The 72,089-nt window shown below is 44.3% G+C and overlaps 2 protein-coding genes across 7 annotated transcripts in view; both read left to right on the top strand.

Moving 5' to 3' along the window:
* The first annotated feature begins 28,940 nt into the window (after positions 1 to 28,940).
* Positions 28,941 to 49,382, top strand: LOC144693891 (receptor-transporting protein 3-like). The gene is made up of 4 exons (XM_078564066.1): positions 28,941 to 29,089; positions 30,813 to 31,050; positions 41,903 to 42,079; positions 47,669 to 49,382. Exons 3-4 carry the CDS (start codon positions 41,907 to 41,909, stop codon positions 48,012 to 48,014), a joined length of 519 nt encoding a protein of 172 aa, XP_078420192.1. The 5' UTR covers positions 28,941 to 29,089; positions 30,813 to 31,050; positions 41,903 to 41,906; the 3' UTR covers positions 48,015 to 49,382.
* Positions 49,383 to 62,934: 13,552 nt separating this feature from the next.
* Positions 62,935 to 72,089, top strand: part of mul2 (mitochondrial E3 ubiquitin protein ligase 2) — a 20,728-nt gene continuing 11,573 nt past the window's right edge. Inside the window, exons 1-3 of one of the 6 annotated variants that reach the window (XM_078564062.1) lie at positions 62,935 to 63,187; positions 64,015 to 64,096; positions 70,480 to 70,570. Coding sequence is in view for 1 of the 6 variants with exons in the window: in XM_078564059.1 (XP_078420185.1) it covers positions 68,584 to 68,616 (33 nt within the window). In the remaining 5 variants the exon portion in view is untranslated. Of the gene's footprint in view, positions 63,188 to 63,467; positions 63,542 to 64,014; positions 64,097 to 68,578; positions 68,617 to 68,897; positions 69,167 to 70,449; positions 70,571 to 72,089 lie in introns of those variants that run through there. The other 5 variants (XM_078564064.1, XM_078564059.1, XM_078564061.1 and 2 more) reach the window with 5 other exon arrangements.

Raw genomic sequence — 72,089 nt, 5'->3', positions numbered from 1 at the left:
GGATTCGAACCCCAGAGCATTGTCTTGGGTCTCTGGATTACTAGTCCAGCAACAATATCATTACACCACCACCTCCCCTCATATGAAATAAAAATGCAGGATCTTTTTTGAAAAATTAATTCTTTGGCATGGCCGGCATTTATTGCCCATCCCAAGTTACCCTTGAAAAGATCTGATGAGCTTTTACTTGAACCAATGCAGTCCATGTGGGGAAGGTGTTACCATGATGCTGTTGGTTAGCAATTTTGACCTGATGACAATGAAGGAATGGCGAATCTCCAAATCAGGATGATGAGTGATTTGGAGGGGCACATTGCAGCCTGGTATTGTAGTGCACTGATGTTCTGGAAATCTAAGGTCACAGGCTTGGTGATCATAACGGGTGATGGCTTCTCCCTGGAACTGGTAAAAATGCCATGCAAATGTGCTGAATGTTTTTGAGGGGCCTGCCAACTCAAATATTTAACAATCAGAAAGTTAGAAGTGGAAGAAGGGTAACAATCACCCCCTGCTGACCACATGACAACATGACATGAAAAGATCCATTTTATATGAATCGATTGAAAAACTCTTTCCATCATATCATGTTTCCTGTGTCACCTTACTACATCACATGTCTGTCCTCATAATTAAACATGATATTTTCAGGCATCATATCATGTGTATTTGAAAATTGCAGTTTTTTAATTTATGTATTGAAAATGGGGAAGCTGTTTGTCGAGGCACAACAGGCTCAAGTAATAAGGCCCAAGGCCCAATTCATGGCTGGCCTCAGGGCTTCCACCTGGAGCGTGAGTTCTGTGCGTGGCACTGACTTCAAGCTTGAAAACAGGCCAAAAGCAATTTCACCTCCACTGATTCAGTTTCCTGAACGTGTGCGGCTAAATATTGGATAGTGCAGGTTTTCAGACACAGGGATCACAATGTGCGCTTATCCTATGCGCATTCGAGGCGATATTAGCAGCATGCAAACACATTAGTGACTGGCTGTGGGCTCAGCAGGGGGCCTAGGTATATGCGCATCCATCACAAGTTACACCTAGACTGCCCTTCTTAAAAGGATTTGCATTCTAGTTGCAGCAGGTGGTGGAACTGTCTCTAAAAATGTTTTTCAGAAGGAAAGAGAATGTCAATGGAGCAACAGGGCAGAGTGAGGGCTCCCAAGTTCACCAATGTGGCAATTGAGGTCTTAGTCCCAGAGGGGAAAAGGAGGGGGAAGGTTATCTTTCCACATGGAGCCAAGGGGGCCCTCAAGGCATACAGTGAAGGAAATGGGAGCAGGTAGCCATAGAGGTCAATTCAAGGACCTTTGCCCCGAAGGACCTGGCTACAGTGTCATAAAAGGTTTTATGTCCTCACACATGTGGTCCAGGTCAGTGAATGCATCTTCAAATGCCATCTCCAACCCATGCACCGCAAATCTCACACACCATTCAATGCACTATACCTCTATCACTTTCCTGTCAGCAATCTCTAGCAAACAGAGCCTAACATTCAGATGCTTCACCTCACCCTCATATGACTACCATTGCTGCAAGCCTCACACTCACCTCTCCAAGCTTCAACATACTGCCGGCAAAGCAGCTATGGCAAACATATGAAAAAAATACACTGCAGCATCCTCACTGCATTCTTTGCAGGACAAAGTGGCACGTAACAGGAGGCAACATCAGGGAAACATCAGGAGACAGGCATGCCTGCATCTCCTGAGCCCTTGAAGGAGATGGCTTTGTGAGTTGTTGCACCAGCAGTGATTGAGGTTGTAGTAACTGGCATCACCAACAACATCCAGGACAATGGTATGTTCTGCCTTGTGAACCTTCTCAAATCATACTTCACTCTCATCACGCTTTCCGGTGTAAAATACATTTTGCAGGTAGTAGCACCATGGAATCCTTACTTTCCTCTCAAACCCCCTTCTCTCACCCCACCCCACCCATCTTGCATTGATGCTTTCAGATAGCCATGAGGAGGGTCAATATAATACCACCAAATTTTTCACTGTCTGTTTGCCCGTTGCGCCTGAGTCTCCTGGCTGACTTAGAGAAAAAAGAAAATGGCAAGCACTGTGCTCAGGTCCTGGCAATGTCTATTTCAACTTGCCTTGGCACCACTGGCCAAGAGGAAGAGGACTTCCCTATTTTAGTGAATTTGCTGGACCAACTTCCCTATCTGAGCATTTTGGGTTCCTACTTGGCCTCTTCTTTCCACAACATGCCTTTCCTGTTTGAGCACAGCAAAAAAATTACCTTCCCCAAAGCCACTGCAGGCGCTACAGAACTTGCAGCAACAACAATTTCCCACCTCCAAATTGATAAGTTGGCTATAAATAGATTGTTCAATACTGCCAGTTCACTGGCATGATAATGAAGGGTGACTCAGAAAATGAAAAGGATCACCGTCACTATTGCCCCACATACATCCTGCTAGTTTAACGGTAACACATTAAAACAGAGCAAGGAGTGTGAGTTCAGAATGGAAAAATCCATCTTAGTTCCCATGTGAAAGGAAAGATGACTACCTTTAGGGTTTGCTACACAAGATAACATATTCTCCAACTCAGCATGAGCAATGCCAAAGATCTATTAGTATAATTTTAATTCTGCTGAGACCATTTTCCATTTTTCATAAGCATTTCGAACTCAAATATAGGGGATAATTCTGACAGAAGGCCGTTTGCACAGACCGTGCATATCTGAAATTTAGCTGTGTGCTGCTTGCCAGGAGCATGAATATAAAAATATACAAAGTGTCAGTGCCATTATTTAAGGTAATGATGTGGATTCTGCGACAGAAATAACGTTGAGGCTATCAACGTCTCCATTGTTATTAAGTTGGACAACAACTTCCAGAGTCCACACATGCACAATTAAACACAGAAATCTGCAAGCTGCTATCTGAGTTACCCCGCTCCTCCACAGGCTGTGCTATAATAGAACCTCGCCAATAGACTTGGCATTGCAATCCATGTAAAGGTATGAAGTTGCTGTACTTACTTACTGATTACCCAATATATATGGCAGTCAAAAGTTAGGGTTTGTGCATTCAGGTGTAAATGAATATTCAACAGTGTGATAAGTCATAATTAGTACCGAACAAACTCCCTGGCCCTAAAAAAATAATTTTACAAGTGTGGAGCCTTATTCCTTCAAAATTTAATTATGTTGGAATTTTTTCTTTCTTTCTCTTTTATCTGTCTTTTAATCCTTTCTTTATCTTGCTTTCTTTAAATGGTTTTATTATTAATTAAATATTTTAAGTTTTATTTCCTAGCTTGAACTCAGTAGCCACAAAATTTGGCCCCTTAGCTTTGCCACAATAGGTGCTGTTGTAGTCCCAAAATGGTATCCGTGTCACTTCTGGTCTGGCCCTTTCAAAATATTATTTTGGTGAGGGCATTCCGAGTGTGCGCTGAGAGTATGCAGAGTGAATATATGGAGAAATTAGCCAGCAGTTAACATTGATTTGACACCAGCGCTATCATTTTGGGTGTTATTACTCTAGCTAACATCCTCTCTTAAACATGCATAGCCAGACATGTGTTCAGCAGTATGAAGGATGAGCTCAGCAGTGCTATTTAAAGGGATCTTCAACAACTTGTAGGTTATTTGCTGCCCACTTTCTTCTGGTTCAGTTTGCATTTAAAGAAATGCTGGATATTTTGAGGAGTTGCTTACAATTGGTGAAGACTGTACAGAGTGGTGCTGAATGTGGAGAAGGCATTGGTTCTGACTGCAAGGGCTGAGCACACACTTGCTCACAGTCATTAATACAATGACAGAATTTCCCTTGAGATGCAGAATGAGAGGGAGATGGTGCAGTGGCAGCAATTAGGAAGACAAGCGCTCACAGTGGGAGGAGGAGGAGAAAGACTTTCAGCTGGTGGCTGTATTCACCTAGGATCTTCTGGGAGCAATTTCCTTACCTCCAGCTAAACCAGGAACTGTATGTGCATCATGCGTGATTCACAAAGGAGGTGCTCACAGAACTCTGCCACAATTGGAACCAGACCCACAACCTCCAAGCTATGAGAGGATGGTACAGCCAGTGGTTGTGAAGGTGACCATGGCCCTCAATTTCTTCACTTATGGATCCTTTCAGGCTGGAATAGGCAAAATATATAACATCTCCCAGCTTGCCATCCAATGTTGCATCAGGGAGATGACATACCCTCTTTATGCCAAGAAAGGGGAGTTCATTGCCTTCTCTGAACAGAGAGAAGCAGGAGGAGCATGTATATGACTTTGCCAGGATACCAGGCTTCCCCATGGTGCAGAGTGCCATTAACAGCACACAAATGGATTTCCAAGTGCTGACTGTCAATGTTGAGATGTAATGCAACTGCAAAGGTACCACCTACTAAATGTACAGCTGTTCTGTGATCATGCTGATCACAACATACTGGTGAATGTTTGCTATCCTGGCAGCAGCCATGATGCATTTGTTCTGTGCCAGTCCGCTGTTCCAGTATTATTTCAGCCATAATGTCAAACCAGAGAGTGGCTGCTGGCGACAAAGACTACCTGCTCTACAACCGACTAACTGATAACTCTCCTTCACAATCCAGCCACACATGGACTGCATGTGTATAATGACAACCATGCTGCCATGGGAAACATTATTGAGCAGCCGAATGAGTTCTGAAGCAATGGTTCCACTACCTCAACAGCTCAGGAGGAGCCATCCAGTACTCAACATAACAGGTGACCCAATTTGTGATGATGTGTTGCTTTCTCCACAACCTGACAATCATGAGGACACAGCCTTGGTCACATTTGGTGACCACCTGAGGAGGAGCAGGAAGGTGAGGAGAAAGAGAAGGAGAAGGATGAGGAGGAAGAGAGAGGCAGCCGGCGCAATTATGTTCTGGACAAGCTTTTGGTCCGATAGAAAGTGAGTCTTGGGGGTTAATAATGGAAAATAAGGAGATGGCAGGTAAATTGAATAGGTATCTTGCATCGGTCTTCACTGTAGAGGATACAAGTAACATTCCAGAAATGGGGATAAATCAGGAACTCAAGAAAATTACAATCACCAGGGAAGTAGTACTTAACAAATCGCTGGAACTGTGGGTTGACAAATTGACAAGTTGACATGGGTCCTGATGGATTTCATCCTAGTCTCTTAAAAGAAGTGGCTAGTGAGATAATTTATGCATAGGTTTTAATTTTCCAAAATTCACTAGATTCAGGGATGGTTCCACTAGATTGGAAAATAGCGAATGCAACTCCTTTATTCAGAAAGGGAGGGAGGCAGAAAGCAGGAAACTATAGGTCAGTTAGCTTAACATCTATCGTAGGGAAAATATTAGAAGCTATTATTCAAAGCGTTATTAAATACATTAGAAGAGAGGACTTAGATAAATTCAAGGTAATCAGGCAGGGTCACCATTGTTTTGTGAAAGGGAAATCATATTTAACCAATTTATTGAAGTTCTTTGAAGAAGTAGGAGGTGCTGTGGATAAAAGGGAACCAGTGGATGTACTGTACTTAGATTTTCAGAAGGCATTTGCTAAGATACCTCATCAAAGGTTATTCCAGAAAATAAAAGCTTATGGTGTAGGGGGTAACATATTGGCATGGAAAGAAAATTGGCTAGCTAACAGGAAGCAGCGAGTTGGCATAAATAGATAATTTTCTGGCTGGCAGGATGTGATAAGTCGTGTGCTGGGGCCTCAACTCTTTACAATTCATATAAATGACTTGAATGTAAGGATTGAAGGTATGGTTGCTAAATTTGCTGATGACATAAAAATAGGTAGGAAAGTAAGTTGTGAAGAGGACATAGGAGGCTGCAAAAGGATATAGATAGGTTAGGTGAGTGGGCAAAGATCAAGCAAATGGAGTATAATGTGGGAAAATGTGAAATTGTCCATTTTGGCAGGAAAAATAAAAAAGAAGCATATTATCTAAATCATGGGAGATTGCACAGCTCTGAGGTATAGAGGGATCTAGGGTTCCTAGTGTATGAATCGCAAAAGGCTAGTATGCAGGTAATTAGGGAAGCTAATAGAATGTATTATGGCACAGCTGATGGTAAATGCCAAGCTGCCCAAATCCCAGAGGGAAACTTGAAACAGCTGCCAAAACGGTTTTCGCAATTTGTATAGTATGAGGAGAGGTTCTGAAACCAGGAAATAATGTCCCCAGCTACTTGTGATGATTTTAAGGTAAAATAAACATTTATTAAAAGAATAAAGGAAAAAGAAACACAATTACACTTAAACATAAGAATGGCTCCACAGAGTAAACAGTACTTTGAAACAGTTCCACAAGATCTTAACTTAACCACCCTCAGAGCTAACTGTCTGCTTTTCTGTTCAGCAACTATCCTTATAGATTTCAAAATCTATAGAATTCCAATAATTTTTACCACACAGTGTCTTTTCCCTTAGGGTGTCCTCTGAGGCTGATAGCACCTGGTTCCCCCAGTCTGGCCTTGTTCACACTGTCATCAGGGAGATCTGACCAGCTACCCCCACCTAGGCACCGGTATTTCCTTAAATGCATTCCCTCCATTTGATCTCTCAATTGTCACAACCAGTCTCTTCAGAATTGCTTATCAAAACTACTTCTTACTGTTGGTTTTAGACTCATCCAGTCACTCTGGCTCTTACACTAATTACCCCAATTTCCTGCCTTCTAGCACATAAGAAAAATGACAGGTGAAAAATATTACAATTTCCCTTGTTTTCTTGACAAATGTTATTGTTTCTTGTGAGGGGAATTGAATATAAGAGTGGGGAGGTTATGTTCAGCTATACAGGACATTGGTAAGACCTCATCTGGAGTACTATGTACAGTATTGGTCTCCTTATTTAAGGAAAGATGTAAATGCATCGGAAACTGTTCAGAGAGGGTTTACTAGATTAATACCTGAAATGGGTGGGTTGTCTTATGAGAAAGGCTGGACAGGCTATGCTTGTATCTGCTGGAACAAAAACAGAATTACCTGGAAAAACTCAGCAGGTCTGGCAACATCGGCGGAGAAGAAAAGAGTTGACGTTTCGAGTCCTCATGACCCTTCAACAGAACTGAGTGATATTAGGAGAGGGGTGAAATATAAGCTGGTTTAAGGTGGTGGGGGGGGTGGGGGGGAGAGAAGTTGGGTGGGTGGTGGTTGTAGGGACAAGCAAGCAGTGATAGGAGCAGATAATCAAAAGATGTCACAGACAAAGGAACAAAGAGGTGTTGAAGATGGTGATATTATCTAAATAAATGTGTTATTTAAGAATGGATGACAGGACACTGAAGGTACAGCTCTAGTGGGGGTGGGGTGGAAAGACTAACAGGGCATTAAAGGTATAGATTTAAAAATAATGGAAATAGGTGGGAAAAGAAAAATCTATATAAATTATTGGAAAAAACAAAAGGGAGGGGGAAGAAATGGAAAGGGGGTGGGGATGGAGGAGGGAGTTCAAGATCTAAAGTTGTTAAATTCAATATTCAGTCCGGAAGGCTGTAAAGTGCCTAATCGGAAGATGAGGTGCTGTTCCTCCAGTTTGCGTTCGGCTTCACTGGAACAATGCAGCAAGCAAAGGACAGACATGTGGGCAAGAGAGCAGGGTGGAGTGTTAAGATGGCAAGCGACAGGGAGGTTTGGGTCTTTCTTGCGGACAGACCGCAGGTGTTCTGCAAAGCGGTCGCTCAGTTTACGTTTGGTCTCTCCAATGTAGAGGAGACCGCATTGGGAGCAACGAATGCAGTAGACTAAGTTAGGGGAAATGCAAGTGAAATGCTGCTTCACTTGAAAGGAGTGCTTGGGCCCTTGGACGGTGAGGAGAGAGGAAGTGAAGGGGCAGGTGTTGCATCTTTTGCGTGGGCATGGGGAGGTGCCATAGGTGGGGGTTGAGGAGTAGGGGGTGATGAAGGAGTGGACCAGGGTGTCCCGGAGGTAACGATCCCTACGGAATGCCGCCGGGGGGGTGAAGGGAAGATGTGTTAGGTGGTGGCATCATGCTAGAGTTGGCGGAAATGGCAGAGGATGATCCTTTGAATGCGGGGTGATAAGTGAGGACAAGGGGGACCCTATCATGTTTCTGGGAGGGAGGAGAAGGCGTGAGGGCGGATGCGCGGGAGATGGGCTGGACACGGTTGAGGGCCCTGTCAACGACCGTGGGTGGAAAACCTCGGTTAAGGAAGAAGGAGGAAGAAGGATCTTGTATCTGCTGGAGTTTAGAAGAATAACAGGCAACTTGATTGAAACATATGTAGGGAAAATGATGTTTAATGTTTAGTTTTAGTTTAGATCACACAATTAAAGTATATTGATCAGTTAATCTTATAGTATACTATCCTTTTAAACTGTAACCAATAGAGGACACCGGCAGTTAATATCATGTGACTCTGCTTGGCTTCATTTGACAGAGAAAGGCACTATGGAATTTTAGACACAATGAGGTAACATACTAGTGAGTTAATTACAGAACAACTGATGAAGAGGCCCTTGTTGCACTTATCTCCATATTACAGAGCCACATTGAGTTGCTGCCTTCAAGGTTGAATGGACAAGTTTATATTCCCCCACATCATAATACCCGGTTCTGAGAAGGTTCTATCAGGAAAGGGAAGATAGGAGGGAAAAATAACAACAGTTGTGTCTGACATTAAGCTAGTTTTACTTTGTAGTATTTTAGAAGAAAGCAATTATATTTGACACGTTGTATTCTTTATATTAAGAACTAACTTTTGTAACATGTGTGACTAGTTTTATAACTGTATAATGTTTATAGACTTTTATCACACAAGACTATGTATTAATTGCAAAACAAAAACAGAATTACCTGGAAAAACTCAGCAGGTCTGCTGCCAGACCTGCTGAGTTTTTCCAGGTAATTCTGTTTTTGTTTTGGATTTCCAACATCAGCAGTAGCTTTTAGCTTTTTGTTTTTATCTATGTATTAATTGAATGTATAAGGAGACTTTACTACCTTACATTTTTAACAGTGATTACTGCTATGCACTTATATTTTATATACACTCTGTATAACTTTTAAGTATTACCTATTATACTTCAGTTCTGTTGAAGAGTCGTGTGGACCCGAAACGTCGACTCTTTTCTTCTCCACCGATGCTGCCAGACCTGCTGAGTTTTTCCAGGTAATTCTGTTTTTGTTTTGGATTTCCAGCATCCGCAGTAGTTTTTTGTTTTTATCTATTCTGTAATCTTTTGAATTAGGCCTACATAGTTTTAAGGTTATAAGCAATTTTTCCAAATCACCCTTTTGTTTTAAAAGTAATTCATTCCAATTACCAACAAACACAGAGAGAAAAAATCACCCAGCAGATGGCCTCTAAAGATAGTTATTGATAAGGGTTCTGAGACAATGAGCTCAGGGTATCATTCATGAGGACATGATAGCATGCCTCCCCTATCCTAAACAAATGGTCAAAGGAAGATATCATTAAACACCCTTTTGTCTTAGCAAGAAGTAATTAAAACAACAGATATAAACTCTAGTGAGAAGTGATATCAATTGACCATCACTCTTGGGGCCAATCACAGACTGATCATGCCAATTTGAAAACAGCCTCGCCTTGTTTAGGCCAATCAGAATACAAAACATCATCGATCACGCTGTGGGTAGTGGCTTAGAAAGAGTTAATAATCAACAGCTTTCACTGACCGACGCGCGCTGAATTTGAAACTGAGGACTGCTTGTCAGCTGAAAGCAGAAGATCAGAAACCAGAGAGAGAGAGAAGACTGAGTGTCGACCTGCACCCAAAGCTGAACCGGGAAGCAAGAACCGTAGTGTCCTGTAAAATTGCTGCCCTGCTGTGATAAGTATTAACTTATAATTTATTAAAGTTTCCTGAGTTACTTCACTACACTGTCTCCTGTTGCCTGAATGGTTAAAGTCTCAAATGAACAAAATTAGAATTCAAATTCAAAAGAACTTACATATATAAGATCCTGAAGAGATTTGACGGGTTGGACTTTGAAAGGATGTTTCATCTTGTGGGAAATCTAGAACTCAGGGTCAAGGGGCAGGATTTTCCAGCCCCACCCATCGCCGGGATCGTCCTAGCCCACCGAAAGGCAATGGACTTTTGGCCGCATCTCCCGCCACGACAGTCCCGCCACAACGGGGCCAGAAAAGCCCGGCCACTGTTTTAAAATAAGGGGTTCCCCACTCAGGGCAGAGATGAGGAAAAAATCTTTCTCTCCGAGGGCTGTCACACTTAGGAATTCTCTTCCTCAAAAGGTGGTTGAGGCAGAGTCCTTGAATATCTTTAAGGCAGAGGTAGATAGATTCTTGATAAGAAAGGGAGTGAAATGTTATTGAGGCAGGGAAGAATGTGAAGTTGAGGTTAAAATAAGATCAGCCATGATCTTATTGAATGGCAGAGCAGACTCAAGGGGCTGAGTGGCCTACCCCTGCTCCTAATTCATATGTTTGTATGTCTGTGAGCACCTAATTCACCTCCAGTCTCCTTGAATACAACCCCAGATCCACAATGCCCAACAGCCCCGCACTTTATTATCCCTGAGTTACTTACCATCACAGTGTCCTCTTGGTTACATTCCTGAAATAAAATACACCACAAAATTCCATTCTAATTCTATCTAGCAAAACATCCAATATTCCATACAAATCTCAACTAGTCACCCTTGTGCATTCCCTTAGTACCTGTCTTGCGGGTGTTATGTGCCTGTCCTCTTGCTGCTTTACAATGCTACCCCAGTGGCTACAGCATGGCTGGTAGAAAGGCTGCTGACTTTCAGTGGAGGGGACTGCAGAACTGGACTTCCAGTTTAACCTCAAATGGCTCGTAACTGTCCTAGATGACCCAGCTTCAGACTGCACTTAGCATGGGTGGATGAGTTTGGGCTAGCTGGCTGATGAGAAACAGCAAGGGCACTGGCAGAGTGGCAATGGTGGGAGGGCAAACATTGTCATCCTGAGAGAGGACAGCAGGTTTGTACTCCATGGATCCTCCAATCTTGTCCTGCCAGAGAGAGGGAAGTGTGTCAGTGAATGCGCAATCTGTTAGCTGATGTGCCTGTCATAGATGAATAACTGGTAATGTGTTCAAGCTGTGAGATGTGACTGTGAGGCTTGCAGCAGTGCTAAGTGTGTGAGGTGAGGTGAGGCTATGAATGTGAGGCATGAGTCATGGTTGATAAGGAATGTTGGTGGATGAGTAAAGGAGTGTGCCAAATGGAGCAGTGTGTGGTGATACTGGTTGAAATTGGCATGTGAAGATACATCATTGACCTTGATCACTCATCATGTGAAGTAATTAAACTTCCTACATTACACCCAGGTCTGCAGGGTTAGGCAGCGGACATTGACTACAAAGATTACCTGTTCCCACTGCCTTCACAGTAACTGTCTGGAGGACTGTCAGTATCACTTTGGATGGGCGTAGGTTAATCGCGCATCATGATGCCCACGCCTGATATTTTTATTATTATTCGTTCATGGGATGTGAGCGTCGCTGGTAATGTCATCATTTATTATCCAGCCCTAATTGCTCTTGAGAAGGCGGCGGTGAGCCATCTTCTTGAACCATTGCACCCTGAAAAATGGAAGTATTCCCACTGAAGGTAGGAAGTTCCAGGGCTTTGACCCAGCAACACTTGAGGAACAGTGATACAATTCAAGTCAGGGTGGTTTGTGGCTTAGAGTAGAACTTGTAGGTGGTGGTGTCCCCATGTGACTGCTGCCTTTGTCTTTCAAGGTGGTAGTTTGTGGGTTTCAGAAGTGCTGGCAAAAAAGCTGTGGCAAGTTGCCTAAGTGCATCTTGTAGATGGTACACAATGCAGCCATGGTGCACCAATGGTAGAAGGAATTAGTGTTTAACGTGGATATGTTGCCAGTCAAGCGGGCTGATTTGTCCTGGGTGGCATTGAGCTTCTTGAGTGTTGTTGGAGCTGCACTCCAGGTAAGTGGAAAATATGCCATCACACTCCTAACTTGTGCCTTGTAGACGGTGGAAGGGCTTTGGGCAGTCAGGAGGTGAGTTAATCATTGTAAACTCCCAGCTTCTGACCTGCTATTGTAGTCACTGTATTTATGTTGCTGGTCCAGTTAAGTTCTCTATCAATGGTGATCCCAAGGATGTTGATGGTGGGGAATTCAGTGATAGTAATTCCATTGAATGTCAAGGGGAAGTGATTACACTCTCTCTTGTTGGAGATAGTCATTGCCTGGAACTTGTGTGGCACAAATGTTACTTACCAATCATCAGCCTAAGCCTGAATGTTGTCCAGAACTTGCTGCATGTGGGCAGATACTGTTTCATTATCTGAGGAGTTATGAATGGAACTGAACATTGTGCAATCATCAGCAAACATCCCCACTTCTGATCTTATGGTGCAGGGAAAGTCATTGATGAGGCAGCTGAAGGCAGTTGGGCCGAGGAACTCCTATGTCAATGTCCTGTGGCTGAGATGATTGATCTCAATAACCACAACCAGTTTTCTTTGTGCTAGGTATGATTTCAGCCAGTGGAAAGTTTTCCCCCGAATCCCATTGACTTCAATTTTATTAGGGCGCATGATGCCAAAATCAGTCAAACAGCGTTTTGATATCAAGGGCCATCATTTTCACCTCACCTCTTGAATTCAGCTCCTATGGTCCATGTTGGTCCACAATGAGGTCTGGAGCCGAGTGGTCTTGATAGAACCCAAACTGAGTATAAGTAAGCAGGTTATTGGTGAGCAAAAACTACTTGATAGCACTGTTGATGACAATTTCCATCACTTTGCTGATGATTGAGAATAAGCTGATGGGATGGTAATTGGATGATTGGATTTGTCCTGCCTTTTGTGGACAGGACATGCCTGGGCAATTTTCCACAATGTTAGGTAGATGCCAGTGCTGTAGCTGTACTGGTACAGCTTGGCGAAGGGTGGCTAGTTCTGGAGCATCAGTTTTCAGTGTTACAACCAGAATGTGGTCAAAGCCCATAGACTTTGCCGTATCCAGTGCATTCAGCTATTTCTTGATATCACATGGATTGTAAAGAATTGGCTTCTGGGATCTCAAGAGGAGGCTGAGATTGTTCACCCACTCAACACATTTGGCTGAAGGTATCTGCAAAAACTTCAGCCTTGTCTTTTGCACTTACTTGCTGGGCTCCACCATCACTGAAGATGAGATGTTCATGGAGCCTCCTCCTCCTGTTAGTTGTTTAATTGTCCACCACCATTAATGGTTGGATGTGGCAGGACTGCAGAACTTTGATCTGATTCATTAGTTGGGGGATCGTTTAGCTCGTAAATAACATACTGCTTTTGTTGTTAAGCATGCATGTAGTCCTGTGTTGTAGCTTCAGCAGGTCACACTTTATTTTTAGGTATGCCTGATGCTGCACCTAGCATGCTCTTCTACACTCCACATTGAACCAGGGTTGGTCCCCTGGTTTGATGGTAATGGCAGTGTGAGGGATATGCTGGGTCATGCGGTTATGGAATATGGTAGAATACAATCCTTCCACTGATGATAACCTACAGCGCCTCATGGATGCCCAGATTTGAGCTGCTTGAATCTATCCTACCCAACGCAATGGAGGGTGTCCTCAGTGTGAAGACAGGACTTTGTCTCCGCCAGGGTTGTGAGGTGCTCACTCCAACAAATACTCTCACTGTTGATGGTCTGAGCTTATTCAATTAATTCCAAGATACAAACCATTTCATGTTATGCGTTTAATTAAATTTGTTAAGCTCGTAATAATACTACTAAAGAGACAAAATATACCCAACTGGGCTGAATTGGAACTCAGATCCAATATAGGATAAGATGTTTTAATAACCCACTATGGCGCCCAGGCCACTGATGCTTACTGACCGAATGCTGTGACATAAAAATATCTTTATGCTGGAACAGAGCTTTAGTCATAGGAGTTGATGCTGTTGGCTAGAGACCAGCCTTGACCTCAGCGACCCGAGCTTTAACCTATCCCGGACAGAAAAAAAAAAGTCCCTGAGGTGCCTATGACAGAAAACAAGGCTAGGGCTAGTCTAGATTGGCATAATAAACTCAAAAAAATCCCTACAGTTCATACTGGGCTTGAAATTGCCTCTACTGCCTGGGGATTAAGGATCAGGCTATCAGGAGACTCCTTCATGTATTGGTTTATTACTTTTAACAGTGTGCAAGAAGGAAAACAACACAAAGCTGGTTTCCATTTAACTCATTCAAAGACAATTTGTTGTACTTATTTGTTGCTGCAATTGCATTGTGAAGTCCAGTGAAATATTATAGTATAAAAATATATAATCTAACTTGAGAGGTTAAATGCATCTCTTGGAGGAATAACCAACCTAATTTCTGTCCACAAGCAAGAGATATAATCTGAATAGTTCATATTTTTAAGTGATCTGAAAGCCAAGCCTGTCATTTGGATCTTTCTTCATCTGTGCCAGCATTATTTTAACTTGAATGAAATGGCTATTCATATAAATAAAAATGTCTTCAAATAGCTGTTTCACATTATATAGATAATGTACAATGAAATGTTGGTAATACCGCAATTTTCATTGTCATTTTAATTATATGAATCATAGAATCATGCCGCACAGAAGGAGCCACATGGCTCTTAATGTCTGTGACAACTCTTTGAAAGAGCCATCCATTAAATCCCACCACCCTACTCTTTGACCTCAGCCCTACAAATTTTCCCATTCAAGTATTCATTCAATTGCCTTTTGATAGTATGAAGCAGCTACCACCACCTTTCAAGCAATATCTTATAGATTCTAACAACTCATATAAATCAACATGAATTGCAATAAAATATAATCACAAGAGCAAATTGAAGGCACAGGCATGGAAATAATGCTCAAAAGCCAAACTTTTAAGCATTATTCAACTTTAAAACATGTATTTTATGATTCTAACAATATATCTTGAATCATAGGATCCATCAGGTTTCCAAAAGCGATAAGATCAGGCTCCTGGTCACATATCTTGGCTGCAGATTCCCATCCTGCAAGCTTCACAATGACGTGACTCATGGGGACCATCCAGGTTGCCATCCCTTTCGAAAAAAGCTGTGCGATCTCCAATGTCTTCCTGATAACATCGCTGCCGGATCTTTGTCATTAACCGATCAAGAACTTGTTTGATATTTTCTTCACTGAAAACAGGTTCCACAAAATTAGCTTCTTCGTCGTGGTTTCTTCGGCACTGCTGTTTGAAGAATCGGACCTTCACCTCTCCTGTCCCATTCCGCAGTCTCATATTGAAAAGAATTAGAGCCCTTGCAGAAGCCCATTCATTAGAGCAAGTTGAACAATGGAATCTGAGAATAAAGAAATAAAACATCAGTTCCTCCTATCCCAATTGCTGCAAAAACAATAATTTACTCAAGGTTCTCATTCTTTTCAAAAAATCAGATTGATCTTGGCTCTCAACCAAGGCTGAGATATATAGCGCCAGAGTTAGAACTGATGCTGTACTGTAAAATATATATTCCTTTGTTCACTTCATATTAGCAAAATTAAACATTGATATGACTTACAAACTCTTAGTAGGTGCTCAATTATGCTAAGGTTCAGTTCCACCGTGCCCATCACCCTCTGATACCTCATCCAAGTAGCCATTCTCTGAAGAGTGACAGCCAATAGCTGTTTCATCAGACTTAACAAGCAGTTGAGACCCAATTCTGCCGCCCTTGCACATTTTCCACTGTAAAGTAGTAAGGTGGATTAGATGGAGAAAATCATCAGTCTGTTTGATTGCATCATTCTGGAATATGAATCCCACTGACTCTATGGGCTGAATCTTGCCCTCATCAGGCGGGCGCGGCGGGTGAGCCCGGGAGCAGCCGCGAAACCGACTGCATCCTGCAATCAGGCCCCGGCCGCGATTTCACACTGGCGGGCCAACTAAGGGCCGCCCAGCATGAAACATGGAGCCACCAGGTCCAATGGCAACCCAGCGGCCGATATAAAGAAGGCCCAAAACAGCCCCAGAAAGGCTGCCAGGGAAGGAAGTCTGGCTGCCATTCGGAAGACGCACTCGATTACAGCAGCAAATGCCAGGCGGGAAGGCAGGTTGGGTGGGCACTTGGCTCCCCCCACTTTTCGGATGAGTTCCTCAAGGTCTTGCTGGAGAAGGTAGTCCGCCTGGAGGGACACCCTTGTCCCCAGAGATGGGAGAAGGAGGCCACTGCTCCTCACAAAGAGGGCATGGGAGGAGGTGGCCGGGTGAGTAGCCATGAATTGGCACATGGGTGCACATGGGTGCAGTGCCGGAAGCGCTTCAATGACCTGCTGCACTCAGGAAGGGTGAGTACCGTGTTGGCATGGGTCAATGTGCAGGAGTGTTAAGGTGTGGCCATACTCCTGTGGACCTCAGGGATGCTAGAGTCTGAGTGTCAAATGTCAATCATGCCGGAGCTGTCCAAAGGGGTGAGCCCTGGCTGCTTGGACTGAGTGCCTTGTGGCTCGAGGGCCATGACACAACTATGGACAGCTGATTGGGACACTCAACACAGATCCCCCACTGAGCCCTGGCAAGAGCCAGAGGCATAGAAGTTGAGGGCCACCATGACCTTCAGAGCCACTGGCATGGGGTATCCACCCACACAGTCAGAGCTGATCTCAGGTCCAACCATCTGGCAAATGGAACCTCCTTCGGCATTGCACCTCAGGCATATTGAGGTGGCTGCATCACCGCCTGTAAACCCTGGCAGCAGGATAGTGGTGTCTTCTGTGGCCCCTTGGACTTCCTGCTGGCCCTGCGCCCCTTGTGCCAGCTCCTCTCCTCCTACAGGTCCTTCCCTGGAAGCTGCATAGGGACACGTGGCCTCCTCCCCCTTCTGCCCCTCTCTTCCTCCTCGGAGGCGGTGCCTCCAGCGGGACCACAATCCCCATTACCAGGGTAAGAGAAGGCTGTCTGATACCTGGAAGGGTCAACGCGGCCTGAATCCTCCGGAAGTCTGGCAGACAGCAATGAGTCCTGAAATGAGGCCTGGAAATGCCAAGAATGAAGCCCTAAACAGATATGAAGCTGCCAAGTATCAGTAAGCAACCGGTTGCAAACTATCTTCAAAACTGCTCACTGTTCATACTAGCATTAAGGGAAGGTGATGGCGTAGTGGTATTGTTGCTAGATTAATAATCTAGTAACCCAGGGCGATGTTTTAGGTCCCGGGTTCAAATCTCGCCACAGGAGATGTTGGAATTTGAATTCAATAAAAATCTGGAATTTGAGAAATCTGGTCTAATGAAACCATTGTTGATTATTGATAAAACCCATCTGGTTCACTAATGTCCTTTAGAGGAGGAAATCTGCCCTCCTTACCTGGTCTGGCCTACATGTGACTCCAGGCCCACAGCAATGTGGTTGACTCTTAAATGCTCTTAGGGATGGGTAATAAATGATGGCCTGGCCAGTGACACCCACATCCCATAAATGAATTTTAAAAATGCTGCTGACCCTTTTTATCCCGCCCTTGGATGAGGTTTGAGAAAATGTCGGCTGGCCGTCTGCCCACTTTGCCCGTGCAATGAGCAGAAAATTGCATGGGCAACGAAAAATCACAGACAATTGGATTGTTAATGGCCTTAAGTGGCCTGTTAACTAATGGTGGGTGCCGCTCCAGCACCCGCGTGCGCCCGCCAAATGAAATATCGCACGAGTGCACGATGACCTCAGGACATCCCGGGGATGGAGAGATTTTCTTATGAGGGGAGGTTGAGTTGGTTGGGCCTGTACTCTTTGAAGTTTAGAAGAATGAGAGGCGACCTTATTGAAACATATAAGATTCTTAGGGGGCTTGGCAGGGTAGATGCTGAGAGGTTGTTTCTCCTAATCTCAGGGTAAGGAGGTGCCCATTTAAAACAGAGATGAGGAGGAATTTCTTCTCTCAGAGGGTAGCCAATCTGTGGAATACTTAACCGCAGAGGACTGTAGAGGCTGGGTCATTAAGTATATTCAAGGCTGAGATAGACAGATTTTTAATCAGTAAGGGAATCATGGGTTATGGGGAAAAGGCAGGAAAGTGGAGTTCAGGATTATCAGATCAGCCATGATCTCATTGAGTGGCGGAGAAACTCAAAGGGCCGAATGGCCTACTTCTGCTCCTACATCTTATGGTCTTATGGACACTCACCCGACGTCATCGTGCACTATTTTACTCCTGTTCGGGTCAGGCATGTGTCCGCCCATGGGATGAAAAGCTCTGCCCTATGTTTAGCTGCTTCTGAACAGTTTTATGTTCTGACCCCAACTACTCCCAACATTGCATTGGTTGTTAATGCTTTGAGATACCCCAAGTATGTGATAACATGCTTTGTAAGCATGAGTTCTTACATCACAAATGAACTCTGCACAAAATGCAAATTGACTTCAAATAATTTATTCACTTAACAGTGCTTGCAATGCTTTAATTATTTCCATCCAGGTGCTTCCTCTTGATGATTGTGTATAGTTTCTGACAAATATTACCCAATATAGTGCTCCTTCCAAGCCGAGTGAGAGAAACAAGTGAGGTGGGTGGCTGCTCATTCTCAAGGTTTGTGGCAGTGGCTCTATAGTTCTTTGTGTGGGCTTCTGCAACTGTTCACAGAATATCCAAGGCTATAGAGACTGCTGCCTAAGCTTGCTCCATTTCAGCATATGTCATTGGAGGGCAATGATTTGGTGGCACAGATGTTCAATTGCTCTCTCACCTGTGCCTACTCTTGCATGTTACTACTGCTGTGTGTTCCTGCAACATTCCTGTAATCTGCAGTCAACAGACTACAAAGTTGTGCAGAGGTTGTTGAAGTCCCACACACATTTGTTTCATTAATTCTCCAACGTGGTAAATTTAGCACGGTCCTAATTCTAGCAGAGCACTTCTATTTGCATAGTTTAAGAGACGAGCGTTCATTTCGGGCAGCTATCAGGGATGTCTTAATGCAGCTTAAGCAATATGGCAGGGGCATTTCTTGTGTGTGCTTCTGGCACAGGACCTCCCACTACAAACTTGGCAAGTGGAATGCTGATTTTGTGCTCAAAAATTCAACAAGACACAAATGAATTTATATCCCAAAATCCTTTCTTATACCTCTAACCCATTCAGATGCATCCTTATCACTCTTGCCTGAACTGCCTCCAGCTTTTTGTGTGTCTCTCCTGTACATCAATGGCTAGATTGATCATAATACTTAAGGCGGCGATCTGACCAAAGCATTATTTGATCATAACTTCTTTTACAATAGTTGTTGCTGATGCTGTTATAACTTCCTCTCACTATTTTTGCATTAGCATTCTATTTGCTTTGTTGATTGCTTCCTCAAGGATAATAGATCACTTTCAATTTCATCTCAACTATTTCAACGTCATTCATAGAGTATGCGTGCTACTCATTTTTCTTCCTATATGCAACAATTTGCACGTGTCCCTTTTAAATTTAATTTGTAACTCTTCTACCCAATTACTTCATTTATCCAACTCATTTTGTATTTCCTGAAGTTCCTCCTCAGAGTCAACCTCCTGAATTCTTATATTCTCACAATACTCAGGCTTACTACTTTTTTAAAGCAACTTAATAAGCTTCTCCCTTTCGTCTAATACAATCTTTAACTTCTCTTGTTAGCCACAGTTGGATCACTTTTCCTGTTGGGTTTTGTGCCTCAAAGGAATGTATATTTGTTGAAGGCCAGGTAATGATTCTTTAAATGCTAGCCATTGCCTGGCTACCAAAGCTTTTAACGTAGTTTCCCAATCTTCCACAGACCCCTCATACTTCATAGTTTCCTTTGTTTGGATTTAAGGTCCTAGTTTCAGATTGAGTTAAATCACTTTCAAACTTTATGTGAAATCCCATCATGTTATGCTCACTCTTCCCTGAAGATTCCTTTACAATGAGATTATTAATTAGGCCTTTCTCATTACACGATGCTAGGGGTGGAATCATCCCAGGTTTGCACTGGGTGTGGTAGCAGATGAGAAAAAGAAAGTTTTGCCCGCTGGCTGCAATGGTGGCTTTTGATGCTGCATTGTCCCAATCCTGCCTTATCAATAATGCATTCCTGTGAAACACGCTGTTTTGCTGGTGGACAGCCTCCGATTCGCCCGCCATGCCATCACCTTGCTGCTTCCTCACACCATACACCATATTTAAAGTGCAACAGAGTAGACACTTCTCAGTGCTTCCAGCCCTGGACTGCCACACAGAAGACATAGCCCCTAAAGGTAAGAGGTCTGCAGCCCCCTAATTCAGTTATACATCCCTGCAATGCCTTTTGGACACAATGGAGGCCCGACATGAAGTCCTCGACTCTGGGTGAAGGCCGGCAAACAAGGTCGCCAATCCAACATGGGAGGTGGTGGCAGCAGTGGTCAGTGCCAACAACCTGCAAAAGGGGACAGCCATCAGCTGCCAAAAGAGGATGAATGGTCTCATCCATTCTGCCCGGGTAAGTTACTTTTCTCATCACTCTCAACTCACTTCTCACAAATCCATCATGCATCCAAAGGGATCTCACACCTCAAGGGACGACACTACCAACTCTCACACATACCCTCACATCTCCATCAGGCTCACACCCTCTTGAGCTCACATCCTCATCCCATCCATGGCTCCGCTCACCACACAAACATTCCACGCAATGCCGTGTGTCCTGCTCTCACACTCTCCATCTGTTTTCATACAGAAGAAGATGGCTGACAAATGCAGGGAGAGGTCTCAGTCCAAGGGTGGAGTAGCTCACATTCGGCCCCTCAATCACTTTGAGGTGCATACCATCGTACTGACTGGTGAGGACGTGGACCGTGCCTGCGGCGATAGTGATGTTGGCAGGGATCACCCACATGAGGATCCTGCACCACATGTGCATGCTGTTTCTCCTGCTTTTGGGTGTGCTGCCATGCATTAATCATCTCTACTTTGGTTCACAGGGATACCTGACAAGCAACTGACACCCTCAGCCAGCCAGTTCCTCAGCTCCATCCACATCCTCACCTCCAGCCTAGAGGACAGCTCCTCAAATGAAGGGAATAAGCAGCCTAGAAGACCCGTCACAGCGTTTACCTACACCCTCCACCAGCGTAGAGACACACACCTTGGTGGGACCTAGATCTAGAGCAGGCTCAGGTTCACAACCTGGTGGTCATGTGTGCGCAGAGGGAGGAAGCTCCTCAGCACTCGGAGGACTGCAGGGGAAGAAGCATCTGTGAGGTCCGAGTTAGATGACGAGCCTCTGGATCCGGCCTTCCAACTCATCGTGGAGAGTCAGTAGAAGATGGGGGAATATGATGCAGAGCTGTTGGGAGCCCTCAACAGAGTGGCACCGAGTCAGAGGGCTGCGCTTGCTTGCTCTCTGATGAAGTGGTGCCCACATGTGCATGCATGGAGGTCTCCATGGAAAGGATGGCAGACGCTATGGAGACCCTGGTCCAGCAAAACAGAGATGCACGCAGACCTTCACTCCATCACGGGAGCCATGAGTGTCTTCCTGCAGTGGCAACGCAAAAGGGAAGCAGGGCACCTCAACATCCCTCCAGGTGCTCCTTCCCCTCAAGGAGTCACGCCAGAGTCCTCAGGCACCCGAAGGGGAGGAGGAGCGGGATGCCCCTGGGTCATCCACTCAGGAATCTTAGAGGCTGTCCCCTCCCTCCGAGTCTCCTTTGCCTGTGACCCCCTCAACCTCACCCTCTGTCACCACAGAGGGTGCAGCTGGCCCACAGGACAACCAGAGTAAGCGGAGCCCTCAAAGCCTTGGCTCTCCAGAGGACACACGCCAAAGTCATCAGAGGCAACAGGGCCAACCATTGCACTGGCTGTCTCCACCACTGCTGCGGATATCAGTGCAGCTCCTGGAAGAACTGATAGGCCTAGAAAAGTTAAGAAATTCCGATCAAAGTTGATTGCACAGGGTGAACACGTTTTGACACTTTATAATCTGAAAATATATTCACTTTCACTGAATAATGTATAATGGTGTCTTTCAGCTTCATTGACAGGCTTCGCGAGTCCTCCCCCTGCACCCCACTGTCCCCACCCTCCCAATAGTTCAGTTGCATGCAGCCAGCCCACAAGTGATTCTGGGGTAGAAGTGTGTGTGTGTGGCAGGGCCTTTTGGAGCCTCTTGCAAAGACTCTCCACACACGCAGATCCTTACTGTATCACACTCATCTCAATGGAATGTGCTGGGGTTCTCTTCCAGTTGTTCACCTGAGCTGTCCTGCATCTCCACCCACCCACTGATCACATTCCCATGAAGCACTTGGTCCTGCTCAACAGGAGTCTCCTTTCACTTTCAGTTTTAGAAGCATAGTGCTGGTAAAATTTGTCTTCAACACCCCCGTACTTTCCCCTCCCCCAGTCACACATGTCCTTTCCCCCATCAATGTTAACCCACTTGGCATCACCTTCGACCTCCCCATGGCCACCTACCAGCCAGAACCCTTTCTTTCAGGGATGTCCAAGTGAACCTGCACGTTCCCCACTTTCCTGAAAATCCCACCCCCATCCACGTTGACCTCCCCAACCTCCTCCTTCCCACCCTCAGGGTCCGTGTCAGCCTCTGAGTTCCCACCAAGCACACTCGCCGTCCCTTCTACCGATACCATCGTACCCTCACCCTCTCAGCTCACTCTGCCCTCTCTCATTCTCACCATTCCCTCCTACCACATCCACCCTCATTTCACTCCCCAGGGGGCAGTCATCCACAGACGCCTCCCTTGCACATTCACCTAGACATCCATCCCCCTTACTCCTTCCTCTCCCCCCTCCTCCCCCTAGACTCCTCCCTCCCTCTGGACTCCTTCCCCACTCCAAACTCCTTGGCTTACACCTTCCTCCCCACTTATCCAGGCTTGGGCTGACAGGTGGCAAGTAACATTCGCGCCACACAAGTGTTAGGCAATGATCATCTCCAACAAGAGAAAATCCAACCATTGCCCTTTGATGTTCAATGGCATTACCATCATTGAATCCCCCTCCACCTACATCCTGGGGATTACCATTGACCAGAAACTGAACTGGACTAGCCATATAAATACTGTGGCTACAAGAGCAGGTCAGAGGCTAGGAATTGTGCGATGAGTAATCCACTTCCTGATTCCCCAAAGCCTGGCCACCATCTACAAGGCTCAAGTCAGGAGTGTGATGGAACACTCCCCACTTGCCTGGATGAGTGTAGCTCCCACAACAGTCAAGAAGATTGATACCGTCCAGGTCAAAGCAGCTCGCTTGATTGGCACCACATCCACAAACATTCACTCCCTCCACCACCGACGCACAGTAGCAGCAGTGTGTACCATCTACAAGATGCACTGCTCCTGAGACAACACCTTCTAAACCCACAACCTCTACCATCTCAAAGGACAAGGGCAGCAGATAGATGGGAACACCGCCATCTGGAAGTTCCCTTCCAAGTCACTCACCATCCTGACTTGGAAATATATCACCGTTCCTTTAATGCCGCTGGGTCAAAATCCTGGAACTCCCTTCCTAACAGCACTGTGGGTGTACCCACACCACATGGACTGCAGCGGTTCAAGAAGGTAGCTCACCACTCTCAAGGGCAACTAGGGCTGGGCAATAAATGCAGCCTGCGAAGCCCACATCCCATGAATTGAATAAAAAAAACTCAATCCCCGACACCATAATTCGCCCCCTCCCAACCTCACCTGCGCCTGACACACCTTCATTTCCCAGTCAAACCTACACCGCCCTCTCCACCCCTTCGGCGATCATCCATTGCAGACCATGACCAAGACACTGATGTCTCGAAGCAGAACCTCAACGGCGACCTTCTACCTTCCGTGAGCTGCTGCACAGCAGAGCCATGTCCATGAGAATCCACCCAGCATGCCATGGACATTCCTCCAGGGTCCCATTGCTGTCGAGATCCAGCATCTTCTGCTCCTAGGAAGGCCACGATATGCACAAGGCCCTGACGGTAAGTCTCAACTTCTGCACCTCACACTTGTCAAGACGTGTTCTGCACCGATGTGTTTTCCCGCCAACACGGGGGGTAAAGTTGATGTAGGGGGTTGATTCCAGCTAGCTGGGCTTATAATGATATGCAGATGTATAAAATTGAAGTTCCCAATGTGAGGCGGCAGGAAATGAGACCTGCCATTGATGGACGCAGCAGACGATTGCAAACTGGTTTCACAACATCATGAAACCGACTTTTGGCCTTCCCACTCCACTCTTCAACGGACTCTTTCCTCTCTCTTTGCTCTTTAAAGGACTCTTGTCTCTCTCTCTCCACTCTTTACTGGACTTTTGCCTCTCCCTCCCCAGTCTTTACAGGACTCTCGCCTCTCTCTGCACTCATTAATGGACTCTCGCTTCTCTCTCCGCTCTTTAATGGGCTCTCACCACTCTCTCCCCACTTTTTGATGGACTCTCGCCTTTCTTTCTCTGCTCTTTAAAGGACTCTCGCCTCTCTCTCTGCACTTTAATGGTCTTTTTCCCCTCTCTCTCTGCTCTTTCATGGACTCTCTCCTCTCTCCGCTCTTTAATGGACTCTCCTCTCTCCGCTCTTTAATGGACTCTCCTCTCTCCGCTCTTTAATGGACTCTCCTCTCTCCGCTCTTTAATGGACTCTCGCCTCTCATTCTGCGCTCTTTAATGGACTATTTCCTCTCTCTCCACTCTTAAATGGGCCCTCATCAGTCCGTCCACTCTTTAATAGACACTCGCTTCTCTCTCCACTCTATTTTTTTTATTCGTTCATGGGATGTGGTCGCCACTGGCTAGGCCACCATTTATTTCCTATCCCTAATTGCTCTTTAATGGAATCTTGCCTCTCTTTCTGTGCTCTTTAATGGGTTCTTGCCTCTCTCTCCACTATTTAATGAACTCTCGTCTCTCTCTCTCTCTCTCCGCTCTTTACTGGACTCTTGCCTCTCTCTCCCCACTCTTTACTGGACTCCTTCCTCTCTCTCCCCACTCTTTAATGGACTCTCACCTCCCTCTCCCCACTTTTTAATGGGCTCCCACCTCTCTTTCTCTGCTCTTTAATGGACTCTTTCCTCTCTCTTCACTCTGTAATGGTCTCTCACCTGTCTCCCCACTCTTTACAGGGCTCCCGCCTCTCTCTCCACACTCATTATGGACTCTCTCCTCTCTTTCTCTGCTCTTTAATGGACTCTGGTCTCCCTCTCTCTCTGCTCTTTAATGGACCCTCACCACTCCCTCCACTCTTTAATGGACTCATGATTCTCTCTCCACTCTTTTTTTATTCGTTAATGGGGATGTTGCCGACGCTGGCTAGGCCACCATTTATTGCCCATCCCTAATTGCCCTTGTTCAGAGGGCATTTAAGAGTCAACCACATTTAAAGGTCTCTCGCCTCTCATTTGCACTCTTTAATGGACACACACCTCTCTTTCCATACTCAATAATGGACTGTCGCCTCTCTCTCCCTGCCTATTAATGGACTGTTACCTAGAAGCATAGAACCTTAGAAAAGTTATGGTGCAGAAAGAGGCCATTCAGCCCATCGTGTCTGCATGAGCCAAAAAGAGAAAAAAGAAACTAACCGCTCATTTTCATCCCTTTTTCCAGCATCTGGTCTGTGGCCTTGCAGATTACAGCACTTTAGATGCAGATCCAGGTACCTTTTAAATGCGCTCTTTAATCTTTATTCCTTAAATAAATTTTCTATAACTTACTATCCAAAGAGTCCAGATTTTACCTTATTCAGTTAAAATCTTGTCTGAACCAAAGTAAATTTATTAAGTCACTTACAAATTGCTTATTTTAGAGTGGCTGAAACCAATTAATTTACATATAACAAGATCAGATAATAGAAAAGAGAACAACAGGCATGTATTAGTATCCATGGTAAATTAAATCAAAGAACATCTTTTCTATTTCTATCTTTCTGCTCCCTTACTCCTGCCTACAAATCCCATCAGCTTGTTTTTTTAGCTAAATGGCCTCATCTCAAGAATCCTGGCACCACATTCATGCGCTTATACAATCGCATCATGCACCTGCTTTTGTTTATTTAGGTTCCATATGCTTTGTAATCCTTTCCTTTCTGTGCAGTGACTGAAATGCAATATTACAGTGAAATATTGTATAAGTAATTTGACTTTGAATTCTGAAAATATCAAAAATTCCCAAAAGGGAATGTGGTTGGTTTACACCACTCTTTTCCTTAGAGAACACTGGTTGTTGTTATTGCCTCTAAAAGATGAGTGAACAATATCTTATAGATGTTAAAGAAAAATAAAAAGAAAAATACCTGGAAAAACTCAGCAGATCTGGCAGCATCTGCGGAGAGGAACACAGTTAACGTTTTGAGTCCGTATGACTCTTCAATGGAACTAAGTAAAAATAGAAGAGAGGTGAAATATAAGCTGGTTTAAGGGGGGGTGGGACAAGTCAAACTGGATAGAGGGCCAGTGATAGGCGGAGATAACCAAAAGATGTCATAGACAAAAAGGACAAAGAGGTGTTGAAGGTGGAGGGAACGATCCCTGCGGAATGCCGCCGGGGGGGGTGAAGGGAAGATGTATTTGGTGCTGGCATCATGCTGAGTTGGCGGAAATGGCGGAGGATGATCCTTTGAATGCGGAGGCTGGTGGGGTGATAAGTAAGGACAAGGGGGACCCTATTCCCTCCGGGACACCCTGGTCCACTCTTCCATCACCCCCTACACCTCAACCCCTTCCCACGGCACCTTCCCATGCAACCGCAGAAGGTGCAACACCTGCCCCTTTACTTCCCCTCCCCTCACCGTCCAAGGGCCCAAACACTCCTTTCAAGCAGAGCAACATTTCACTTGCACTTCCCTCAATTTAGTCTACTGCATTCGTTGCTCCCAATGCAGTTTCCTCTACTTTGGAGGGACCAAACGCAGACTGGGTGACCGCTTTGCAGAGCGCCTTCGGTCTGTCCGCAAACATGACCCAGACCTCCCTGTCACTTGCCATTTCAACACTCCACCCTGCTCTCATGCCCACATGTCTGTCCTTGGCTTGCTGCATTGTTCCAGTGAAGCTCAACGCAAACTGGAGGAACAGCACCTCATCTTCCGACTAGGCACTTTACAGCCTTCCAGACTGAATATTGAGTTCAACAATTTTAGATCATGAACTCTCTCCTCCATCCCCACCCCCTTTCCGAACCCCCCTTTTTTTCCAATAATTTATATAGATTTTTCTTTTCCCACCTATTTCCATTATTTTTAAATGTATTTCCATCCATTGTTTTATCTCTACCTTTTAGCCTATTTCGATTCCTTCACCCCACCCGACCCCCACTAGGGCTATCTGTACCTTGCTTCTCCTGCTTTCTACCCTTAATTAGCACGTTCCTTAGATAACCTTCAACACCTCTTTGTCCTTTTGTCTATGACATCTTTTGGCTATCTCCACCTATCACTGGCCCTCTATCCAGCTCGACTTGTCCCACCCCCCCTTAAACCAGCTTATATTTCACCTCTCTTCTATTTTTACTTAGTTCTGTTGAAGAGTCATACGGACTCGAAACGTTAACTGTGCTCCTCTCCGCAGATGCTGCCAGACCTGCTGAGTTTTTCCAGGTATTTTTATTTTTGTTTTGGATTTCCAGCATCCACAGTTTTTTGCTTTTATCTTATAGATGTTACTCTGTTTCCTTGCCTTTATTGCACTCAGGACATATGTGCAGGTTTTGATCTTGTTTTCAATTATACATACTCCCTACCTTGCAAATGAAGATGTCCTGTACCAATTCCATCCTGCGGGTGTTTGTTGTGGTAGTAAGCCATTATCCTGTGCAATATTCCAGCAATCAGAGTGTGTCAGATTCAACACCTTACGATTAAACAATTGAACCCAGCTTGTGTTCATTTTCCTTTGTGTAAAAATTCACTGATGCTATCAAAAGAAATCTCTAAGTAACCTTCTCCAAGTTTTCTTCAATTTTCAGTCTGATCTGTTAGTTTTGTTTCTCCTTTCGTACTATCACAGTAAGTATGCAGTCACAGTAAGAAACACAAATATAATTAGGATCTCCTGCGCACTTTTCAACCGTTTGGAATGATGTTGTATAATAACAATAGACTGAACCAAATGGGAGGTTCAGGTCTTTAAATATTTGTTGCGTCATTGAGACTAACCACGCCCATAGCCTGCTAGAAGAGATAAACAAATTAATTTTGAGTTATTACCTAAAAATGCTGAAAGAAAACTGAAACTAATACCAGTAATGGTCATTTCCAAATGCATATGACAGGGAAAGCCAGGAATCTCTTTGACTTTTGTCCTTTCTATAATAGCATTCTCAATATTTTGACCACAGAATTATTTTTAAAATTCTATGCATATATATTTTGTGACCCTTTATGTCTTCCTGCACAACAAAACATCTCCAACCTAAAAAGTTAGACAGTGGCCTGCTTCTGGTTCTACTTTTGTGCCAGTCACTAAGAGGTAAGAAAGAGTATAGTGATTTGCCCTCTAATATCCCTTTCTCCAGAAGGGAAATGCCCATGCTTTGTGTTACAACTCATGTGAAGGGTAAATTCCAACACGGACTATTTGGACTCGATAATATGTTATTTTAGGCCTGTAACCTCCGAGCTCCAGAGCAGCGTATCTGTGGAGTACCAAACAATATTTTATTCAAAGAGTAAAAAATGGGTTTGAAATATCAGATGCATTTCTGGAATGTGAAAGGATTGAGAAATATGTGGAGATGACAAATCTATTAAAAATTGATAGAGTTGTTTATACAAATGGTCCTTTCCTTTTCCTATAATTTTTTTATGTTGTGGTATAACATTGCCCATTTAAAACAGTCTATTAGTTTCCTAACTCTGTTGGTTTAGGCTTACGTATGGATGAGGAAATAGAAACTGAAACTGAATGAAACTACGCTGCTCTATCTGCTTTAGGCAAATAGGAATTAAAGGTCATCCAGCGAGCTCAGGCGAGGAAAGCTGAGAGAGGGAGAAGAGGTTGGTAAATACCTGGAGGAGAAGTGAGGGGATGGCGGGGGTGAGAGAGATCGGGTGCAGCTACAGGAGATAAAAGCTACTGCTATTTGAGCTGCTTCTTCTTCTAATAGGGGCAATTACAACACCAGAGGAAGATACCAACCTGGGTGAAAAGGATGGTGGTCACAACACAGAAACGAGTGGCAAGCTTACAGAGTCAGGCCTTAAGGTCCTCTTGAACGTGATAACTGTTAGTAAATTGACAGCACACTAAGATCTTGTGATTGGTCAGAAAAAGTGACTAAGAAAAATAAAAGATCGCAGGATCTACTGCGATCCCTATGATCTGGAATGAATCTGGTGACATCTTGTAATTGGGCAGTAACTAAATGAAGAGTTAATAAAATGAGCTGTTTGGCCACCTCTTAAATAAATGCTGAAACAATAACTGGAGTTTAATCTAAAATGTTGTCTTCCCTGGTGAGAATGTTTTATTTTTAAGTTAACGATGATGTTACCAATGATATCTGCTGTTCAACAGATTTTCCACTCCTACCAAAGGAGAACAGGTTTGCTAGGCTCATTGGACAAGTGTTAAAGGTTTACCTCTGTGGCTGGTAAGGCAATTGCCTTGAGCACAGTTGATCCACTAGATTTTAGCAGAGGCTGAGAGGAGGCAACAACCTTTAGGGGTGATCAAAGTCCAAGCCAATTTTAAAATCCTCCCTGGTAATTGGCCATATAAAATGTGAGGCTAACAGCATTCATTATTAAGGAGTTATTAAGGAGTAAGTCAAATAGGAACTTCTGATGTTGACATATGATTATTTAAATGCAGGAATTCAGTGGTGGTTAAAACCCACTCCTCCACAGGCTGTGCTGTGACAGTACTTGCTAGTAGTCTGGCATTGAAACTAATGTAGTGGCTTAATGTTGCAATACTTACCGATGAATTACCTGCTAAACAAGCCAGAAAAAAATTAGGGCTGGTGAATTCAGGAGTAAGTGAAGTTTTAATAGTGTGATAACTGATAATTACTGCCAAACAAAGTCTCTAGTCCCCCAAAATTTAATTTTACAAGTGTGGAGTCTTATTGTTTCAAAATTTAATTTTTGTAGGAGTTTTAAAATAAATAATAATTAAAATACATATTTTTACTTTTCCTGCCTGTTTCTTTTATCTTGCTTTCTTAATCCCATCTTACTTTATTTTGCTTTCTGCACATGAGTTAAGTCTAGTTTTTAGCATCTGGTTTATGCTTCTTGGTTTAGACTCTGAGTGTGTCTCAGTTAAGATTCTTAGCAACTTAAGTAGGCCATTTAGTCCCTTGAGTCTTTCTTACCCTGAATGCATTGCAAATGTAAAAGCAGGAAACTTGGACCTGTAATGAGATTGGTCCTCATTATAGTTTATGTAAATAAGCTGACTCAGCTCCCAGTGGACAAATTGCAGAAATAGCCAAAAAGTACAAGGAAATTCAGAGGGTTTGATTTTGGGGCAGAAAACTGAAATAAATAAGTTCCATCCTTTTTTTTTCCAAAGTATTACTTGTTTTGATTATATCCTGAAATTACACCAAAAAGATCATGGAATTTTGAGGTCAGTGTGACCACAAGTTTGGCAAAATGAAAAAACAGATCGAGTTCACGGCTCTTCCCAATCCCACCAGCATTGTGTTTGAAGAGATCACGTTCCCTCCAACATCCAAAATGCTAAACAATCTCCCCTTCATTCAGTCACCAGTAGGCACCCCACGTCAACAATGCCAGTTGTTACATCTGCAGTTACCGAAGGCAATTTTGGGACCAAAGGGCTACAGAGTGCACAGACGAAAGATGTGATATTAAAAGGATTTTAAACCAACTCATTTTACACACGTTGAAGTCAAAATAAAATAAAATTGGGCAGGGTGTAAAAGAAGCATAGGTTAGGGTTACTTCCAATTTTACTGATGTTTGTGCTGACAATTCTTTCAGAATTGATCTGAAGAGAAAGTCATAAAAGTGAACTAAGAAGAATGAGTCTACAGTCATGTGATTTCTTAGAAATGACAAAAGCAAAGTGAAACTTACCCTTATGTTGATAAACTCCACCTCTGAATGCATATCAAAAAGTGGACAACTCTTCTCCGGAACAAACACGTATCTGTTCTATAGCAAAAAGAATTGCTTTCTGATCAAGTTGTGCTGGACAAACATATTGCCAAAGAGAAAGGTAAGAAAAAAACATCATTATAATTGTATCTTTCGTTGATAATGTGTGATTCTTACCTCAATACCTGTCTTTGAAGCCTAAACAGAAAGGTTTACTATAGAATGTTCAGGACTGTTATTTGACTGTATGGGAAATCTACAGAAACCTGGGTATGGATGCCACCACATCTGCCAGATTTGTAACTCATTTTGCCTAGAGGGAGGTGGCACAGGCACTGAGTGAAAACTCCCTCAACTCCCAGTATAGGGGTCTGCAACCTGTGGCTCCAGAGCCACAAGCAGCTCTTTAACAAACCATTTGTAGTTCCCAACATTTTCCAGTTAGACTGCATTATCATGAAAAGCCTAAAATAATTAAATCAAGAACTGTGAGAGTCATGTTTTTATTGTGGGGACGAAAGATCAATCATTATGCAGCACTTTACAGTTTCAAATGATTATTTTAATGAAAGTATGATTGTGCTATAAATAAACTTGCTCTTAATGGCATAGCTACACCATAGTTATAGATAATGCTGTTGATTCAAAGTACAGGTTTTATGGGTGTGGCCATTATTGTTTCTAATACAGCTGAGAAGATAAATTATTCTGAAGCTATTTGAAGATTTTTTATCACAAGAATCTATGGCTATAAAAATGTTTTAACTCTAAATATCTTAAGCTAAACTTTGTTTTAAAGATGGCTTTGCTGACAAAATTGTAGGCAGAAGAATTCAATTTATTATTGAAATGCCCTCTCTGAAGAAGTATGGTTCTGTTCTCCGACAGGATTTCCGCCTGTCTCTTCTGCCCTGCTATATTTCATCTTTCTCCTAACTATGCTTCAGTTCTGCCGAAGGGTCATGAAGACTCGAAACGTTGACTGATTTCTTCTCCACCGATGCTGCCAGACCTGCTGAGTTTTTCCAGGTAATTCTGTTTTTGTTTTGGATTTCCAGCATCCGCAGTAGCTTTTAGCTTTTTGTTTTTATCTCTGTGTTTAATTGACTGCCACCTCTCTTCAAGAAATGCCCTCTCTGAAGAAGTATGGTTCTGTTCTCCGACAGGATTTCCGCCTGTCTCTTCTGCCCTGCTATATTTCATCTTTCTCCTAACTATGCTTCAGTTCTGCCAAAGGGTCATGAAGACTCGAAATGTTGACTGATTTCTTCTCCACCGATGCTGCCAGACCTGCTGAGTTTTTCCAGGTAATTCTGTTTTTGTTTTCAATTTATTATAAGGTCTGTTAAAAAAACACAAAGGGCAGAATTTTCCCAGAATTGCATGGTGCGGTAGCAGGCAAATAAAATGGAGTCCCACCCGCCGATGAAAATAGTGGGTTTGCATGCCAAATCTTCCCAAGCCCGCCTCATTATTTATGCATTCCCAGGAAACACGCCGTTTCCACGGCAGGCGGGCTCTCATTCACCTGCTCGCCATCACCCCGCTGTTGCATCACACTGGCTGCCATCTTCAAAAGGCAGCCAGCAGCAAAGCGCTCATCGCCAGCAGCTCACCACCGCTGCCTGGATGACATGGCCAGCAAAGACAAAAAGACTGCAGCCCCCCCACTTCAACAACGGGTCCCTTGTGCGACTGCTGGTTGCCATGGAGGCCCACTGGGATGTGCTCTACCCCCCACTCTGGCAGCAGGATAGGTAGCGATGTCAATGGCTTGGGAGGCGGTGGCAGCGGTGGTCAGCGCGAATGCCCTGCAGAGGAGGACAGCCACCCAGTGCTGCAAAAGGATGAATGATCTCCTCCGTTCCGCTGGGGTAAGCCACTCTTTTCATCACTCCCAACTCACACACTCACAAACCCATCACACATCCACAGGGCCCTCACTCACTGCCAGTGCAAGGGACATCACCATTCACTCTCTCACACACACCATCATTGTCCTCATCCCATCCATGGGACCACTCATCACCCACACGGGCCGGGCATACTTATCATCTGGCCCAGCAGGCATCCTGCATACACTTTCCCCATCTCTATCCATGCAGGACAAACTGGTTCACAACAGGAGGGAAAGGTTGCAGACAGGTGGATGGATGCAGGAAAACAAAGTTCTGACAGAATTCAAAAACAGAGCCATCCAGCTGGCCAGCGATGACTGGGACCATTCCTTTGCTGACAGTGAGGTTGGCGCTGCTCTAACAAGTGAGGATCTGCAACATCCATCAGACAACCATGCCCGTGAGTGATGTGTCCTCTTTCAAAGGCCACTGCCATGCAATAATTATCTCTCCTAGCTTTTGCAGGCACATCTGCCTAACAGCCGACAGAGTCCATGACCCAGGACCTCCAATCATGCTCCGAATAAACCTCTGAAGAGGAATCTGAAGCCACCCTCCCTGAAGTCCCATCACAGCGCTCACCCACACCCTCCACCAGTGCAGAGTGGGACACCTCGGTGGCACTAAGCTTTAGAGTAGCCTCGGGATCACAATCTGATGAGCACATCGCACTTTCTGATCCACAGCAGGCGGCAGCAAAGACTTCCCAGGTCCCCAGCACTCGGGGGACTGCTGGAGGCCAGAATGTTGCTGAGTCCGAGTTAGATGACGAGCCTCTGGACTCAGTCATGTCATAGCTGCTGGAGCTGCAAAGGCAAGCTGGAGAACAACCGGAAGGGATGTCCTCTGTACTCCTCAGATTGCAAGGCATGATGGAGGAGTCCGTCTGACTTTAGGCTGAGGTGATAGCGCCAGCATTGCAACGCACCAAGGTCAACACTGGAAGGATGGCAGCCATCATGGAGATCTTGGTCCAGGACGTCACTCCTGCACTGCTGCATGGGCTTAACTCCATCGCTGATGCCATAGTTGGCCTCCAACAGTGTGTATGTGAGAGGGTGCTGTACAGCTCCATCTCACTCCAGCTACCCCTTCCGCTCACGGAGTCAGCCAGGGGACCTAGGGCACCCATAGCGAGGAGGATCAACAGGTGCACGCTCCAGGGCCATCCACCCAGGTGACTCTGGGAGTGACCAGCCCATCTGACTCCCCTCTTCCTGTGACCTCCGCAGATCAAGCTTCACAGGCCAAGGAGGGTGCCACTGCCACACAGCAGTATCCCAAATGCAGACCAGGGCCCTCCAAGTTTTGGCCCTCCAGAGGACGACCACCAAAGTCATCACAGACGGGATGCCACAGTCAGCAAGCTACCTCCACCTCTGCTGTAGATGTCCAGGGAGCACCAAGACGTAGCGGCAGGGTTAGGAAAGTTAGGTAAAAGTAACTCTTTTGGAGTTAAAACAATTAAACTAAATTAACAAAATAAGGGACAAAACAAGCACAGCCCCTAAATCAGGTCAGCTGTAAAACTAAGGACAAAGTTTAAAGGAAACTTAAAAACATTAAACCAAAATGTGATTAAAGGGGTCAATAAAACACCCCAGTCCTCGCGGTGCCCACCGAGCACGGAAGGCCTCGATGGTGCCGGCAGACACCGCATGCTCCCTCTCCAGGGACACCCGGCCGCGAACGTAGCCGCGGAAGAGGGACAAACAATCGGGCGGGTCAACCCCCTCGATCGCCCGCTGCCTGGACCTGTTAATGGCCAACTTGGCCAGGCCCAGGAGCAGGTTCATGAGGAGGTCGTCCTCCTTCCCGACCCCCCTCCGCACCGGGTGTCCGTAGAGCAGGAGCGTGGGGTTGAAGTGCAAACAAAACATTAATAAAAGGTTTTTTAAATACTGAAAAGGGAGTGCAGCCTATCACACCCTATATAAGCGTGGTCCACGGACTCCACAAGATCACAAAAAGGGCAGGTGTCCTGGGAGTCCGTGAACCTATACATTCTCCAATTGTAGGGGACTGCTGCATGCAACACCCTCCAACCCAGGTCCCCGACAGAAAGTGGGAGGACACCTCTGTAGAGGGCCTCCGATCGGGGGCCTCCGCCGCTGGACGGCAGCAAGGCACGCCAGGGCGTGTCCGGGCGGCAGATAAGGGTGAGAAAATGGAAGGTGTGCAGCAGCAGTCCGTACAGAAAGCTCCTCCGCGCCGTGCCATTGCATGTCCCCGAGGCGGATCATATTGCAGGGCACCGGCACCCGAGGGAGGGTTCGGGGCTTGGGGCCAATGTGGAATTCCGTCCGAACAGGGGAATGTTCAGCAGGAAGATCACCGTGCACCTGGGCCACCTCAAGACCTAAAATTGCGTCGGGTCCGAGCACGACCGTCCTTAGGTCTTGGATGGCATCGGCTGCGAACTGGACACTCACAGACGGGTGACGCGCCAACTCCTGCGGGAGCATCCAGCCCAATCCTCCGCCACCCAGCACGTCCCAATCTGGTCACCCCAGCAGCCACAGCCCTCCTCTCCGTTAGCCACTGAAAAGGACGGAGGGGCGGATTCCTGAGCAGCGGCTCTCTGACAATAGCCGCTACTCCTGACGGGGGAGAGCTGCGTCGCGAGGCGACCATGTTCCAGACTTTGATAAAAGACGGGCAACGCCTGCAAAGAGCCACCGAGGCCCCTCTGCTCTATAAACAGAAGCTGCACGTCATAATTCAGGCCGTGCACCTGGCGGAAGAAATACGACGCCAGGGCACACCATCTCAGAGGGGGCTAAGTTGGGTAAAAGTAGTTGCACAGCCTGAGTGCGGGTGTTGATCACTTGTACATACTGTTCACTAGTGTCAATAAACTCCTAAGAATGTCACCCTGCTTGTGGCTCCTTGTTCTGATGAGCAGTGTTCTTGTCACTCAAATGTGAAACCTTTCTGCACAAGATAAAAGGTAGGTGTCTCAGTCCAGGGCCTCTTCCCTATGCTCTGTGCAGCCTTCAGACTACAGTGATGGTCCAGCCTCACACTCCCTGGAAACATTATTGATGCCTGCACCTCGGCAGTTCTGATCATTGCTACAAGAATGTAGTGGGCAGGCGTCACAGAGTTCTCTCATTCTCTCTGTGAGCTCTCAGCACCTTTAACATGAGGCTGGCCTCCATCACACCAGCATCTGCGACCAGTAATGCTGTACACCAGCTCCTGAAAGGCTGAGGTGCTGTACGTGGACACAGCGTCAGATGCGTCTAAAGTTTCATGGCTGCGTCTCTGAGATGGCCCTGATCATGCAACGCAAGTGAGCTGCCCTCAGCCAGAAAGGAGTCAGATATTCTCAGAGGCTATGTGAAGATCTACAGAGTGTCCTCACTGCATGTTGACATCATCCTCCTATGATCGATCAACTATTAGGGCCTCCACTGCATCTCCATGACAGGAGATTCTCACAGTCAAACGTTCACAACTGTGTTGTGAGGATCTACGGGGTCACCTCACTGCATGTCGTCATCATCCTCCACAAATCTGGCAGCTATGAGGGTCTCCCGAGTGCGGCTACCTCAACTAGCCAGTGCGAGAGCCTCATCCTCATCGTCGTCACCACCGAGGACCCACTCACCCTCATCCCCATCGGCGTCCTCCTCATCGGAGGAGATGTGCAGCTCCTTCATCTCCTCCTTACCCTGTTGCAGCGCCAGGTTGTAATGGGCGCAGCAGACGACGACGATGATGCGTGACACCCTCTGTGGACTGTATTGCAGGGCTCCACCAGGCCGGTCCAGGCACCGGAACCATATCATCAGCATCCCGATGGTCTGCTCCACCAAGTTGCGAGCTGCTACATGAGCCCCATTATAGTGCCTCTCTGCTGAAGTCTGAGGCCCCTGCATGGGTGTCATCAGCCACGGTCTCTGCGGGTAGCCCTTGTCCCCAAGGAGCCAACCCTGCAGCATGTGGACCCTGGAAGATTGCAGGGATCTGAGAGCAACTCAGGATGCAGGCGTCATGCACACTCCCTGGAAACCATGTGCATACCTGCAGGATGCGTTTCTGGTGGTTGCATACCAGCTGCACATCCAGTGAATGGAAGCCCTTGCGGTTGATGAAGCCCACTGAGTGTAGCGATGGAGACCTGAGCAGCACATGAGTGCAGTCAATCGCACCCTGCACCTGTGGGAATCCCGAGATCAGGGCGAATCCAACGGCCCTTGTATCCTGGCTGTCCCAGTTCCGGGCGAAATGCACAAAGTTATGTGCCATGGAGAAGATGGCATCCGTGACCTCATGGATGCATTTGTGGGTGGCGGATTGTGAAATCCCACAGAGCCCTGAAAGGACCCACTGGCACAGAAATTGAGCGCCGCGGTCACTTTCACACCCACTGGCAGTGGATGCCCTGCCAAGACCTGCAGTAAGTGGCAGATGTGAGCCACCAGGTCCCTAGACATGCACAGTCGTCAGTGATACTGGTTCTCAGTCATCTGCAGGAATGGCAGGCGGTGTCTATAGACCCTGGATGCCGCTAAGCGCCGACCAGCCACGGCTCGCTGTCACTCCTGGGCAGTGTGTGCGAGAGCCCCTGCTGCCCCTTCCTCATGAAGTTGGTGCTCCTGCCTTTGCGCAGCCAGGTGCCTTATTCGCTCTTTCCACTATCTTCTATGGTCTCTGTAGGCCATCAGGCATACAGCTAGGTCACCAGGATCCCTGATCCTGACATCGTCCTCCTGCAGCATGGAAGATAGAGAGAGGCGTGGTTATCATGGCTGTACTTAGCACTTTCCCTGGCCATGTGACACACCCTTAATGCTTCCTGGAGAGTGCTGGTCACCCCTTGGATGGCCAGAGATGAGTGCACTGCATGTCTGCCCTGTCAACCTGCTACATAGGGGACACTGGTCCAAACCAGGGTGCTGAAATTGCAAGGGACTGTGAGCACCTCCAGCAGTGACTACTATATGGCCAACCTTGGCAATGAGGTGTGCAGTCCAACAGCTCCACAGTCCAATGAAGTAGTGGTGGGCTCGAAGTCTGTGCGCGGGGGGAGGGTAAGGTATGGAGCGCTTGGTGGTCCTTTGGTGCCTCCGCAATGCTTGCACGGGTGGGCAGATTAGGAGCCTGACCCCAATCATATTACTGTGGCTGTGCCTGATCTGTCGCAGTTGCAGAGGTATGGTCAGTTTATACAGGTGTCCTTAATGCACGGCCACTTCCCTCGCTTACCTTGTCCCCCACCTCAATTGCCTGTGCGTGGGGTGCAGAACTTGACCCCGACCACCATCCTCAGCAGTCGCCTCCAAGGCTGGGCAGCGCTTGCCCCCAGACATCCCGCCCCCTCAGTAGTCACTTGCAGGGCCAAGCATCAATTTCCCCTGCCCCCCGACACCCCTGAGGCCTGTAAACAATGGGCAAGCTGTGGAGAACGCTGCTGCTTATTCACCTCAGTTGCCCCAAAGTGAAGGTCGCCAAGTGCATGTCACCTGTGTGCTGTTGTGAAACACGTCAGCGTGCTTTCCCACTGACGTGGACGGACAATATGGCGGGGTTCCAAGAGCCTGGCGGGATGGCCTTTTAATTACATGCTAATGTATTACAATTAGCTCCCTGCTGACCAATGGCGGGAAACGCGGCCCCGCCATTGGCAGGCTGAGCGGAAGATCGCGACCTGCCTTCACGCCATCGTGAAGTGGGTCCCACCATATTTTCCGCGCACACCACCTATCACGCCCTCCGCCAGCGGGCTCAGAAAATTGCACCCAAAGCTAAAAAGCTTTCTTTAGTTTTAATATGTAAGTTCCTTCATACTTTTTTATTCAAACTGGAAAAATGTTGTATTCCATGAAATTAATATGGTTCACCACTTTTACAGTTTTTCCCCCAAATATATTATACATAATTCATGCAAACTGACACATAAGACTTGAACATGCATATACTGGAGATACAAAAAAAAAGATTTTTTTTAAATGACAATTCAGAGTAAGGTCCATTTTAATTTCATTTCTTTCTGTTTTTTTTCTGTTGATACATAGGCTCATGCATTATTTTTCTTTATTATATGTGCAAATTCTGCATTCTACCAAAATACTTGGTAATTTACCATGTATTAGGTTTGGATCTCATTAGCAACAGAAAATGGGCAGATGCATTTTCTTTTTAATTGCCCTGTGACTGCAAACCTGAAGCACGTCAATGGTATTGATACTGCAGGGAGGGAAATCATTACCTGCATCCCACTAAAGTTCCTTTAACCCCAATCTGAGAAGAGCACATCAGTGAGCATCAGTGTGACACTTACATTTTTACACCTAAGAAATCTGGATCTCAAATTAAGAGAAATTCTTTTTCTTGTGGAACTGAGCCCAGTCAGAAGCTGAACAAAGATTGCCAAGGTCATTTCACATGGAAAGTTTACAATCTTCTGACAGATGAGGCTTTCATCTCACCAATCTGGGTTGATATGGAGTCGAGGTTCCCAGAGATAAAAGCACATTGTTCTCACCAGCTACACAGTCAAGTCTTCAAAAGTAGCTCTGTGAACCAACTGATAATATGTCAAAGGCTGCAGGTTCTACAGCTCAAGTCCAATATGATTTTAAGTCATAAAAGTGAGAGTGATAGGTACTGGATTAGGTAATTAGCCATAGTCTACAAAGGACCAGAGCCATCTCTTTCCATTAGAGGGAGATAATTGGTTTGATATAGTTTGACGGGCACCACTCTGCAAGCATGGGGCAAGGCATGCCAGTACAAGGATTAAACCCATGCCATTGGCATCATTCGGCAGCCCAGTCTGGCCATCTAACTAACTGAGCTAACCAACCTTCCCATCATCAGGTACTACATCACACAGAAATAAAAATATAGCACCACAGTGATAAGGAAATTCACTACCCTAAATAATTAGTTTGAATGAGTTACTTTTAAAATGTCCACCGTGCATTACACCTGTAATTTTGCTGTTATGGGTTTTGGGGTCAACATTTCTTGGCTGCTTCAGTAACTCCCACCAGCACAGCCTCTCACTCTACTCCCTCTATAGGGTCACTGGCATTAGGTGGGGTAAGTGGTGTGTGTCCAAGGGCAAGGAAGCCCTGCGCCAGGCGTTTCTGTGCCCCAGCCTGCCATAACTTCGAAGGTTGATACATGGTATAAAGGGAGGAAGAGAATGTCCAGAGTTGGTCCCAAGCCACAGGAGTGACCTGGACCCAGGAAGGCTTCCATCAGTGTTTTTTTTTGGCAATGCTGCAGCCTCCTTACTATGGGGGTCACTTGGACATCTTTGGTGTGTAACCAGCTGGATGGACAGGAGGTGGTGGGAGGAGGGGTGATGCCCCTCTCTCAGACCAAGCAGCTTTAGACTAGATTTCTCAGCAGATTAAGACAGAAGAGCAACTGAGAAGCACCCTTGGAAGTATAGGCATCCTCCAGCCCAGCAAATGGGATGATATCTCATTGCTTCTGCATATACTTGTAGGTCAATTGGCAGAGTTCACCAGTAGATATGGTTTCAGCATAACTGCCAAGATAGCACTCCAAAGATTTTCAGTTCTCCGATCTAATATTCCCTTTCTCATTAATAGGGCAGAATTTTCCATGCCCTCTGGCGTCAGGCGTCATGACAGGTGTGAGCGGACAATATGGCCGGAAGCCAAAAATCAGTTTCATGACGTCGTGAAACTAGCTTGCAATTATCTGCTTCGCAATGACGGACCGCGTCTCTTGCTGCCGCACGTCAGGAACTTCATTGTAATACATCGGCATATCATTATAAGCCCAGCTCGCTGGAATCATACCCCCACACGATCATCCGGGATCACGCTGATGTGCTTCACAACTGAACATAAGTGATGTGCACCTGGCGAGCTACACTCCGCTCGGGACTTGAGATTGGTTTGTCTACTTTGCTTCGGGCAGCACTCACATCAGTGCCAGGCATCGCAGGCAGCACCACATCACTTTTAGGAAGGCTCACGGGCAGGTCTCTACCTACCAGACCCGCAATAAGGCGGGGGTGGCTTTTCAACTGCTGCAGGGCTAAGGCATTACTGGGGAAGGGGAGGGGAGTATCCCAGGGTGTATGTCGGGGCACATACTGTTCTGTGCAAGTGGCCTCAAGAGGGTGAGGGCTGAGAAGGCAATCTCCAGAGGAGATGAGACCAGATGGAGATGTGAGGATGTGTGTGAGAGAGTGAGTGGTGAAGTCTCTTGAGCTGGCAGTGAGTAAGATGCCCATGAATGTGTGATGGCCATGTGAGTGCGTGAGTTTAGAGTGACGAGATGGTTGCCTTATCCTGGCAGCACGGATTAAATCATTCATCCTCTTCCTGCACTGGCTGGCCAACCTCTTCTGTGCAGCCTTGGTACTGACCACCTCTGCCACCGCCTCCCAAGCCAGAGTGGTGACACTGATGGGCCTCCTGCAACCAAGGCGGGGGTAGAGGACATCATGGCGGGTGTCCAGAAGGTGTCCCAGGGATGCGTCACTGAATTGGGGTGGGGGGGTATGGTTGCTGTGGTATTCTTGCCTTTCAGGGCCATGTCTACTGTGTAGCATTCCTGGGCTGGAAGCACTAAGAGATGTGTGCGCGGCTGAACTTTCAATACAGCGCCTAGCGTGAAGAAGCGGGCGAGGTGACAGTGTGGTGGGTGGATCGGAGGCCGCCTGCCAGCAAAATTGCGTGTTTCCCGAGTAAGTATGATTAATGAGACAGGATTGGGACGATACAGTGCAGAAACCTGCCATTGCAGCCAGCAGATAAAATGTCCTTTTTCCCAACCGCTGCTGCACTTAGTGCAAATCTAGGAAGATTCCGCCCATAGACTTGTATTAAAAAAAAACAGTAAGATTTATTTCATGATCCTAGGATACATTTACCAATTCTACGCTTCAGACAGGGAGCTAAACTTGAACTACGTATGATTCTGTTATAAGACAAAAACACTGCAGCTACACTTCTCTGACTGTGGCTCCTTTTGAATTCAGCTCTCCACTGGGAACATGGACTGGCTAATTTAAGTGCCTGTGCTTTGCTTAAGCGTGTCATGTGGTCATAACAAACTTTTTATTACATATGACAATAGAAAAATGACAAGAACACCTGGAAGAAACCCTTGGATTGACTCATTTGCCAGGTATATGGACGAACAGGAATTCGAGGACAAGTGGACATTAAATTTCAAGTATAGTCTCCTTCCACATCTTCTTGATGAACAAAAAACAGCAGGTTGGAAGGTTTATCAAACATCAACATTTGGCAGGTAAGGGAGATGTAAGGGATCAAGGGCAGAATCTTCCAGGCCCACCGGTAGTGGGAAGCTTGGTTGGCGGGGGATCTTAATTTGGCAGGAGGCTAGAAATCAGTGATGAACTTTCGCAATTATATTCTCCAGACTTTAAAGGCGGGCTTCCTGATGAACAATGTAGGAAATCCCTTTTGCACGCATTAGCATGTCATTTCTGCTCATTAAAAGGTCACCTCGCCAGAATTAACTTCCCTCTCCAAATTAAGTCCTCGCTTGTGAGAAATTAGAACGTTCACATTCATGACTGCACATAAGTGATGTGCACCTGGCAAGGTAGAATTCGTCCATGATTGATGGTGAGATGCTGCAGCATTGTCCTTGGCGTGTGCCTGTAAATGCCAGCCTAAGTTTGAGACCAGATGGTGGCAGTGCAGGTTGTGTAGAGAATGGCCAAGGAAGAAAGGAGGAGTTAGTGGGGAAGGATGGAGCAGCGAGCAGGCAAAAGAGGAATGGGTAGTGCGAGCTGTCAGGGTACCCTTTAAATATGGCACACGGCCCTTCAACCCCATAAGGTAGCAGCGGGGACTGTGACTTCCTGCCCACCCCCACCACGAGAATCGCCAGCTCCTCATAAATGCATATGTAATGAGCTGAACAGCACAAGATTGTGTGTGGTCAGTCATCCTGCCCTCGAGTGGAAATCACTCCCACTTCCACCACCGAACTTAGACTCCAGAACAGAAGATTCCAGCCCAAATATAAAACTGGGACATAATGACTTATGAAAAAATAAACTAAAATTCTTTTTCATGTGCAGTTTGGGTCCTGCTACTGTGCTATTTCTTCGGCATAAAGAAATCAGTAGTGAGTCAAAAATTGTCCCCAAAGTATTTCTCCCAGAAAGCATGAGGATCTGAGTTTATGGGCCTGGTAATGGCTAAATGTAGGAGTAACTGTTTGTCACAGTAGGATGGTGCACAAATAAAAGTTGGAATTTTATCTCTGGGAAACATACAGTGATGGAGGAGGGGTGGCTGTTAAATAGTGTGAAAAAGCAAAGGGCCCCCAGCATCATTTACCGGAATGCCATTTTACGGAAAGCTGATGGCGAGCCAAGAGGGGACTCCGCTCACCATGTGAAAATGAGCAATTAAAGGCCAATTAAGGTACTTGAAAATGCAATTGACAGGGATTTCTTGTGTCCCTTAGAATTTTACAGGCATGAATGGGCCACATAGGGGGGTGGATAGGACAGGGTAGCATTTTAGCACCCACTGGAAGGATAATTCCATTAAAGTGACAGTGCCCAGGTGGCATGGGCATCATGCATTCTGGAGGAGGTTCCTCCAACATGGATGAGAACCGGAAAGGGAAGGACAGATGGGCAAATGTCAACGGACATCAGCAGGGGCAGCCTCATGATGGGGAAGCAGCAGAAAGCCCTGATGGTGGAGGAGGTGAGCTCTGATTGTATTGGTGAGCATCCAATGCCAGTGGCTCTGAAGATCACCATGGCCCTGAATTTCTACACCTCAGGCTCATTCCAGCAGCCAATTGGACATATGTGCGGCATCTCCCAATCAGCTGCATATCACTACATCAGGTTAGCGACCAATGCCCTCTTCAGGAAGTCCAGCTCTATCTTCTCTTCCTCTATCGGGGTCACTATCCCGATTAGGGGAGACCACCATTGGTCCATAACCTCTCCCTTACATTCTGCAGCCTCTTCTCCTGTGGCGACATGAGAGTGGTGTCTGTGGCCAGACTAGAGCAAGCACAAAGCCTAATCACATTGCATATTGCTGCAACTTCTGTGCCGGGGCATGCATGTGTCACTCCAGCACTCGGTAGCAACCTTGCATAGGTTGGCTCTGCCAGGCTTACGCACCCCGACAGAGCTGTAACCATTTCTTCCATACGATGGGCTCTCCCTCCCCAGCATCTGCATCACCACACCGACCAATTCGCTGGCACCCCAAAAGGGACTGAGGTTTGTCACATACCCTGGCAGAGCGGAGAAGATCGTTGACCTGTTTGTGGCAGAGGATCCAGGTTCTCCGGATGACTCCCCAGCTGCAAACCTCCTCCGTAACCTCCATCCAGGCTTGCTTGGTTCACTAGGGAGGTTTCCTCCTACAGTCTCTAAGGAACACCTTGCCGAAGCAGCTTGGAGGAGGGCAAGCAGGGAGTCATTGCTGAACCATGCAGCAACCTGGGTTCTTTCTTCAGCCATGCAAACAGGTGGATTCCAGAGGCTTTACAGTCCTCCTGAATGGCTCACTGACAGCTGAAGATGGCTGGAGATCGAACATGGGGTGGTCACAGGCTGATAAGGGATCCTCTTCAATATATTTTAAGGCATAATTTAAATAGGTTCTTTCATTTAAATGCAGCCTCGTCCATCCGACAACTTCAAAAAGGCATCAGGTGCTAACAACCTTTTAAGCATACTGCCAACACCTTCTACTGGGACACTGAATGCTGTGATCACCACTGTTATGACCGTAGTCTATGTTATTCACTGAGCATGCCAAGTCCCAGAGGGAAACTTGCCTTACTGATCATAACCTTTTATTTTGTATTTTGGAAACGAGGGGAAAATTAATGATCCCAGAAACATAGAATCCCAGTAACACTATTGGGATCTTAAAATTAAAAGATTTCTTAACAAGAAGAAAAAAATCACAAGATTAAAATTACACAGTCTTACAAAACATTCTCCAAAAAAACCCATTTGGTCAGAACACATGAGTAAAATACTTGGCAACAGATCCCTTATAGAATTTAACCATAAAAATCCAGTAATATTACCCAAGGCAAAAAATGCTGCTATTTTATTAAAATATACTACACGACATCTCACTCTCTTCCACTCTGCTGTGGAAATCTGAAGGAAGTTCAGAAACAGACTGCTTTCTGAAAACAAAGACATTTCTGGCTTGAAACTGGATGGCTGCTTCAAATTTGCAACTTTTCTCAGCAAGAGCTTATCTCAGGACATCTCCTCCACACAGCCACCACAACTCAAATAATCATCTTCCTTAAATATCTTTTTTTGCCTTTCATCCTAGCCTCTATTGTCCTAAGCACCGCTTTCTACTCCACTTTTCCAAAATATAAAAAACTTTCACGCCTTCCTATTGCCTCCACTTCCGGATCAAATAAAATTTAACAACCTCCCCTTATTTACTTATGCAACCTTTATAAGTTGTAAAAGTCCCTTAAACTCCCTTTAAAAGTTAGCATCTGAAAAGTCAAGTCCTTCCCTATCACTTAATGCAAATTTTAAAACCCAATCTATTTACTTGTAAATCAACTCCACCAGAGCTTCTAATTACAAATGCATGCATCTAGCTCCTTTACCTTTCATCTCTGTTCCCACAGACAAGCTGTCTTTGCTAACTTTTCCCAGTTTAATTACCCATGGAGCGAGAGAGACACACATACACACACAAACACAAACACACACACACACACACACACACACACTTCTTTACAGAATGCCACCATATTCCCAAAAATATTAAAAAAGATAACATCCATCTTCACACCACTTAACCTCCTACTGCCTCCTCGCCACATCCCCATCAATGGTTTGTTGGCAACCCTGCCTCCAGGCTGCTAATCAACCAGCTGATGCACGATCACGATGCTAGTGGAAGTCGGAGCAGGTGGGCCTTCACCACCCACTTCCGTTTCCAACCCCGTGACATTATTGAGTCACATTAAATTCCAACCAAGAAGTGCATGATGTTCATAGCAAATTTAATATATTGTAGTTACATATCCCAGTATATAGGTAAGAGTGACTGCCCTTGCCATCAAGGCCGCATTTGACTGAGTGCGGCATCAAGGAGCCCGAGCAAATTCGAGTCAATGGGAATCAGGGGGAAAACTCTCCACTGGCTGGAGTCATACCTAGCACAAACGGAGATGGTTGTGGTTGTTGGAGGTCAGTCATCTCAGCTCCAGGGCATCAGTGCAGGAATTCCTCAGGGTAGGGTCCTAGGGTCTACAGCCCAACCATCTTCAGCTGCTTCATCAATGGCCTTCCTTCCATCATAAGGTCAGAAGTGGGGATGTTCACTGATGATTGCACAATGTACAGCGCCATTCACAGCTCTTCAGATACTGAAGCAGTCCATGTCCAAATGCAACAAGATCTGGATAACATCCAGCATTGGGCTGACAAGTGGCCAGTAACATTCGCACCACACAAGTGCCAGGCAATGACCATTTCCAACAAGAGAGAATCTAACCATCGACCCTTGACATTCAATAGCATTACTATCACTGAATCCCCCACTATCATTATCCCAGGGGTGACCATTGACCAGAAATTGAACTGGACTAGCCATGTAAATACTTTGGCTACAACAGGTCAGAGGCTAGGAATCCTGCGACGTGTAACTCACCTCCTGACTCCCCAAAGTCTGTCCATCATCAACAAGGCACAAGTCAGGAGTGTGATGGAATACGGTCCACTTGCCTGGATGAGTGCAGCTCCCACAACACTCAAGAAATTTGACACCATCCAGGACAAAGCAGCCCGCTTGATTGGCACCATATCCACAAACATTCATTCCCTCCACCACCGACACACAGCAGCAGCAGTATGTACCATCTACAAGATGCACTGCAGGAATTCACCAAAGCTCCTTAGGCAGCACCTTCCAAACCCACGATCACCACCATGTAGAAGGACAAGGGCAGTAGATAGATGGGAACACCACCACCTGGAAGTTCCCCTCCAAGTCACTCACCATCCTGACTTGGAAATATATCGCCATTTCTTCACTGTTGCTGGGTCAAAATCCTGGAACTCCTTCCTAACAGCGCTGTGGGTATAACTGCACCGCATGGACTGCAGCAGTTCAAGAAGGAATCTCACCACCACCTTCTCAAGGGCAACTATAGATAGGCAATAAATGCTGGCCCAGCCAAGGGAGCCCACATCCTGTGAATGAATTCTAAAAAATGATTCCCTCAGTACCAAATCATCATCATCATCATAATGCAATACCAATTCTTAGATGTCCCTCAAAAATATTCTTTCAGCAATTTTGATAGATTGGTATAATTGACAAGAGGTGGAACTATGAAATAAAAACAGAACATGCTGGAAGAGCCCAGCAGGTCAGGCAGCACCTGTGGAGAGAGAAACAGAGTTAACGTTTGGAGTCAGAATTGAAGAAGAGTCATATTGGGCTCAAAGAGTTAACTCTGTTTCTCTCTCCACAGATGCTGCTGGAGCTGCTGAGTTTTCCCAGCACTTTCTGTTTTTATTTCAGATCTGCAGTATTTTGTTTTTATAAGGGATGGAACTCATTTTTTTCGCAGTAGTCTTTTCAATGTTTTTACAGTGTGGATAGTGCTGTTTGACTCTGGCTAACATCATTGTCTAGTATCTCTATCTAATTATTAAATTGTTCACATGAGCCGTTTTAACTATATTTGGAAGGAGTTCTGTTTAGTAAAAAGACACAGCATGCTTTCACATCCCAACAGTTATGCTCATGTTATAATAACTGTCCAAAAGCACTCAGAGACCACAAATTAATTGAAAGCATGAAATTAATAGCATCAACCCCTCCTTTTCAACAGGTTTGAATGTCATTGTTCAAATTCATGGTCCTCAGCCCACGTTGTTATTTTGTTTCATTACCGACTGAGAAGGAATCGTGGATTAGTATTGCTGCGCCCCTTCCAACAGAGTTGCCGAAACTGCTGGAACAATGTGAGGCTAAAACCACAGGTTAGCCACGCCCAAATGCAGAAAGTGTTTAATCGGCTTATTTTAAAAATCCTTAAAAACTGTTATCGGGAAACAGTGGAAGACGTTGAAAGGAACCTGCAATATCGTAAGACTAAACCCCACGAGACATCACTCTGCGAAGCCTGTGATTTGGGTATCTGCCGTAACAAAGTTGATGTGGTTGACAACACTTAACACCTGTGAAGAACACTGGAGTAGAGTTTCCACTTCGGACACAATCGGGAAATTGCAGTTAAAATGCATTCTGAATTCTACTGGTTAGGTTGTAGTTCAAGTTGCCAACAAAAGAAGCATTGCATAATCACAACATAAATTCTTCCAAAAGCCAACACAATTCATGAGCATAACAGAAGGTAATTGTTGATTTTATTTTATTTCCATTAAACTATACTCCTTGATGTATTTGAGAATGGTAACCTGGTGCATTTTTTTAATACTGCTGAAAATAGGTTAATGACCAAAAATAAGCATTTTAAATGGAAGTGCACCTGTGCATAACCTGATTTAAAATCACTGAAAATGACTTCAAATGGTTACACTGAACAATTTGATAAGTTTTATTGATTGACACTCATTAGCTTCTTAGTAAATTAAATACTTTTTGATTTGCTTTTTGAAGAAAATAAGTGTACTCACCTGAATCTTGCCATTTTGAGCTGGGGACTGGCTGATCCAGGTGAACTGAGTCTTAAAGCAATGTAAAAAATTATGGAAAATGAAAACATAAGTAGATTTGGGTGTAATTCACTGACATAAAATCGTAAGAAATAGGAGCAGGAATAGGCCATTCGGCCAATCAAGCCTGCTCTGCCATTCTATAAGATCATGGTTCATCTGATTGTAGTCTTAATTCCACTTTCCTGCCTGTTCCCCCATAAACCTTGCTTCTCTTGTCAATCAAAAATCTATATAACTCAACCTTGAATATATTCAATGACGAGCCTCCACTGCTCTCTGTGGAAGAAAATTCCAAAACCTAAACACCCTCTGAGAGAAGAAATTCCTTCTCATCTCTGTCTTAAATGGGAGTCCCCTTATTTTTAAACTGTACTCCCTAGTTCTAGGTTCTGCCGCAAAAGGAAACATCCTCTCAGCATCTACCATGTCAAGCCCCCTCAGAATCTTATGTTTCACCTCTCATTCTTCTAAACTCCAAATTTGGTCTATGCCTAACCTGAGTTAAAACCACTGAAAATTACTTCAAATGGCTACACTGAACAATTTAATACATTTTATTTGTGTACACCAGTTAGCTTCTTAGTAAATCAAATGTTTTTTTTTAAAATGCTTGTGCGCCTAAAAAATTGAACGCAATCTCCCAAACCTACACAACCTTTCCTCATAAGACAACCACTTCATCACAGGAATCAGCCTAGTGAATCTTCTCTGAACTGCTTCCAATGTAAATATATCTTTCCATAAGTAAGGAGACCAAAACTGTACACAGTATTCCAGGGATGTTCTCACCAATCAATGCCTTGTACAATTGTATCAAGACTTCCCTGTGTTTGTACTCCATCCACCCAATAAAGGCCAACATTCTATCTGCTTTCCTAATTACTAATTACTGCATTCTAATCTTTAGTGATTCTTGTACAAGGACACCAGATCCCTCTGTACCACCGCCTTCTGAAGTCTCTCTCCATTTAAATAAAATTCTGGTTTGCTGTTCCTCCTGCCAAAGTGCACAACCCCTCATTATACTTCATCTGCCAAAACTTTTGCCCATTCACTTAACCTATGTAGAACAGACTCTTCGTATCCTCCTCCTAACTTGCTTCCCTACCTATCTTTGTATCATCAACAAATTTGGCAATAATTGTCAGTCCATTCATTAATATAGATCGTAAATACTTGAGACCCCAGCACTGATCCCTGTGGCACCCACTAGTTAGAGTTTGCCAACCTGAAAATAACCCATTTATCCTGACTCTTTGTTTCCTTTTAGTTGACCAATCCTCCCACCATGAGCTGATATATCACCCCCAACACCATGAGCTTTTATCTTGTGCAGTAACCTTTTATATGGTTATCAAATGCCTTTTGGAAACTCAAATGCTCTCTGAGGGGGGTGAGGAGGTGGGTACTCCTGGCCCCACCAGAAGGGAAGTCAGCCCCAAATTAACTAACTTTACAGAAGGCCACCCTGCAGTCATAACATGCTCTGGATGGCCTTAACAAAGTGAAGGTCAGACTCCCGGCAACAACCCCCACACCACCACCCAGCGCTGCACCCCCCTCCCCCTGTCATTTCAGTGGGAGGAAATCCCATGAGAAAGATCGATAGCGACTGGTAAGTCTAGGTTATTGGACAGGGAGGGATCAGGGAGCTTAGGGAGGGGTGTGGGGTAGTGTTCTGAAGGCCAGGTGGGAAGGTATATAGGACAGGGTAAAATTGTGGGGGGCTGCCCTTAAGCACACAAGGCACACCCTCTCAAAGGAGGTAACTCCCTTGCTTCCCGCACTTTCACCAAAGCTGGTCAAAAAATAGCCTGCCCAGTTTAATCTGCCTCCTGTCGGGCAGCATGTTATGTCAGCGGAGGCACATTGAGGGTCTTAAGTGGGCAATAATTGATGGGTGCCTTATCCACGCCCCATATTATGGGGGCTGGGTCAGGGTGGGCGGGTGGTGGTAGGCCAGCCACCCAACCTATTTTATTTGTCCCCACTCACCACCAAAAACACACCCAGCAGAAGGCTAGCCCTACATCTACTGGTCCCCCTTTAGCCACTCTGCTTGTTACATCCTAATAAATTCGTCATAGATGATTTCCCTTTCACAAAGCTATTATGTTTAAAATTTCCTTATGTTTTGTGCTTTTTCAGCTGATTCAGCCCGGACTGCACTAATATTACTAGCTGAAACAAGGGGAATCTCAACCCCACTGTTTATACAATATACATTTACTGGGAAAAACATAACAAGGATCATTAATGTCATTTTTTTAAATCAATTCCCACCATAAATTAGTGGATTTTTTTCAGGTTGGCGAACCAATAAAAAAAAACAAATTTCTCCAAATTTTAAAAAAACTCCAACGCTCCCTTGTAGTAATTGGGGTATAGCCTCGCCTACTGTCTATCACGTGATCGTTCATGGAGACGCCGACATATAAGCCCAAAGCGCAGGTAATCCGAGGACTGGAGCTTCCTGGTTGAGGGCTTGGTTCAAGCATGTAGCATCTGAAATGCTCTCTGTAATAAAGTCATCTGTTTCTGGTTGAAACCTGTTCGGTACGTCGTCATTACATTTGGTGATGAGGATGGGATAGCTCTGATGCTGCACCTTGCCTGGTTAATGTGAATACATCAAATCTTAAGAAAAAAAGAAAAGGCTACTCACCAGTCATGCCACTCTTCGGCAGAATCAATCCTTACGATGCGACCATGGAAGACTGGAACCAATATGTAGTGTGCCTTGGTTTTTAATTACGAAATTACTGCAGAGGAAAAACAGAAAGCCATCCTTCTGATTGTATCTGGTAGCAAGACATACAATCCCATACACAGCCTGACTTCCCAAACACACCCAATTCAATTCAATGAATTAGTTGATCTCGTTAAAATGCATTTGCAGCTGAAACCATCCATAATAATGAAGAGGTTTAAGTTTAATTCCCGAATTAGGGCCCGGGAGAGTCCATTGTAACCTATGTAGCAAAGTTGAAGCAGTTGTCAGAACACTGCGACTTCAGCAAGGCATTCAATGATATGCTGCGGGACCGATTAGTTTGGGGAGTTCACGACTACGCCATTCAGTGCCGTTTACTCGCAGAGATCGACATTGATTTGAAGCACACCCTGAAAATCATGCTAGCCATGGAAAGTGCTGCGAGAGACTCGCAGGCTTTACAACATATAAAACATGGCGCTGTTCTTCGTGTGGGGCGGGAACTTACCGTCGGGCGTGGCGCGAAAACCAGAGACAAATCAGTGAAGCAGGAGACAAGGTCCACTGGTAGAAACACCTTCAACAGTGACTCCAAAGTTAATTTGTTACAGGTGTGGGGGTGACCACGTACCGGACACCTGCAGATTTAAGAAGGCAGAATGTCAATACTGCCATAAAAAAGGCCACATAGTAAGGCAATGCAGGGCGAAGTTGAATCGGCCCAGAAAGCACCAAACCAATATGATTGAACTGAAAAATACGACGGAATCTGAAGTTGCCGATACCAACATTTATTCCCTATAAAACGTCACAGCAGTAAAAACTGAACCTATTACTGTCACAATTCAGGTTAATGGGAAGCCACTTGCAATGGAGGCAAACACAGGAGCCTCAGCCACAGTGGTGGGAGAGCACACATTCAAATACCTAAATGGAGGTACACAGCCACTGAATCTAGAGTGGGCAACCGCCAAATTGAAGACACACTGGACAGCCTTTACAAGTGAAGGGCATCGCCACAGTACCAGTGTATTATAGGCAACAGACAACACAGCTTCCAGTGAGAATAGTGACAGGTGAAGGACCTAGTCTTCTGGGCCAAGACTGGTTGCAGAAAATCAAGCTTGACTGGTCTGAAATATTTCACTTGAGGAGGAATTCCTGAACTGCTAAGAAGATACGACAGTGTATTTCGTGACGAATTGGGAAAGTTAAAAGGCTTGCAAGCAAAAATATATGTGCATTCTTAGGTGACACCCCGTTTCTTTAAGGCCAGACCCGTGCCTTATGCGTTAAAGGAGAAGGTGGATGCAGAATTGTGCTGGTTAGAAAAGCTAGGCATCATCCAACCTGTCCAATTCTCAGAATGGGCAGCACCCATAGTTCCAGTGATTAAGCCTGACCAAACCATACGCATTTGTGGGGACTATAAATTAACCATGAATAAGGCAGCAAAGCTTGATAAGTACCCCATTCCCAGGATAGATGATTTATACGCAAAGCTGCTGAATACAAGTCCTATACAAAATTGGATATGAGCCACACCTATCAACAATTAGAACTGGATAGCACGTCGAGAGAATATGTGACTATTAACACATACAAGGGTCTTTATCAGTACACTCACCTACCCTTTGGACTAGTGTCTGCACGCGTTATTTTCCAGAGGACAATGGAGAGTCTTTTGCAAGGACTTCCCCAAGTGGTAATATACCTAGATGATGTCCTGATCACAAAGAGAGCAAACACTTGGCCAATCTGAAGGAGGTGCTAAGAAGATTCTTGGAAGCTGGCGTACAATTAAAGAAAGAGAAATGTAAATTCCAAGCACCAAAAATTACTTACCTGGGCCACAGGGTGGATGCTATGGGTTTACATCCAATAGAAGGAAAAGTTCAGGCAATAAAGGATGCACCCTCTCCATCCAATGTAACTGAAGTCCTTCCTGGGTATGATCAACTACTATAGCCACTTCTTGCCAAACTTATCAATAGTGTTAGCACCATTACACTTGTTGTTAAAAAAGAATCACCGTTGGTTGTGGAATTGACAACAGGAAGAAGCCTTTGTGAAAGTAAAGAAACTATTACATTCATTGTGTTGGTTGGTTCAATACGACCCATCAAAAGAATTGATATTGACTTGTGATGCTTCTCATTATGGTGTAGGAGCTGTGTTATCACATAGAAGATAGATCTGAAAGGCCATTTGGCTATGTCTCAAGAACCCTATCCGCATCTGAGAAGGGTTATTCCCAGCTAGAAAAGGAAGGTTTATCTGTGGTATTCAGAGCGAAGAAATTCCACCAGTACCTATGTGGGTGACCTTTCACCATAGTGTTTGGACCATAAACCATTAATGGGCTTATTCCGTGAAAATAAGGCCACTCTGCCAACAGCCTCAGCAAGAATACAACATTGGGCTTTGATATTATCTGCATATGAGTATACCTTTATGCACTTTCCTGGCTTACATATCGCAAATGCTGATGCACTCAGTAGTCTTCCGTTGCCAGATAGCATTGTACATGCTCCAGTGCACAAGAAACTGTGCTTGTACTGAATTTCCTGGATTCTCCGCCTGTGTGTGAAACAAATTAAAAGCTGGACAAACAGGGGTATAATTTTCTCAAAAGTCAGAGACCTTGTATTGCAAGGGTGGTCAAATTCACCAGCGTCTGATGAGATGAGACCATTCCATGCCCAAAAAACAGAGTTAAGCTGTCAAGATGGAATCTTGTTGTGGGAGTCAAGAGTCGTTCCTTCACAATGAAGAGAACCACTCTTGACAGAGATTCACAGTGCACATCCAGGCATATCGAAGATGAAAGTGCTTGCACCAAGCTATGTCTGGTGGCCAGGCATTGACAGTGACATTGAAAGCACTGTCTACATTGCCAGCAACAACAGAAGTTGCCTGCTTCAGCTCCACTGCACACATGGGAGTGGCCTGGTTGACCCTGGGTTAGACTACATATTGACTACGTAGGACTATTCTTAGGTACCATGTTTTTATTGATCGTAGATGCACATTCTAAGTGGTTGGATGTGTTTGAATTCAGATCACCGACATCAAGCACAACTATCAAAAAGCTGCATCAACGTTTTATTATACATGGCCTACTAGAAGTCATCGTTTCTGATAATGGTACAGTCTTCACCAGTGGAGAGTTTCAAAGATTCATGAGTTTAAATGGAACTAAACATATTAAAACAGCACCATATCATCCCTCATCAAATGGTTTGGCTGAGAGAGCTGTGTAAACTTTCAAATCTGGAATGAAGAGGTTTTCAGAAGGTACTCTAGAAACTCGACTTTCCTGTTTTCTTCTCGGTTATCGTACACCGCCTCATTCAACTACAGGTTCAACTCTGATGACATGCCACCTACGTACAAAGTTAAGTCTGGTGTTTCCAAACTTAGAGAGGAAGGTAGAGAAGAATCAGGGTGATCAAAAATTGAATCACGATATTCATAGCAAAGCTCGAAGATTTACTGCAGGAGACAGTTTTTATGAGGAATTTTGAGGAAGTGGACTGTGTTGGATTCCTGGTACAATTGCCTTCGAAACTGGTCCTTTGTCCTTCCAGATGGACATGGAAGACCGAATTATTCGAAAACATGTGGACCATCTTAGGAATAAGGAGACATTCCAACAACCAACTATTCCACCTATGATTAACATCAAACCATCAATCCCTGAAGTGACAGATCGACCTAGAATAGACATGCCCGATGTCTCTGTTGAAATACCCAATTGCCAGTTGTCTCTTCTTCCCACTCTAACAACGCCTTGAAGCCTGCTGCAGTATCATCTTCCCTCACCACCTCACGCCACCCCCCCCCCCCACCCCTCCACAGGTGCAACTCCCCAGTGGAGATCGAGGAACTGGCCTCCCACATTCAAATGACCCCAGAACCAGAAATAAACGCAGGATCAGGGGTGTTGTCAAGGCAGGACATCCACCCATACTGCTGGATACAGAATTATAACATTGCAAAAACTTACAGTACAAAAGGCGGCTACTTGGCCCATCACGTCTGCACTGGCACTTTGAAAGGGCAGTTGTACTTCATCCCAAACCACTGATTTTTGTCCATAACCCTGTAAGTTCCTCATTCTCAAAAGTTGGTTCAGTTACTTTCTAAAATTATTTATGGAATCTGCTTCCACCACTTTTTCAGGTAGTGCTCCAGATAGCAATAAATCTCTAAGTGAACAAAACTCTCATCTCTCCTCTGGATCTTTTTCTAATGATTTTAAACCTATGATCTATGGTCATTGACCCACCCAACAAAGGGAATAGTTTTTCTCTACATACTGTGTCAAAATCTATCATCTTGTAAACCTCCTAGGTGCTCTTAACCTTCTCTGTTCCAAGGAGAACAGTCCTAACTTTTCCAATCTCTCCACATAAGGGAAGTCCCTCATCCCTGGTAATATTCTGGTAAACCTCCCCTGTACCCTATTTCCAAGTCTTTTAAATCTTTTCTGAAATGTGGTGTCCAGAATTGTCCACAGTATTCCATGATTTATAAAGTTCTAGCATGGTCTCTTACAACTCCATTGGAAAATCCAGCCCGGTAAGTTTCAGTAACTTGAGTAATCTCTAGAACAAAGAGTGGCAACTGTTCTTTTTAAGTCAGACTGATTTCATCCATTTTATTTTTATGCAAAAATCTCAGACTCTTCACTGAACATGGGCAATCAACAGCAAGTAGGTGAAATCATTAATGTTACAAAAAAAGCAACTGGAGCATTTTAGAAAAATGTGCTTAGTTTTTAAAATACATGCTCAGTCTTTTTTGCCAGAACAAGTTCTTACAGTTCAAAAATGTATTCTAACTGATTCAAAAGCTGCTAAATCTATTATTTGTACAACCATCTGACCACAATACAATTCACTGAAATAGAGTATATGCATATGTTTCCAATTTAAACGATACAATTTTGCAAATCTCCCATTTCTTACAATTTCTCATAACAAATACTTGGCAAACATTCAAAATTCGAAATGCTTAATCTACAATTAAAAGTGTTTATGAGATAACCGAAGAACACTGAATTCAGGTTCAGTGAGTTTGACATTAATAACTACAAATTTAGGACTGCCTTGTGAACCCTGTAAAAGCGAATGGTGTAAATATTTGTAAGTTGTCATTTAGCTTGTTTTCTTGCTTGTTTGAAATACCGCAAATAAAAGTTGCAAATAAAAGCTATTTTTTAATAATTCTTCATGTGTGTTCAGTTTGTGTTAATATATGTTGCCATGTATTGAACACTTATAAAGCAAGTATTTTTGCATCTGTCTTCACATTGGGCTCAAAAAGCATCCCAAGAATAATAAAGAATCAAGAGGAAAAAGGCAGAGAGGAATTAAAACAATCACTAGATAAAAAGAACTGGGAAAACTAATTGTATTAATGGCTCACAAGTCCTCTGGACCTGATGGTCTGCATCCTAGGGTCTTAAAAGAAGTAGTTGCAAAGATAGTGGATGCATTGGTTGTAATCTTCCAAATCTCCTGAAATTCTGGAAATATCCCAGCAGAATGGGAAACTGCAAATCTACCACCTCTATTCAAGAAAGAATGGAGACAGAAAGCACAAAACTATAGGCCAGTTACCCTAACATCTGTATTGGGAAAATGCTAGAATCCATTATTAAGGGGGTAGCAGCAGGACATTTCGCAGATAATAATATAATCAGGTAAAGTCAATATGGTTTTGTGAAAGGGAAATCATGTTTGATAAGTTTATTAGAGTTCTTTGAGGATGTAACAAGCAGGGTAGATAAAGGGGTACAAGTAGAGGTAGTGAATTTGGATTTCCAAAAGGCATTCAATAGGTGCCACATAAAAGGTTATTGCACAAGATAAGAGCTCATGGTGTTGGGGATAATATATTAGCATGGATAGAGGATTGGCTAACTAACAAGAAACAGAGAGTTGGGATAAATATGTCATTTTCAAGTTGGCAAACTGTTACTATTGGAGTGCAACAGGAATCAGTGGTGGGGCCTCAACTATTTACAACTACTTTAATGACTTGGATGAAGGGACTAACTGTACTGTAGCCAAATTTGCCGATGATACAAAAATAGGTAGGAAAGCAAGCTGTGGGGAGTTTACAAAGAATCTGCAAAGGGATAGAGATAGGTTAAGTGAGTGGGCAAAAATATGGCAGATGGAGTATAATGTTGGAAAATACGAGATTGTCCACTTTGCCAGGAAGAATATAAAAGATTATTTAAATGGAGACTGCAGAATGCTGCAGTACAAAGGGATTTGGATATCCTTGTACATGGATCACAAAAGGTTAGCATGAAGTTACAGCAAGTAATTAGGAAGACAAATGGAATGTTGGCCTTTATTGCAAGGGGGATGGAGTATAAAAGTAGGGAAATCTTGTTACAGCTGCACAGGGCATTGGTGAGACCTCACCTGGAGTACTGTGTACAGTTTGGATCTTCTTATGTAAGGAGGGATATTGCATTAGAAACAGTTCAGAGAAGATTCATTAGGCTGATTCCTGTGATGAAGGGGTTGTCTTATAAGGAAAGGTTAAGCCTTTACTCATTGGAGCTTAGAAGAATGATAGGTGATCTTATTGAAACATATGAGATTTTGAGGGGGCTTGACTGGGTAGATGCTGAGATGATGTTTACCTTTATGGGAGAATCTAGGACCGGGGGTACAGTTTAAAAATAAGGGGTCTCCCATTTAAGATGGCGATAAGGAGGAATTTCTTCTCTTTGAGGGTCTTTGGCCTTTGAAATTCTCTTCCACAGAGAGAAGTGCAGACTGGGTCACTGAGTATATTCAAGGCTAAGTTAGACAGATCTTTGATTGACAGCCACAATCTGGTCAGCCATAATCTTAGTGAATGGTGGGATAAGCCTGACAGGCCGAATGGCCTGCTCCTGCTCGTACTTATGATTCCTATGTTCTTATCAGACTTCAGAGTTAATTAACTATGCAATTGTGCAGCTTTCTTGATTTTGCACTGTAGCTGCCAGTCGCAAAGCAACTTCCAACTCAAATTGGTCAGTTAGGGGCCCTCTCTCGTTAAATTCAACATTGATACAGTATGTCATGATTTTTATTATAATAGATACAATTGTTTTCAAATGTTCAAATATCGTAATTTGTGTCAGTTATAAAATTCTTTCAGAAAAATGATGAAGATAAGGGACTTCCCAGTGATATAAGAACTCTTATGACATTACATCAGTTACCAATGGTGTTATACAGGAAGTAAAGTTGCATCGGTGATTATGAAATAATAGTCATGGAAACAGGCTTCACGCATGGATTTAATTTGAGTCGTATAGACTTAACTTTTTCCTCATGTGGCGTAATTGCTGATAATAATATAGATTCAAAGATTCTTTTCGTTTTTGATCAAAGATCTTTCTTCCCCATTTCATTTCACCCTGATCTATCCTGATTATGCAGAGGCGACCTGCTCGCAGATCTCTAGCGATATATTCTGAAGTTGGCTGTTGAGAGGTTTGTGAGGCAATCCTCTTTCTCCTATGACCATTGGAAACATCTGAATCTACTCACCACCTTGCTGGAGTGACCCTGCTGATATATGAAACTCTTACCATTTGAGGACTCATGTTCCTTGTTTTGCAAGAGATGGCCCTTATAACTCTCTATCATAATATTTCATATATTATAAAATCTGCTGAACCCTTTTCTCTCAAACGAGCCAATGAACTTTCACAGGCCTTTCATAGACAGTTTTGAGTTGCCAAGGCCACCAGTACTCCCATGAGATATACTAATATGTGCCTCACATCTTCACCACTATTGGCAAAGAATTGTTAATATAGATGAGGAAAATAAGATCAGATCCTGTAGGATAAGTCAATTTTCTTGACAATATCTTGCAGCTTGGCCTTGCAAGAATCTTGATTTTCTAACAGAACAAACATAAGTAAATACTCCTTCCTCTTCCACACATGACAATATTGTCCAAAATAAGCAGGTCCAGTTATGCCAGGTCTCACTGAAGTCTAACAAGTATACCATCCTCAGCAAGTCCAAAACTACACTTTGTTCAAAATAGGATTGACGCAAAGGATAAGATCACGGCTTGAATTTTGCTGTTGAGTATCAATGTTTGTTTTACTGATGATCAAAATTTATAATAGTTAATATTTCCACATCAAAATAAATGGATGAAGCAAGCAGACCCTTTTAAATGCCTAATTTATATTTTAGGAATTTCCAAAATGAAGACCATCCAGTCCAAAACCAAATGTGCGTCAAGCCTAAATAATAGGATTACAAAAAACAAAACAAAAATGTTGCAGACACTAAGTAGGTCAGGCTCCATCTGTCAAAAATGCACAAACCAACATTTGGGTATGAACCCTTCCTCAAAATTGGAAATTAGAATAGATGAACAGTGTTCACTTTTACTTCAGATGTCCAGCCTCTGCAATATTTTGTTTTTTATTCCTAATAATTAATGTAAGGTTTAGATAAAACTATCTACTTGACCCAAAAGCAAAATAAAACAACTACTTGGAATAAAACCAATATTGAGATCCAATTCAGATTGAGCTAAAGCGAACGGAAAATAAAAACACTAACAAAAAAAGTTTAGTGTTGGCTGAACACTGGTTGAATTACAGAATTTAGCTTTTTCATGCACCTGGAAAACTATAAATCTCAGACGTCCAGATGGTCCAGCTCTGACACTTTCCTCCTTTGACTTCTTGATCTCCATATCGGGGATAGACTGCACAGCAATATCCACAATAAGCCCACCAACTCCCACAGCTATCCTGATTACATTTCCACTCATCCAACTTCCTGTAAGGGTTCTATTCCCCCAGTCTCTCTGTCTGCATCACATCTGTTCTGAAGTTGATAGCTTCCACATCACTGCTTGTCTTCCTTTTCCTGAATCAAGGATTCTCCTCTATTGTGGTTGACAGGGCCCCTTGACCATGTCCATACCATATCCTGCATTCCGGCCTTCACCCCTTTGTCGAAGAACCATGTTAAGGTTCAACTTCTATTCACTGGCCTCTACCATCCATTTTCTGCCATTTCTGCCACCTCCAATGTGAATCCACTGTCAAACACATCTTCCCCTCCCCTTTCAGCATTCTGAAGAGACCATTCCCTCTTGGGACACCTTGATCCACCCCTCAATTATCCCCAACACCCTTTCCCCTTCCCACTTCCCACAGCGCTTTCGCATGTAAATGTTGAAGATGCAGCACCTGCCCTTTCACCTCCTTCTTTGTTGCTGTCTAGTACCCTAAAACAGTAATTTACAGATGAAGCAAGGATTTACTTGTGCTTTTTCTAATTCAGCACTGTGTTTGCTGCTCATGATTCTGTTTTCTCTACTCTGGGGGCACCAAAAGCAGGTTGGGTGATAGCTTTGCTGAACACATCCGTTCAGAATGCAAGTGTGGCCCTGATCTTCCGACCATTTACCACTTTAATTATTAACAACAACTTACCTTTATATAGCATCTTTAGTGCTGTAAAATGTTCTAGGCTTTTCATGGGAGTATTACAAAACACAATTTGACACCGAGAAACAGCTTCTTTCTTTGCGCTGCACATCTCTTCCAATTGATTGAGCTTTCCACAAGTTCTGCAGTTTGATCCATATGTGGGACATTTCCTTCTGTCTTTGAACTCAGGTGATCGCCCAAATCTCTTGCACAACTTTCTGGTGTGTGTTCTTTGTTGCTGCTTCACTGCATCAATCCTGCTTCCTTGCTCTTGTGTTAACTGAAAGTTAGCCATTTAGGTAGTCAGCATCTTCATCTGTCTACTTGTGGCTTCATGTGCTCTGCCAGTGTCAAAAGCCTGCGATATTGTGAGCCAATTAAATCTGTATGTACTTTGGGGTGTGCAGAGCCCCAAATGAGCTGATCTTTCAGCATTTCATCTGTGTCCTTTTGTTACATTTACATTTTCTGGCAGCATTTTTCAGTCTTGTTAAGAAATTGTCAACAGGCTCACCTGATTCCTGCCTCAGGCTTTAAAATTCATATAGTAGGTCCAATGATTTGACTTTGGTCGAAGATGTGTGCTAAATTTTTCAACATTTTGTCTGGGTTCCTCCTGTCATCGTCACTCAGCTCGTAGCTATTAAACAAATTTAACCCTTTCTCTCCGGCTCACAAAAGAATGTAGCTGACTCTTTCCTCATCACGAGTGTCTTTTAGAAAGTTATTGAATGTCAGCCTGTACTTTAGTTTAAACTTCTCAAATGCATCTATGACATCATCAGCTTCCCAATTCATGATGAGCCGTTTCTTGGGATGAGGGGGTTGTTTTATGAGGAAAGATTGAGCAGCAGGTTCGGCCTGTACTCATTGGAGTTTAGAAGAATGAGATGATTTATTGAAAAATATAAGATTCTGATGGGACTTAACAGAGTAGATTCTGAGAGGATGTTTCCTCTTACGGGGAAATCTAGCAGTAGGGGGCACGGTTTAAAAAAAGGTCTCCCATTTAAGATAGAGATGAGGTGGAATTTCTTCTCTCAGTGGATCATTAGTCTTTGGAATTCTCTTCCACAGAGAGCACTGAAGTTGGGGTCATTGAATATATTCAAGGCTGAGTTAGACTGTTTTTTATCCACAAGGGAGTTAAGCGTTATGGGTGGACAGCAGGAAAGGGGAGTTCAGGCCATAATCAGATCAGCCATGACCTTATCGAATGGCAGAGCAGGCTCAATGGGCCAAAGGGCCTCCTCCTCCTATTGCTTGTGATCTTATGAGCGGTGTGTTTATTGCTGCAGCAGCCATTTCATTTTTGCACAATTCACTCAGTTTCTCTCTCTCTAGAACTAAGTTGGGTTGACTTTTCAATCTAATTCAGCATTAAATTTGCTTAAAACATTGAGGTGTTTTACTCATTGCCACCATGTTATGTCTTCTGGCTCCCATAAGGTGGAAATAATCACACTTTACACTCAAAATGCTGGTTCTGGCGAGACCGGGGGGCGCTTGTCGTGTGACCAGCCACAGTATGATACTGACGCTGCCAGCTGGGACCCCAACCTCTGCACATCCACTCAACAGCCAATAACACAAACCACCCACGTGCTCCGAGGAGAGTGCCGGCCAGTGCTCCCTCGTGAAGGTGTTTGCTGGGATTTGCACATGTGCAGCAGCACAATTTCCATGCATAGACACAAAAGATGCTGACACTATGAAATTCAGGTCAAAACACATCTGGGAAGGCTTAATCCGTGGGACAGAAAGCCAAATTACGGAATAGTCGCAGAAATCCAGGACAATTGGTCACCCTGATCTTCAGTGAGTATATTATTGCTCTCTGTTTGACTGGTAGACTAATAAATTGGGTTACTCAACGCATGGCGGCCACAGTGAAGCTGCCACCCTGGCATATATATTCACATAACAATTAATTCCTAGCTCTTTAAAACAATATAACATTCAAATTGTCCTTTTTTTGGCCCGGGCTAATAGAGCAAAAAGTGAAAATAAGCAAGAAGGACCTTATGAACTTCAACAAATGTTCCATCTTATCACAAATCGCGTGCGCAACATCACGAGGAACAGTGGGTGGTACATTGTGGGCATTACATCGGAGGACTACAGATCCCATAATTCCGCGGCACCGCACGGGGCGGGCTGGGTAATAGTCGAGCGCTGCGTTATGGGAGTTGTATGTACGTCGGAGGACTACAATTCCCATAATTCCGCGGGTAGGGATAGATGAATGTTGGATGGTTTGGTAACGGACAAATCCGAGTAACACCGACCGGGTAACGGGCTTCCGCTGACGAGGCTCGACCTCCCCTCACCTTCACTGGGAGTTAAAAGTGGTGGAGGAGGAGGAGGGGGCTTAGGGATTCGGTCCTCTCCACGACCAAATGGGCAGTAGCCGCGCTGTTGTGCGGCCTGAGGTGTGTTGAGCGGCTGGGCCAGCGCTCCCTTCTCCCGGTAACCGCCTTTACAGGGAGAGGGGATTCGGCCCATTTTCATATAGAGCGGGGCCGATAGGGGCTGCTCTTTGTCGGAGAGCCAGGAGGTTTCATTCCATAACACCCGGGAGGGAGAGCCGAGTTTGAATTTTTAAGAAAGGTGGGGGAGGGGGGTCCTGAGAAAGAATGAGTTAGAAGGAGGTGAGTCTGTGTTAACTGGAAACTGAACCAGGGAATGAGACAGCACAGGGAGGAGGGGAGGGGGGAGGGGGGGGGGAAGCCCTTTGGCCCATCCCTGGTGTGCTACCTCGGCTAGAGTTGTGCAACCCGTCCCAACTGGTTGTTTCCCCCAGAGCCTGATAATTGCCTTCAGGTATTTCGTCAGTTCTGCCTCAAACGCTATGTTCAATCTACTTCCATCACCCCCTTTCAAGCAGTGCATTCCAAATCGCAAATTTTTTTTACGTAAAAAGAAGTTTCCTCATGTTCTTTTGCCAATCACATTAAATCTGTCTCCCTCTGGTTATCAACCCTAGATTTCTGAGATTATAAGGGATTTGAGGGTCATGGGACCCAGGCTGGAAAGTAGAGCTCAGGCCAAGATCTGATCAGCCATATTCTTAGCAGGCTTGAGGGGCCAAATGTCCTACCCCTCCTCCTGTTTCTTATGTTCTGCTACTAGAAAGCTTCTCCTTATTTACTTTACGAAGCCTTCATGATTTTGAACACCTCCATAAAATCTGCTTTTAACCTTCTGTGCTGTTTGAAGAACAGCTTTTCCAGTGTCTGCACATAACTGAAATCCCTCATTTACCAAATTTTGGTATTTTTGATACATTTTGACAGGTGTGAGAACTAACTAAAGAGGAATTGTTACAGAGTCGTTAACAATCTGGCTTCTACACTACTTGCTGCTGTCTTCTGACAGGTAAGGTCTGTAATATAAAACAGGTTACACTATCATACTAAGATAAAAGCAAAAAACTGGATGCTGGAAATCTAAAACAAAAATAAAAATACCTGGAAAAACTCAACAGATCTGGCAGCATCTGTGGAGAGGAACACAGTTAACATTTCGAGTCCGTATGACTCTTCAACAGAACTAAGTAAAAATAGAAGAGAGGTGAAATATAAGCTGGTTTAAGAGGGGGTGGGACAAGTAGAGCTGGATAGAGGGCCAGTGATAGGTGGAGATAGCCAAAAGATGTCATAGACAAAAGGACAAAGAAGTGTTGAAGGTGGTGATATTATCTGAGGAATGTGCTAATTAAGGGTAGAACGCAGGACAAGCAAGGTACAGATAGCCCTAGTGGGGGTGGGGTGAGGTGAAGGAATCGAAATAGGCTAAAAGGTAGGGATAAAACAATGGATGGAAATACATTTAAAAATAATGGAAATAGGTGGGGAAAGAAAAATCTATATAAATTATTGGAAAAAGGGTTGGGGGGGGTGGGGGGGGGGAGTCGGAAAGGGGGTGGGGATGGAGGAGAGAGTTCATGATCTAAAATTATTGAACTCAATATTCAGTCCGGAAGGCTGTAAAGTGCCTAGTCGGAAGATGAGGTGCTGTTCCTCCAGTTTGCGTTGAGCTTCACTGGAACAATGCAGCAGGCCAAGGACGGGCATGAGAGCAGGGTGAAGTGCTCTCATGCCCACATGTCCATCCTTGGCCTGCTGCATTATTCCAGTGAAGCTCAACGCAAACTGGAGGAACAGCACCTCATCTTCCGACTAGGCACTTTACAGCCTTCCAGACTGAATATTGAGTTCAACAATTTTAGACCATGAACTCTCTCCTCCATCCCCACCCCCTTTCCGATCCCCCCCCCCTTTTTTTTCCAATAATTTATATAGATTTTTCTTTTCCCACCTATTTCCATTATTTTTAAATATATTTCCATCCATTGTTTTATCTCTACCTTTTAGCCTTTTTTGATTCCTTCACCCCACCCCCACTAGGGCTATCTGTACCTTGTTTGTCCTGCTTTCTACCCTTAATTAGCACATTCCTTAGATAATATCACCACCTTCAACAGCTCTTTGCCCTTTTGTCTATTGACATCTTTTGGCTATCTCCACTGGCCCTCTATCCAGCTCTACTTGTCCCACCCCCTCTTAAACCAGCTTATATTTCGCCTCTCTTCTATTTTTACTTAGTTCTGTTGAAGAGTCATATGGACTCGAAACGTTAACTCTGTTCCTCTCTGCAGATGCTGCCAGACCTGCTGAGTTTTTCCAGGTATTTTTATTTTTGTTTTACACTATCATACTGTTCTGAAAGCCCAATGTATTCAGAATTTGTCAGAATAACAATGAGGCTAATGGCACAAGTTGCTGTTTATGGTAAATTGAACTGTGACTCCAGGCAAGGTGCAGATGCGTGGTTAAAAGTATATATATATATATATATAAAAGTTGACGTCTGAATTTTGATGCTTTGCCATTAACTTTGTGAAATCGGTATCTTGTCATTGGCTTCCTTGATTTTTTTTTTACTTAAAATTTTCATTTATTACGAATCATAAGGAGCATGTTGTATCTGCCCATTAATTGCCAATTAAACTGGCCGCACTTGGCCATTACAAGCATAAGTACCCTCTAATGACAAAAGTGTTAATAATTGCGAGTTAACCTCAGGCACTGAAAATTAATCACACTAACCTCTCCAGTCTGGAATGTTTGGGACCATGGGATGATTTTGGAATTTCCTGGATTATGGAATGGCGTTTGAATGCCTAACCAGAAGTGTGTGAACCAAAAACACCGTAGCTATAAATATTTAACTGAAATATGAAACAGTGGAAAAAATGTACGGCAGCAATTAAAAATAGTTTTACTTACCCAATACTGTATCTTCCGTCTTTCCATTCCCAAAGTACTGGACTAAATTGTTGATGTGAATAGTTTGGGTCTGCTCAAAAATTTTGGGGTAACTGGTGTTTCTGAACTATTGATTTCCAGACTGAAGAGGGTCACATTTGTGATGCCTCATTCCTTTAGTATTTTTTATTTTGTGGGGGGGTGGAGAAAAGAGATAAATGTCACATTCTAACAACTTTTCCCCCTTTCCTTTCCTTGTCTCTCTTCATCCAATCTTTCCTCACTTTCTATATCCAACTTGACTTTACATTTGTCCCTTTTACGTCACCCTCCTTGTGGTTATTTCTCAATCCGTAAATGTCACTGTTTACTGAGAGAACCTGTTGGATGCCCTGTTCACTTGGGTCTAAGATGCCCAGTGTTCTGCCTGTGCCATTATCAGCTCACTCACCCTTTCATTAATTTGTGGACAAAACATTTTTGAGTTGAAGGTTGCAGGGCCAAATCTAATGAATGGCAGAGGGTGTTCATGCCCTGAAACAACACACTCTGGCCTACTGTTTTATGTTGTGACTTCCTGTTAAGCTTTGTTAAATGAGTTGGTGTACCTCACATGTATTGAAAGAATAAATATGACACACTGGAATTTCCATATGCTATGATAAAATTTATGGATTCACAGAAGGGTTGGCCCTGTGCAGCTTGTTTACTCTAGACTAAAGTATTGACTGCTGAGGAATTTCCCAGGAGAAAAAGTCATTGTATAGTGTACAATAGAGTAGGCTGAGGCACAGGTTATACTTTACTCTGGGTTGTGCAATTATTAATACACTCTTAAAATGTGTTTGGAAATGCTTCATTGTGTATGTTTTTAACTAGCCGAAGAAAACACTGATTAGAAAAACTTATAAGATTTGTATTGCATTGCTTGTTTGTAATTGATGATTATGGGGCAGGCAGGAAAGTGGAGTTGAAGCCCAAGTTCAGCCATGATCGTATTGAATGGCAGAGCAGACGTGGCTGGCTATATGGTCTACCCCTCTTATTTGCTTTGTTCTTGTGTGTGATTACCTGTTCTGGGAATGGAAATACCATGCTGATGTAGAGATGATATTTGTGAGATGGGGACAGTTACATAAAATTACGTAGAGCACATAGCACAGAAAAATCCCCTCTAGGCTGGTTACATAGCCACAAAAGTATCCTCACATTCCATTTACCTCACCTCAGCCTTTCAACATATCTTCCTGTTTCCTTTTCTCTGATATATCTGTCTAGTCCCATTTTAAACATTAAAATTATTTGCCTCAATCACTTCCTGTAGTAGTAAATTCTACATTTTGACCACTCTGAGTAAAGATATTTCTCCTTATTTCTCTGTTGGATTTATTAGTAACGACACACAAATATATGAATTAGGAGCAGGGAGCAGGTCATTTGGCCCCTTGAGCTGGCTCCATTTGATAAAATCATAGCTGATCTGATTTGTGGCCTCAACTACACCTATCTGCCTACCCCATTCCCTTACATTCTTGACTAACGAGGGAGTCAATCTAACTCAGCCTTAAAAATATTCAATGACCCTGCCTCCTCCACTTTCTGGGGAAGGGAATTCCACAGGCTGATGACCCTCTGAGAGAAATAAATTCTCCTCATCTCCATTTTAAATGGGAGACTCCTTATTTTCAAACTGTGCCCCCTAGTTCTGGTCTCTCCCACAAAGGGAAATATCCTTTCAGCATCCACCCTGTCAAGTCCCTTCAAGATCTTATACATTTCAATAAGATCACTCTCATTCTTCTAAACTCCAATGGATAAATGCCCAACCTGTCCGGCCTTTCCTTTATAAGATAACCCCTTCATCCCAGGAATCAATCGAGTGAACCTTCTCTGAACTCAACCACCTTGTACTTATGGCCCCTAGTTTTGGATTCTCCCAGTTAGAAATTTTTTCAGTGCATTTACCTTGTACAACCTGTTTTTATAGGCCTGTTATCAGGTCAGCTCTATGTGATCTCCCTTCTGAAGAAAAAAGCCCCCGCCTATTCAATTTCACCTGATAGCTGTTGTTTTAGATCTGCTACCATCCTTGCAAATCTTTTTTGCAAATTCTCTGGTGTTTTTTGTTCTTTTTATAGTATAGAGACCAGAAATGTGTTACCTGACCCAGATCCTCTACTTTTGAGTTCTCTACCCTAGAAATAAATCCCAATGCTTTAGTAGCATTTTTAATTGCTTTGCTGACCTGCGTTGCTAAGTATCCCTAGTTCATTGCTCTTCTCCCCCATTCAGTTTATTTATTTTCTAAGCTATAGGTGATGTTTCTATTTTTCTTACCAAACTCTCATTATGTTAAAGTTGATTTGTCACTCAATTGCCCAGTCTGCAAGTTTTCTAACATGCTGCAAAATGTTACATTCTTGCTTAGTGTTAGCTATGCCCCTAGTTTAGTATAATCTGCTAATTTTGATATTGAGTCCAAAATGATATGGGAGTGTTAAGTCTTGATGCTGGTGTGCACCTGTTTAATTTCTGCCAACAGTAGGTACAATCTGAGTAACCTTTGTGTATCCTTCCCTTGTCCCAGCAGAGAGAATGCCCCAAAATATTAGCTTTTCAAAGATGCAGGTGAGGTCTTGTAATTAAATGGACTGTCCATTAAAATACTATGCAATTCAGACCAAGAGATATCCAGCCCCTCTCCCCAGTTGCTGATAAGTTAGCTAATCTCATCAGGATAGTAGTTGGGGCTCTGTACTTGTTTTCTTTCACAATCAGCCAGGTTTCTTACTTCTGACTTTCTTCACACCCACTTTCTAGCAATTGTCTGCGTGGAGGTAATGCATAAGAACAAGATCCAGTTTAGCTGTATTAATCTTTCCCCTGCTGGTTGTCACTTTCTAGGTTCCTACATAAAGAGTTGCCACTTGGGTGAGGCACTGCATAGCTGCTGAGACTGTGCAACGGAACTCTAACAAGAGTCAACACCTAGAGGCAAATAGGGAAGAATTGAAATTTTAAAAATAAAAGTACATTTGGGTTGTGCTGCAATGGAAACAAGTGGATGAACTCTAAGTGTAGGAATTGAAGAACATAGCAGCTTTTGATTGTTACGCTATGGGGAAGGCTTTCGTTATTCCTGTTACTCTAACCTTCAGACGTGGGCGAAGATTATTAGGTGAGTCGGCATGGCAACATCGCTCCTTAAAACATTGAATATCTAGAAAATTTAATGCATTGATTTTTGGCAGTTTCTTCCCATGGCATTAGTTTACTAGGGCTACAAACCTAGGAAGTAATGTTTTGAAAGTTACCTGAAAACAAAACGTTGAAAGATTTTATAGTCATTAGAGTGGTTTGTCCACTTTTGTTTTAGTCCCAGCCGAGACTGCCGGAGGCTGACTGTTTGGAAGAGCATCAAAAGAGGCGAGGCAAAAAGGAAAGCTCAACTGGCTGAGAAGAGGCTCAGAAAAAAACAAGAGGCCAGCAAATCCTGCAGCGTCTCAGCCCACTGCCTTCATATGCAACAAATGCAGCAGAGACTGCCTGCCATGCCAGATTAGGGCCCCTGAACCACACCAGGCAGTTTAACATAAGAGTTGACCAACAAGGTGCTAACCATCATCTCTCAAGATGGAAGGCTACTAGAGGTTGGCCTTTGAGGAATGAAGTAGCTGCAAACCTGGGGAATGAAGTAGCTACAAACCTGGGGAATGAAGTAGCTGCAAACCTGAGGAATGAAGTAGCTGCAAACCTGGGGAATGAAGTAGCTGCAAACCTGGGGAATGAAGTAGCTGCAAACCTGGGGAATGAAGTAGCTGCAAACCTGGGGAATGAAGTAGCTGCAAACCTGGGGAATGAAGTAGCTGCAAACCTGGGGAATGAAGTAGCTGCAAACCTGGAGAATGAAGTAGCTGCAAACCTGGGGAATGAAGTAGCTGCAAACCTGGGGAATGAAGTAGCTGCAAACCTGGAGAATGAAGTAGCTGCAAACCTGAAAAAACCTTTAGTTTATCTAGGTACCCATTTCAACTACTTCCTCACAGGGTGTGACTGAACAATGATCTTAAAAGCACTCCCAGGTTAGCAGCTAAAGATAACTGCTCCAGACCCGATTTGTGTGTGAATTTTCAGTTCATACTAACATGCTTTTTGACAGTGTAACTCATTTTACAGTCCTGGATTGCGAACAGCAATGATAGTTGACTGCCAGAGAGGTTAGCGTAGCTGCTTTCGATATCATGGCTGCATATAACCGAGTTGTACCAATGTGCCCATGCAAAAACTAGGACAAAGTGAAGCCCTCCAGCAAATGGTGGTATAATTGGCACATACATGTTTGGTCTCAGAGACTGTAATCATTGCAGTTGTAGGTTATTACTACAGGAGCTCATCAGCAATATCTTTGGCCACCCATTTTCAGTTGTTTCATCAATGACCTTTTTCACTTATTATGAATAGATTGTTTACTGACAATTCCATCATATTCAGCTCCATCCTCAACTCCTCTGATAATGAAGCAACCCATATAAGCCTACAGCAGGACCTGGATCAGACCCAGGCTTGGCCTGGCAAATGGCAGGTAATCACACCACATAACTGAGATAATGTCCAGCTTGAACATGCAAAGGAACAGTGACCTGCTCAACTTTCAAAATCACTATCAGTGAACCCTCACCATCAGTGATTGCTGGTTGCCATTGGTCATAAGCTGAATTGGACCAGCCAAATCAGCTTATTTGTAATGGCTGTAAGGCATTTTGAAATGTTGAGGGTGTACAAAAAGCACTATAAATTTAGGTCTTTTTTCCTTTTTTTTAAGAACAGGGCAAAGACTGGTTTCACTGTAGAGAGTGAATCCCTCTCTGATCCCTCAAAGCTTCTTCACCATCTATAGCTCAAGTCAGGTGTGTGCCCTTAGCAGAATTGCATGTCATCCTCTGTGTCCATCACCATAGTAATCTATCCCTCATCATCCTTCTCAACCTGTCTGCAGCTACGAACATTGCTGACTACACCCTCTTCCTCCAGTGCCTCTCCTCTGTTGTCCAGTTGGGTGGAGGTCCCTTTCCTATCTATCCAGTTGTAGCCAGAAAATCAGCTGCAATGTCTTCTTTTCCCAGTCCTGCACTGTTGTCTCTGAAATAGCCAAGGATCTATCCTTGGCTGTCTCCTGTTTCTCATCTATATGCTGCCCCTTGGTTACATCAGTCAAAAGCACCGCATCAGATTTCACATTTACATTAGGGATACAGCTCTACCTCATCACCAGTACTCATGACCCCTTCCACTGTCTCTGATTTGTGTCACTTCTTGCCCAGTAGTCTATATTTGATAAACAGAAATTCCTTCCCAACTAAATATTGAGAAGACTGATTCTGTTGTCTTTAGTCCATGCCACAAACCCTAGCCTGTTGTCTCTCACAGCATCTTTCTCCCTGGCCACTGTCCGAGACTGAACCAGGCTGTTTGCAATCTTGGTGTTGCATTTGAGTTGAGCCCATATCCTCTCTATGACTAAGATTGCTCATTTCCCGTCCCTATTATTGACTACCTCCACCCCTGCCTCAGCTCACCTCAGACACTGAAGCAGTCCATGCCCAAACACAGCAAGACCTGGACGATATCCAGGCTTGGGCTGACAAGTAGCAAGTAACATTTCATGCCACACAAGTGCCATGCAATGACCATCTCCAACAAGAGAGAATCTAACCATCACCCCTTGACATTCAATGGCATTATCTTCACTGAATCCCCCACTGTCAACATCCTGGGGGTTACCATTGACCACAATCTAGCAATCCTGCAGTGAGTAACTCACATCCTGACTCCCAAAGCCTGTCTGCCATCTACAAGGCACAAGTCAGGATGGAATACTCTCCATTTGCCTGGATGAGTGCAGCTCCAACAACACTCAAGAAGCTCGACCCATCCAGGACAAAGCAGCCACTTGATTGATACCCCATCCACAAACATTCATTCTCTCCATCACTGATGCACAGTGGCAGCAGTGTGTACCATCCAAAAGATGCACAGCAGGAACTCACCAAGGCTCCTCAGCACCTTCCAAGCCCATGACCGCGACCTATTAGAAGGGAAAG

This window comes from Cetorhinus maximus, chromosome 19 (assembly GCF_964194155.1).
Source record: "Cetorhinus maximus chromosome 19, sCetMax3.hap1.1, whole genome shotgun sequence".
In the NCBI taxonomy this organism is placed as follows: Eukaryota; Metazoa; Chordata; class Chondrichthyes; order Lamniformes; family Cetorhinidae; genus Cetorhinus; species Cetorhinus maximus.
Note: the sequence above shows the minus strand (reverse complement) of the source record. Positions and strands in the feature narration are given on the sequence as shown.

Bases quoted from the DNA above. Each gene is read 5' to 3' on its own strand.
- LOC144693891 (XM_078564066.1), top strand. From the start codon at position 41,907: ATGACAAGAACACCTGGAAGAAACCCTTGGATTGACTCATTTGCCAGG. The intron at 42,080-47,668 runs GTAAGGGAGATG...CCTTTTCAACAG, and splicing joins CAAACATCAACATTTGGCAG to GTTTGAATGTCATTGTTCAA.